The following is a 72,089-nucleotide window of genomic DNA, read 5'->3' on the forward strand; positions in this document are numbered from 1 at the left end:
CCAAACACTCCAAGACCTCCTTACACCGCACCTGTTGGAACTCTTTAAACACATCCATGCACTAGGCTCCATGCCATCGCATATACTCAAAGCGCATATCTATACCCTTCCAAAACCTGGTAAACCGCCTACAGAATGCCCCAATTTCAGACCAATATTGCTGCTAAATTGCGATACTAAACTATATGCCAAACTAATCACCAACAAGTTATCTAACCTATTCCCCAGACTGATTCATAATGATCAGTTTGTATTTATCAAAGGCAGACAAGGGTCCGATAATACAAGGAAAATATTAAACATCTTGGAGTATATAAAATGAAGAAAGAGGTTTGCAGCGCGTTGTGAGTATCTTCTGAACCAGATGGTGAAGAAAATATAGAAATGCACTTACAGATTTTTTGAGCTTCTGAAGCTCCCAAAAAACTGTAAGTGCATTTCTATATTTGCTTGACCAAGTATAAGTACCTACTACACTATATTGTGTACCCTGATCTTTTACATGCACCGAGCACCATCTGGATCAGAAGACACTCTCGAGGTGCTGCAACCTTCTTCCTTCATTTTGTATCTTACCTACTACCAGAAAGAAGAGACTCTGGCTTGGGTTGTCCTAGCTGCCAACGAACATTATCGGAAGCACTAGAAATCCTTTTTTTATTCATTGTATCTTAGAGTATATGTCATCATTAAGTAACAAAACTGGAAGTGTAAGGTCCATGTAATGGATCACCTTCCATTGACGGATGCTCCTAGCGCTTCCTGAGGACTCCACGCACTGCAGACGACACCATAACCCCCGCAGACTCCACAACCGCCGTAGCTTAACTGGAGCCGCGCCGTCTTCCTTCCACCCTGAATGAACCTCCAGCATTCAGGACCGTGTGGGAAAGACCTCTCCTCCAAGGAGAGCGTAACAGGAACAAGAACAAGTGATTAAAGATCAGTGGAGTATGCAGAGCATAGCAATCCCCAGTGTGATATAGCAGTTCCCTCCAATAACGAGACAAGGCTACATATTGAGGGTCAAGAAGATCTCTGGTTTAATGACAGGGACTCTGCTTTTATGCAGTGCTCCCCTGCAAGGGAGGCACCCACAGGCAATTAGGTATTAACCAATCACATATCGGTTACATTCCACATATTCCCTCCCCTCTGCTTGGGAGATAATTGAGTTTCCTACTGTATCTACTCAATTATCTCCAAGCTAAAACGTATACATTTTATACATTTCTATAACTTCTAAAATATACATGTCACAAACATAAAACATACATTTTCATAATCAATCCATTGAGGGGAACAACATATTAAAAAAATGGCACGAATCAGACCAGGGGTTCAAAAGTTAGTAAAAGTATTTTTAAAAACCCACTGCCAGCCTGGCTTTCCGGCCCAAACCAGTTTCAGAGTCTTCTATCCTGGAGATAATTGAGAAGTAATCCAATTATCTCCAAGGACAGAGGCAAAACTCCGTTAGCCACATGGCAGACAAAGTACAATAAAAGACATAAAAACACATACTGTTACATTTATCACATAGAACATACACATTCTACCTATCCTCAGATAGCTTAGATCTGAGCGCACGTTATTACCAGATGGCGCTCAGATAACCTACATACAGTTCAATCGCCATGGAGCCAAAGTCTTTCATACAGTCTTTCAGTATACGGTTGGGCTCCATGGCATAGCTATCTGGGGTAGCATGGCTTTAACAGTCCGCAGAAAGGCACAAATAAACCTTTCGGCAGGGAAAATAACAGGTTTGAACTGCAGGGCCATAGTCGCAGGGCAGGAGGCTAGCAATAAGTCCTCTCCAATGCCCAGTGGCAAATGGCAGTTTGTCACAGTCCATTTATAAAAGTGTCAACTTATATTGAAATTGGCACTTTTATAAAATGGGTAATAAAAGGGCACACACATAAAGCATTTCTGAAGCTGAAGTGCTTCATGTGTTTGGAGCGTGTGACAAATGCCGCTTTTCACAGACGTTTGCCATGGACTCCTGGAAGAGTGTGGAAGCTGGCCTCCTGCCCACCGACTATGGGCCAGGTCAGCGACTGTAAAGACCCATATTTTATTCCCCTTGGTTCCCCTGGTTCGGCACTTTACATTCGTGTGCATATAACTTAGCTCGTGTGCATATAACGCTAGCTCCCAGGCGGCCGTTCGCATGGACCAAAATCGCGAATAGACTTCAGGGGTCTTAGCCGCGAATGCCCTGGAACTATTTCCGGCATGAAGACTTCACGGTTCCCAGCAGCACTTATGACTTCCAGGAAATTTCTGAACCCTTGAACCGATCTGGGTGATTTTGGGATATGTTGGTCACCCAGATTGGGGCTATCAGAAGACGTAACTTTTTGCGGGGTTTTATGTATTTTTTAAGGTACTTTTTGGGTGTTTGGCAAATGTGTGTTTTTTGCACCTTGCATGGGGACCTGTGTATAAGGCCAGTTGTGGCTGCCAATAAATGCATTCCAGCTTGTACTTCCAGAACTATGTGTCGTCGGGTTACTGGGAGGGGAAAGGTCTAATCACTGTTTCAGCATGTTCCAGCGTGGAGGATTCACTGGGGAAAGCCCTTGTAAGGACTAGAGCTCCCAGTCCTGAGTGTCGACCAGTGGCTGGGGGTGTCTAGAGCCAATTCCCCATTCGGCAGTTCCAGGACCCCAGTCAAGCCACGGTGACTGTGGGTAGAAGTGCTGCGGTTTGTCCCCTATTCCAGATAGGAAGCGGTCCTTGGCGGAGGTACCCAGTCGGGGAACAGGGAGCTCCGTTACAGAGCGTTCCTTTATGAGATGTCCAAAGAAAATGTAAGGTTGAAGGAACACACCATTGCTTTTTATTGTACAACTATTAAGTAGATATACCTGCAAATATGCATGTGTGTTTTTTGGGGCATATTTTCTTTGAGGAGGTATATGAGAAATAAGCATTCTAGCTCATTGAGAATGGGGGAAACAGGCGCCCAGTGTACCTTCCACTTCAGTTTTGTGAAGCAAGATATTCTTGTGCCAGTCAAAAAAATAAAAAAATAAAAGGTGGATTTCAGAAACATTAAAGTACTTTAAGAAGCTTTATGCGTCTGGAGTGTTCCTTTATGGAATTTTGTACAAAAATCTAAAGCATTACATTCAATTTAGGATGGAAGCTATGTGACTTTTTAGGATATATAATTCTCTATTATTTAAATGACACTAGTGTAATGAAAAAAAACTACACGATAAATCAGTAAAGTGAGAATTCAGAGTGTATGTCAAATGTAAGGTAAAAATAGCCGAATCTGCTGTTCTTTTTCTAACTCCACACATTCAGTAACGGTAATGTTTACAATCCCCCAGCATAGCTAGTTTTATAAGTAACCACCGTAGTCGCCAGGATCTTTGCTATTAGTACACCATACAGCCGCTGTCCTACACAATTTGACAGAACACCGCTGTTATACCTGCCATTACTTAAAATGGCTGCTACTACGTCTGCCATTGCTCGACATGGCCGCTGAAAACTGCCATTACTTAAAATGGCCGCCAGCTTTTCAAGGTTTCCTTGCTGATTCTGTTTCACCCATGGTAGCATGGCTGAGCCCCAGCTTGTCTTTCAGGAGACGCTCGTTGAATTGTCGCGGTGTTTGAGCCCGGTTCCTCCAGTCCCACAGACAGACGCCGACTGCACAGTGTTGCTTCAGCTAGTGACCGCCTCGGCCGCTCCGGGACACGAGGAGGAAGTCGAACAGAGCGTGCACCACAAGGCGTCTGAGGTCGCCCAGGTGTGTTTGAAGCTTGTTGAGGCAGCGAGGGCCGCCGTTCTCGAAAATGGCGGATCGCTCGAGGCAGAGTCCGCGGAGGCGTGGAAAGTCATTGACGTGACGTCATCGAGGAGCTGCAGCAGCCCAGGGTCCGATGCCTATGAGTCGAGCAACGAGGGGCATTTTGATGTGGATAATGGAGATGGAAGTAAAGGAGATGGTAATTTTCAGCAGACAGACTTGTCCGACTCCTCAGAGCTTGACTCCTCAGGGGAGTGTTCACTTCAGCCCAAGAGTATCCTCAGAGATGCTGCTGCCCCTCTACTTGTCCTGTGTGGCGCCCACTCCCAGGACTGGCCATGGACCAGCAAGAAATCCCGCACAATAACTAAGAAACTGCTCCAGACCTTATTGGATGTTTTCAATTGTGATAAAGTGTCCGATCTACTTTGTGGACCCAGAGACGAGGAACCTAAATGTAAAATCTTTAGGGAAGCTTTGGAATTATTGACTCCTCGACTCTGCAAGTGAGTCTAGAGAGGGCGCTTTCACTGTCTTTAACAAGTTATTTCAATGCTATATACACAGCTAGTCCTCAAACACGCCATAACATAACACAGTTAAGTATTCATTAAACACTGAATTGTAATATGTAGTCAAACAATTAGGATTTAGAAAAACTCCAGGCACCTCAATATCTTGCTGTACCCCAGTGCTCATGTTTAGATCCTGCTCATGCAGGCTAACAAAGAGGAACAAAGCGAAAGCTAATTCTGTATAAAGTCGTAAGAAGAGGGTGGCCTTGTGGAATTACTATTTAGCTAAAGGAACATTCCAAGCACAATAACGACTACAAAGCAGTTTAACTTTATGCTACTGTGACTGACCATATTTAAGCCAAAAAAACAATGTTTTGGCCTAAAACTGGCATTTCTCACTTACCCTAAAATCCCACAATCTCTATGCCTAACTCCCTAATTGTATTCCTAAATACAGGAAGACCCATAGAGCCTACCCACTCCTCGAGACATCTTCCTTTCTTTAAACATATCCATCTCCCTATTCCACCAATAGACATCACCACTTCACATTAGGTAGCACATTCCTTCCTCGCCGTTGGCCTCCCTTCCCCTAAACATTTTACATTACCAGTCTCTTTACATCCCCCCCTGCCACACTATATGCCGTCATATCCACCTGTATCCACTTAAAGGACCCTCTAGGCACCCAGACCACTTCAGCTTAATGAGGTGGTCTGGGTGCCAGGTCTCTCTAGGATTAACCCTTTTTTATTTTTTTTTATATATATAAACCTAGCAGTTTCATAGAAACTGCTATGTTTATACTGAGGGTTAATCCAGCCTCCAAAACCTCTAGTGGCTGTCTCATTGGACCAGCTAGAGGCACTTGCGTGCTTCTCACTGTAAAAATCAGTGAGAAGATTCCAGCGTGCATAGGAAAGCATTGTAAATGCGTTCCTATGCGACCGGCTGCGCGCGTGGCTCCTGCCGCGCATGCGCATTCACCCGATGACGTCGCGAGGAGAGGAGGAGGAAAGCTCCCCACCCGGCGCTGGAGAAAGGTAAGATTTTAACCCCTTCCTCTCTCCAGAGCCCGGCGGGAGGGGGTCCCCGAGGGTAGGGGCACCCTCAGGGCACTATAGTGCCAGGAAAACAAGTGTTTTCCTGGCACTATAAAGGTCCTTTAACTGCAGCATGATATGAGATCCTGTACTGGCCGGCACCTGATTCACCAGGTAAGTGCATTGTCTGTATGGGAGAGGACACTGACGCAGCTCTTTATTAGCAATAGTGAGGAAACATTGGAAGTCACAATTTTCCTCTAGAATACCAATACCAGATAATCTTTAGATTTGGGTCAGTATGTATGTGTCTCAGTACTTGTTACATGGTTGAAGTGGAATAGTGGAATTATTTTTTTACACTGTTAAATGCTCTTGGTGGTTCTTTAATAGACACCCACACCACTTCATCTAATTGAAGTGGTCTTGGAGCAATGTCCCTGTTCCCTTAAACCTGCAATGTAAAACATTGCAGTTGTTGAGAAACTGCAAAGTTTACATTGAAATGTTAAGACTGCTTCTAGTGGCTGCCTATCAGACAGCTGTTAGAAGCACTTCCTGCAGTTTCATGGAGTTTGACAAAGTGAGGAGTGCCTAATGTGTGGCGTTCGGTGTGCACGCGCATTAAATCCCCGCATTGACTGAAGAGGAGCACGACACAGTGCCAAGAGATATTGATGCTGGAATCGGGTAAGTGTAGAAGGTTTATTTTATTTATTTATTTTTTAAATCTTTATTTTTGCGTTGACAAGAAAAAAAGTAGTCCTTAAGGTACACAGAGGCTTGCGCAGAAGTCTTATTTAAGCAGGGCATCACATTGGATATAGTACAGAATGAGTAGATTATACATAACAGTCCTGCTGTATTTAAAGGTGTGGTGTTGCGTACATGTATTCAGTCAACATTTTATATCTTATACAAACAGTGAAGAAGAAACAAAAAAAAAAAAAAAAAAGTGAAACAGTAAATTAATTTTACATTAACCATTTAAACTTTTGGGTGTAGAAGGGTTTTTTACCCCATTATTTGCCACAATGGGGAGGGAGGAGGGGAGGGGAGGGGAGGCAGAGGGCAATATAGAGTTAGGAATACCGTTTTTTTGTATTCCTAACACTATAGCTTTCTTTTAAGGGACAATAAATTTGCTATTGTGTAGCTCAGCGGTGTAATGTGAAATCCTCTGTTTTAGGGACACTTGGGAATCAAATCCGGATGCAAAGTTCATTTTCTCCTGGATGCTTCACCAGGTACCCCGGCCATGGCTCTCAGAGTTTCTTTGCAGGGTTTTGCCTCCCTCTCTTCTGATCTCTGATGATTTTCGGATAGAGAACAAAGTACTGGGTATATCATGTCTACATCACATCATCAAGAATGTGGTAAGATTTAGTGTACAAAACAAGTCTAACATTCTAAGTGTGCTGATACAGTCTGACTATACAGTTTTAATCCATCCAATATTTAGAAATGTAGCATTGAGCAACATACCGGTAACCCATATAGCACAGACCAGTGCAAGACTGTTATTAAACCACCTTTCAGACTCTGAATTTCTTATATCCTCCTCTGTTAATAGCTGATTAGACCCAGCAGGTTCCTCCTACTGTATGTATTTAAAGTTCAGTTTACAGAACCGGAAATACAAATTAGTTACATGTGATTAAAAAAAGGAAACCTTTTTATTTTCATGCAGGCTGTGTCAGCTCCAGCCAGGAGAGGTGTGGTTAGGGCTGCATAGACAGAAAGAAGTGATTTATCTCCTAAATGGCAGGGACTTGAGCAGTGAGACTGCAGAGACATGATCTATACACCAACACTGCTTAATTTGTCTAAACTGGTTTTGGTGACTATTGTGTCCCTTTAATTCACCTCTCTTAAGTAAAATTTTTGACTGTCAGTTACTTATTTTTATATAACCCCACTATATATTTGTAAAACTCTGGAGAAAGTGTTGGTAATAAATGCTAATAATAGTTTAGTATCCGTGTCATAACTAGAAATATGTATATCAGTAACATAGCAATAACACCCAGGAAACTCAAAATAAGAAAGTTAAATGACTGTTAAAGTACGTGTTACTGCAGTTTGGATGGCACAAGGTAACAGAACAGTCACATTAGTAATGGCAGATACATTTGAACCCGTGGAATGTAGGGGTACACTTGATAGTTCGTTAAAGTAAACGAACACTCCAAGTACCATAACCACTACAGTCCGCAGTAAGAGGTCTCTGTAGAATAAGGCATGATAAACTCCAAAAGAAAAAAAACAAACAATACTTCCCACGAGTATTTAAACCTATAACCTTAAAACATATTAAACTTTTACATTATCACTCATTAATGAACGTGTTCTGATCATGGGTATTTGTAGATGTAATACTCAGGGAACCACCTTTCTTAATGAATTGTACATTCCCTATAGGGGTATAGTAGCTAAATATAGGGGTTGGTCCTATTCAGTAAAGTCCCTCTATCTACTAACCAAATTTGCAACTTAGTGGGATACAATAAATACTTCTTGTATACTTTGTATCACATCACAGAAAAAAAGTCTATCTATGCATTAAATACAAAAAGATAAGTGTGCAAAACAGCGCTTGAATAATAATAAAAAAAAAATATATATATATATATATATATATATATATATATATAGCAGCTCTTAACGAACGGACAAACTGTTCTTATTCTGTTAGACGAAATTCTTTAGTTTCACCAGCATTCGAATTGTGAGTATTGTGGGAAAACGTCTTTGACTACAGGAAATGGAGCGGACTTAGTTCCTCCTCTGGGTCAAAGCTGGTCAAGCGTAGGAAAAATACATAAGACAAAATAGTCCCTACTTTGTCTTGTGTTTTAAAGTAAACTAGATCAATTAGGAAGAAAAGAACAGATCCTGAGAGAGGAACAGAAAAGGAAGTGATTGGGGAAAGGTATGTTTGCCATGACAGTGCTGCTTTACGTCCCTGGCTCTAGGTTAGAAATCCATGTCACTACGGGGTGACAACCCATCAACTGGATGCTAAGACACTCACACTAATGGGAGCCTGATAATGCTAATAATACATACCATCTGCACTATATATTTCTATTTTGTTTTTCCATATGTATGCTGTCATTTTGGACTTCCTATGTATCATCACTAACATTTAAGCGTGAGAGAACCCTTTTTTTATGGCTCTGCCATTATAAGAGTGTTTCACTTTCTCTATCTATGCATTAGCCTGAGGGTTTAGAAATCACACCGCAATGATCAACTATAACATCTTATATTTACGGGAAAACAAAAACTAATCGCTGACCCTACATTTAACAAGGTCCAGGCTCACAAAGGACCACGGGTAACTATAAATGCCCTATGGAATCTAGCTCCTTCATAATAGCTCCATTAGGTCAAAAAGTAAAAAAACTAAGTGCCCACCGTCTAGGCGAATTAAAACTGCTAAAAAACTGGTGTGTTTTGGCATTTAAATTTGTGTTTTCATCCAGCTCCAGAAGAAGGTGCAAATCTATGTATTATTTATTATCTGTCTGAACCTATTTTTTTTTTTTGCAGCCTGCAGCAGAATTACGACAGTTTAACCAGGCAGTAGTATTATACCATGCATTGCGTAATCACCTGTGTACCACAGATGCTGCTGTTATTGAGGTAAAATGTGTTCATGAGTGCATTCATTTAAATTCAGCTTCCTGGGGTTCGGAAGTACATGGTAAAAAGTTATCAAAATCATGTTATGATGACGCGAAAAGGATCAAATTTCAGTATCCTTTGAAGTCTTTTCAGGATAATAAAGGGGGAGGTGTCTCATGCACATTATGTCACTGGCAATCATGCTGTGTGCAATATGTTCAATGAATTGCACAATTGAGTAGATGCTCCCTAAAAACTCTGGGAAATTCAGAAAAGGTCTGTAATGGACTGTAATCGGCATATACCAACTGTAACCCCCCAGTGCAGCCCTGTGGCGGAGAGCACCTGATCCCTTTGACATACTGCCACATTTCACTTGTCTGCTGTCAAGACCTGTTATTTAAAGGCACTTGTAACCAGTGATGTACAGTGTATGTCGTTGGTCACGAAGTGCATATTACCAAAATGTACAGCTTTGGTGTGGCGCTGTGATGGTGACAGTAGTCTCCTGGTGCTATCCCGTGGCAAGTTGACAAAATGTTTAAAAACAACTTGACTTGTATACAAAAAAAGGTGGGCAACATGATATGCCGTAAGAGGTTAGGTTTTTATTGTGGAAAGACACCACTCAGTTGTGTACAATAAAACCTAACCTCTTAGGCAAATTGTGTTGTCCAAAGGAAAAAACTATGTCTGTCCTTATGTCTGTCTGTCCTTATGTCTGTCTGTCCTTATGTCTGTCTGTCCTTATGTCTGTCTGTCCTTATGTCTGTCTGTCCTTATGTCTGTCTGTCCTTATGTCTGTCTGTCCTTATGTCTGTCTGTCCTTATGTCTGTCTGTCCTTATGTCTGTCTGTCCTTATGTCTGTCTGTCTGTCTGTCTGTCCTTATGTCTGTCTGTCTGTCTGTCTGTCCTTATGTCTGTCTGTCTGTCTGTCTGTCCTTATGTCTGTCTGTCTGTCCTTATGTCTGTCTGTCCTTATGTCTGTCTGTCCTTATGTCTGTCTGTCCTTATGTCTGTCTGTCCTTATGTCTGTCTGTCCTTATGTCTGTCTGTCCTTATGTCTGTCTGTCCTTATGTCTGTCTGTCCTTATGTCTGTCTGTCCTTATGTCTGTCTGTCCTTATGTCTGTCTGTCTGTCTGTCGTAATTATGCAAATTTATTGTAAAAGAAGGGCCATATAAATTAGCCACATAAAGAAATATAAAACAGAGGAAAGGTCCTACGCGTTTCGTTCCTGTAAAAAGGAACTTCCTCAGGGACCAAAAATAAGTAATATGACAATTAAAAAGCAATCAAATACAGAAATGCATACAATATCCCCCTCCCCCGGCGAGTCTCTATAAATAGGGCTGAGCCCTCAGTTCATAGGTGGGTCCAGTGGGAGTTACCGTTGATTCTATGATCCTATTCAGTTGTGGAGTGTCAAGGGATCCTGTTCAGGTGTGGAGTGGGTGTTCCATCGGTCTTTCTTGGCGCAAAACGGTGAAACCGGAAGTGAAAATCCGTTTGTACTTCCGCGTTCCACTGACCTATTGTCAGGGTACCTGAAGTCTCTACCTCCGAGAGAGGTAGAGACTTAGACGTCTATCCGTCCGGACGGGCTGTTTCCTCTGTTCCTCGCGGTCCACCCGGTCACGTAAACGCCGGCCGCGAGGGAGTCACTTCCTTTTGTAGCAGGACGTCCGGAAACCGACGTCATGACGCCAGCCCGGAACGACCTGTCACTCAATCCTGTAGAGACTAATCAGATCTCGTCGGAGGCGTGTCTCTCCCTCCGAGCCAGGGTATTTAAACTTGCTTCTCCCATTTGCTCATTGCCCTGTCGTGGTTCTAGCCTGTCTAGTCACACAGTGCTCTGGTATTTTCTGTTATCCCTTTGGTTCCGACCCGGCTTGTTTGACTTACTCTGTTTACCTCTGTTATCCTTGACCCGGCTTGTTCCTCGCTTACCTGTCCTCTCGTTCCCTCGACCTCGGCTTGTCTCTGACCATTCTCTATACTCTCCGTACGTTAGTCCGGCCATTCTAAGGTCCGGTATACGTATCCTGTACCTGTTTGTACTCTGCGTGTTGGATCCCTGTCCCGATCCTGACACCTATGCGTTCCAGCTCTGTTATGATGAACAATTACATATTGCCACCTAGAGGTCGCCCAGTATATAGCGATCCTAATATTTCTTTTCTAGTTTCAGTACAGGAGAGAGGTTTAACATCAAATCAGATATAGGTTGCCACACGGACTATGTTATGTATTTACTGCAGTGTCCGTGTGGCAAACAATATGAAGGGCGCACGAAAAGGATTCTAAAGATACGATTTATGGAACATCTTAATAATATAAAAAAGAAGCTTATCACCCATTCTATACCCACTCACTGCAATGCCTGTCCTTTGTTCTCCCTTTCCAACTTCAAGTGTGTGGGAATAGAAAGAGTATTACCCTATTGGAGGGGAGGTGATAGACTAAAATAATTAGCACAATTGTGTTGTCCACCTTTCTTTTTATATTTGATATTTAAATAATTTGCTGGGTCCAAGGTTTGCAGCACTGATTGCCTTGAGAGGGTGAGGGAGGAGAGTGGGGGACACAAGAAGGTTATTTTAAATTGCATTTTTCCATTGTTTGGTAGAAGCAATGCAACTACTGGCCACAGTCTCCATGTTTTTGAATGTGGTTATGAATGGTAATTGTTCCGTTTTATTTCTAAAACACATTCTCTGCTAATTCAGGTAGGCCTCCCCTGTCTACTGGACCTTCTTCCTGTTCTCCAGAAAGCCCCTCCAGCAATTGGGGAATATCAAAAAGAGGGAGACAATCCCGCTGACCAAGTCATGCAGCTGGTCCTTACAAACATGGAGATGGAGCACAGGATTGACCTCCGCAGACTGTATGCTCGCTACCTTCCCACCCTTCAGGACAGGTATTTATAAGCTCTTAGATTATAATAAATAAAGATAGAAGACCTAGAAGTTGAATGTGTGGGTAAGGTGGTTAATTTTATTTTGGGGGTTTCATAATTAAATAGAATAAAAAGGAACACTCCAAACTCCATAACCACTATAGCGTGCTGCAGTAGTTATAGTATCAGGAGTGCCCTGGCACCCCCTAATGTCGGTTACATTCACAGCCTCCACAATCGCCTACAAAAGAGCTGGAAGCTCTTTGCCTGAGCTAAGCCTGATGCTACTGGTCAGAGCTTATTGTCTGACAGTGATTGGCTCTGGAGAGCTGCTGGAGGATCTTAAAAAGGAGCTTCCAGCTCTTCTGGTAGCTGAGAAAACATGGAGTGGTGCCCATTGGACTCCAGATAATAAGCCAAGCCATTCTAAAATGGTTGATTACTTACAGTGCAGGAACACCAAGGCACTCCTGGAACCATAACCACTACGGCATGATGTATTGCTTATGGTATTTGGAGTGTTCCTTTAAATAATACCAAGACGTTTAAAATGATACAATTTAAATGCACTAAGCCAGATTACCATAAAAGGTTAATTACTAGCATGATTAAAAAGTGCATGGTGCTTAGTGCACCCTATGCCCAGTCTCACTGCTGAGAGTGGATTATAGCAGTAGCAATTTGTAAACGTATTTCTTCTGCTCTCTGCTGTGTCCAATTCATCAATGTGCAATACGAACAAAATTACCTTACTCTGGTCTATAAAATAAAAACAGTTGTCCGCATACAACCAGTGTTGCAAAACAAAAACAATTGAAGATGAATATGTTTAAAATTACCTCCCTGTCCTTTAACCACCCCTTAAGGACCAAACTTCTGGAATAAAAGGGAATCCTGACATGTCACACATGTCATGTGTCCTTAAGGGGTTAAACATCTTGTCCTCTAAACGTAACCTGGCAGTTTCTGGCTACACTTTAGATTCCTGCCTTACATGAACACCTCAATTACTGTAATAGATGCAATATACACATAAGGCTGTGCGCTATTGTCACACAGCATTAGTTTTAGCATCTGTACAGTCCATACGTCCTAATTCCGACTATATAATCTTTGTGGGTACATTTTACTTCTTTAGTGCAGGAACCTCCGCTTCACCAACTATCAATATCAAATAAATCCAGCATAAATCCTCTCTAAAAAGTGGTCCATTTATCAAAAAGAGTGATATTTCCACCTTACTTTTGGCCTGTAACAAGCAAACTTTGTAGATTTCAACTTTTTATTTTTTTTTGTGTCTACCTCTCTACTTCTATTTTTGTATTTCTATAATGTCCACCTGTTTACCTTACCTCATTTATAGCAATTGGTTAGTGCTGTGGTACTTCTGTCTCTATTTTCAGATATTACATGTGAAGTGTGGTAGTGCAAGGTTAGCCTAGAAATGCATTCTGTATTTTTACTGCATGCAGGCTTCAATTCAGGGTGGTTCGACATATGAAGAGACTATTACAAGTTATAGTTGGGTACCTAGAGATCAATGATGGATTAGAAGAAATTTCCAGACTCTGCATCCTGGAAACCTTGCAAGGGACGATCATATATGCATGGCCAAGGTGAGCCACTCAGTCCTCCTATAATCTGGTCCACTATGCCACCTGAGAAAATGTTACAAATAATTAACTACTGCATACCTTTGTATCCCAGAATCCCTTGCAGGCTTCCACTTCTCTTAAAAACCCTTTTGAAGCTGATATATGAGATCACCTGTGAGCCAAATTCGCTTCCTGAGCCAGTGACTGAAGCTTTGCTAAATGGTGCTACAGAGTGCCTGGTGTTATTAAACCGATGCTGCAAGGGGCAGGTTAAGGTAAGATGGCTACTGACCTGTAGGCCAAAACAACAAGCATGTTCTCTTAAGGCATAACCTTTTTAAAGTGGCTCTGCAGACTCATGCAAGGATCCCAGCGGTGACAAATATCCCTATGGTGACATCACCGTTCGGTTGCAGGGGGAGTAGGCAAAGGTGAGATTTACTTACCTGAACCTGTCCCTTGTGGGTGCTGCCAGCCTCTTCCATTCACTCCTCTTCAGCTCCTGGTGCTTTAGCTGCCAGGAGCCTACGTCACGGCTGTACTCTCTCGCATGCACCGGAATAAAGCATTGAGGTCTGTGGAGAATTCCATGACATGGCTTGGGGAAATATCAAGCCTCACAGCAATATTTCTGCCATGTATCAATGTGAAGGTTCTGTCTTGATGAAATACTCATTTTGTGAGGGGTGAGGGGGGAGTGTGACTGTGCTATTTTGAAGAGATCCTGCCACTCTCTTGCGTAGTGTTAACACTGAATTATGCATGCAGGCAATGCAATACCAGGGGAAAAAAGTTAAATAGGGCACTTGAAGGATCAAGTAGGCCTAATATATTATACAAATGACATGTCTCCAAAAAAAGCATAGATCTCCAGGCAAAAGAAACAAGCTTTGCAAAAATAGGACAGATGAATAAGCGGAGTAACAAATTGTCGCAATACCTGCTACTGCCAGACAAGGGAGAGAGCACCCACACCACGACCCAAAAAAACAAGTGATGCAAGTACCCTGGATGCGTTTCGCACATCCCTGGTGCTTTCTCAACATAAAGTGTCATGGGAAATTCTGAAAATATATAGGAGGGGTCCACTCAAAGTGAGGCTCCTCAAAATTAAGATTAGTACCTATGAGAGTTGTCATGACAATCTAATGCCAAAGTGTCCTTTTTATTTTTTTTTATTTTTTTTTTCCATATTCTCCGTTTAATTTGTTTCTATAGACTATAGGGCTTGACTCTGTGTGCTGACTTTTTTGTCTGATATCAACGATACTATACAACTTGGTGTTGCAGTATAGTTTGTGGTTGGGATTTTATCTCATCCACTTTTTTTTTTTTTTTTGTTTGTTTCATCTTAGCCCTAGATAAATCTGGAAAGAGAATTGATGATTGAGTACTTGCTAATCAGGGTTGATAAAGGTCCTCCTCTGTATATGTCTACATAGGTGTAGTTTTAAATTAATTGTTATGGGTATGCAGACTTGGGCTCTATTTAATAGCGTTGGAAAGAAAACCTTTTATATATTATACTAGCATACACGCTAGCAATTGTGTAGAATCTCCAAGATATAAAAAATCTATATATATATATATATATATATATATATATATATATATATATATATATATATATATATATATATATATATATATAGTCCGTTGCCTACCTGGCACTCCATCTTTGGCATTAAGGTCTTTACGACCAATGCTGGGAGAGCTGGATAGCACACCTATGTGCTGTCAGTTGCTGCAACTCTAGTACATGCACTGTAATTGCTGTGATAGTCCTTGGGCAAGTATGTCTTGCTGGAGGAATATATAGAAGAAGAGAATAGGCTGAACTAGAGAGAGGTTAGTGTGTTGTATACTCCAAAAATATACCTTCTTTTGATAGACAGCCATTTCTCCCAAAATGTGTTTTTTTTTTTTTTTGTGTTTTCCCTGTGATATGTACTTGCTTTCTCTACTTTTCTGCTGCTTCCTCCTGAGTGGTTTATATAAATATTTATTTCTTGGGCACTTTATTTATTCTGGTGATGGTTTGTCTGTATTGTGGGGCTGCAAAATAGAAATTTGCACCCAACATTTTTTTTCCTCCTTTCTTTTACTTTTCAATCTTTTTTCTTAGTGTGCATCTCGATCTTAAATATTTTAGTTAAGAGGGAACACTCTCTTTATTGATGGAGATTATCTAAAAACGAATGCATGAAAGCGAATACAACACGAATAAGCTCTTCTTTTTTTATTTTTTAAATCAACGTATTATCGTACAAAAGTTCATTTATTTCAATAATCCAACGTAAAAAGGGAAACTAACATATGAGACGCATTGCATGCAAAGCAAGATAGTTCAAGCTGTGATTTGTCATAAGTGCGATGATTATGGCTTACAGCTCATGAAAACCCCAAATCCACAATCGCGGTAAATTAGAAAATTACATGCAATCAATAAAACAAGGAGTGTATATAGAACAATATCGGACTTCTGAAAAGTATAAGCCTGCATATGGATTCAGTACTTGGTTTGGGCCCCTTTTGCAGCAATTACTGCCTCAATGCGACGTGGCATGGAAGCTATCATCCTGTGGCACTGCTGAGGTGTTATGGAAGACCAGGATGCTTCAATAGCGGCCTTCAGCTCTTCTGCATTGTTCGGTCTCATGTCTCTCATCTTTGTCTATGGGGTTCAGTTCAGGTGAGTTTGCTGGCCAATCAAGCACACTAATCCCACGGTCATTGAACCAGGCTTTGGTGCTTTTGGCAGTGTGGGCAGGTGCCGAGTCCTGCTGGAAAATGAAGTCAGCATCCCCATAAAGCTCGTCTGCGGAAGGAAGCATGAAGTGCTCCAAAATCTCCTGGTAGACGGCTGCGTTGACCCTGGACTTAATGAAGCACAGTGGACAAACACCAGCAGATGACATGGCTCCTCAAATCAACACAGACTGTGGAAACTTCATACTGGACTTCAAGCATCTTGCAGTGTGTGCCTCTCCATTCTTCCTCCAGAGTCTGGGTCCTTGGTTTCCAAATGAACTTTTGCACAATATTCAAATTTTTCGAGTATCACCTGTAGATGTTTTCTAAAAGCAGGTCTGGGGAAAATGTCCCTTCTTATTCTTAGTGATCATACCAACATTTGCAGCAAATTAATTTAATTTTTCTGCTTGTAAACTATTGCTATAAACATTTGCTATTATTTTTTTTTCCCCCCTTATAGATTGCCCTGAAAGGAATCCCCTCTCTGTGCAATGAACCCAGACTGGTAAACTGTATCAAGAGACTTCAACAGAATACATAATTTATGCAATAACATGATCAATAAACATTCTTATTTACTCTGGCTCCTTATTTATTTGTTTAAAAAAAATATAGCTGTAAACTGGAGTGCATGTTTGTTTTAAAGACCCCCAGATGTAGATTGCTCTGCTTGTGTTTTTATTTTTTTTTTTAAACTTACCTGAACCAGTCCAATCTTTTTCTGCGAAGTCCTCTTAACCCCTTAAGGACCAAACTTCTGGAATTAAAGGGAATCATGACATGTCATGTGTCCTTAAGGGGTTAAGCTCTTAGTGCTTTATCTACTGACGTCACCACAACACTGATGTCTACGGAGTAGTGTTTATTTTGACGGCAAATTTAAATTTTCATTCCCCTCCCCCCATGAGTCTCATTTCCTCTGTTCCCTTTCCCATGGGTCTTGCCCGCCAGTGTTAATGTTGGCAGTTAATTTCTATTTAGTTTTTGTCAGTCTTTTGACTAAAAGCCGTTTTAGTTATATGTCAGTCCTCTGAATGTTTCTTTTTGTCAACAAATAAAATATACTGGGTTTAGTTAAAGCCTCCCATCTGTCACTCAAGCCTCTTTGTATCCCCTTAGCCCCTCTGGATTTCTCCCTCCCAACCCTTTTTTTTTTTTTTTTTCTTTCCCCCAATCCCTCTGTGGCTCTTTCTCCACCAGCCACTCCATTGCTTTGTGTCCGTGTCGTCCCCCCCCCCCATGGAACAAGTCGGCTGTCCAGTGAAAACAGCTGCATGGTGAAAACAGATGGTCCTGCACCCACAATTTACCATCCAGGAGAGTGCTTTTTGGAGGGGAGTTAGAGAAGTGACTGATTAACCATAGCTACCTGCAAACCAGGGGACCCTCCCATTTTTATCACCTGAAAACAGACTATTTAGTTGACATATACCTCAACCTTGTCAAAACTTTACTTGACGATTCCTCGAGCTAGCCACACCAGAGCTGGGTGTTTGGAAACATTGCTAGGGGAATGAGAATTGTCCGGAGCTGTATGATATGTGCAACTTATGTTAAAATTTTTATATTAAACTGGCATCTGGATATTGAATAAAGTAAATTATCTCTCGGACACAGAGATGCTAGGGAAGTGAACCACTGTTCTTGTTTATGACCCCCCCTATTGCTATTGTCTCTATATAATCAGCTGCTTGGTGACAACAGTTGTACCCTACACTTTACGTCATCTAGTGTTGGGGAATGAGCTACAATCAATGAAGAGCAATTTTCTCCTGTATGAAGAACCAGGAACTCCGTCTGAGTACTGGGTTCTGTCACATTGACTTTTAGCTGAAAACCGCAAGGTAAACTTAAGAGGTTTGCCTTGACAGGGCAGGTGAGTATGCACTTTAAGGCCACTGCTTTTGTACTAAAAACCTGTTATTTTAAATGTGCATAGGGCCAGGGCCGTTTGAAGGAATTTGGGGGCCCCAAGCAAAACAGACATGGAGGCCCCCCCAAACTCCAACCCCACCCCCCCACATGCACTCTCAAGGTCTGGGCCCCCCGGCGCCTGCACCCGGGTCCCCCTCCCCCCCCCGAGTCCGCCCACAGGGATGCAGTGTCTGCAGGGCCGGTGCAAGGATTTTTGCCGCCCTAGGCAAAAGTAAAGTTTGCCGCCCACCATGTGACATCACAGTGCCCCACCCATATGATCTGCCATGTTAACTAACACAGTGCTGCAGTGCCGCCGTGTTTACAATAAAAGGCCTGCAGGGACAGGCTATAGACACAGACTATAGACACATTAAGCTGCAGTTGTTCTGGGGACTATAGTGTCCCTTTAATGTGAGGTAAATTAGAGATTAGTGCCACAAATAATATACTAGATTGCCTACTTACAACCAGATGAGGATGATGATGGGCTTCAGCTGCCGTCTGGCTCCACTGGTCTGGTGTAGAACAGGCTCTCTGGAGGCGGTTTGTAACTGTGGTCACAAAAATCAATGTTCTGGGAGAACAGGAAGCAGCTCCATTTTTTTGAGGGCCATTTACACAGCTCAAGGTCTGGGTCCCAGGGTCCACCTATGAGTTTGTTCACAGGGGTGTGTGTGTGTGTGTGGGGGGGATGTCCTGATGTGTGTAAGGAATGCATTGTGTGAATCTGTGTTTGTATGTGTAAGGGCTGCAAGGTGAGTTTGTGTATGTATGGGATGCAGTGTGTGTGTCTGTAAGGCAGTGTTTCCCAACCCAGTCCTCAAGGCACACCTACCAGTCCAGGATTTAAGGATTACCCAGTTTTGTCTAAGGTGTTTTTAGAAAAAAAAAAGAAGAAAACACCTTAGACACAACTGGGTCACCCCTAAATCCTGGACTGGTAGGTGTGCCTTGAGGACTGGGCTGGGAAACACTGCTGTAAGGAATGCACTGAGTGTGTGGAAGGGGTGCATTGTGTGTTGCTGTGTGTAAGGGATGCATTGCTTGTGTATGTGTGTCTGTGTGTAATGCATTGTGTTTTTCTGTGTGCAAGGGGTGCATTGTGTGTGTGTGTGCGTGTGATGGATGTCAATCTCTCCCCCTACCCCCGTCAATTTCCTTCTTCTCCCCCCTCAAATGTCCTCTCTTCCTCTCCCCCTCCCTCCCTCAAATTTCCTCCCTTCCTCTCCCCCCCAAATTTCCTTCCTCTCCCCCTTCAAATTCCCTCCCTCCCCCCCCCCAAATTTCCTTCCTCTCCCCCTTCAAATTTCCTCCCTTCCTCTCCCCCCTCAAATTTCTCCCCTTCCTCAAATGTCCTCCCTTCCTCTCCTCCTCTCCCCCTCCCTCCCTCAAATTTCCTTCCTCTCCCCCCAAATTTCCTTCCTCTCCCCCTTCAAATTCCCTCCCTTCCTCCCCCCCCAATTTCCTTCCTCTCCCCCCCAAATTTCCTCCCTCCCTCTCCCCCCCACCCACTCAAACTTCCTCCCTCCCCCCACTTCTCAAATTTCCTCCCTCCCTCTCAAATTTCCTCCCTCTCCCCCCCTCCCACTCAAATTTCCTCCCTCTCCCCCCCTCCCACTCAAATTTCCTCCCTCTCCCCCCCTCCCACTCAAATTTTCTCCCTCCCCCCCTCACTTAAATTTTCTCCCTCCCTCCCCCACCCCCACTCACTTAAATTTTCTCCCTCCCCCCCACCCCCACTCACTTAAATTTTCTCCCTCCCCCCCTCACTTAAATTTTCTCTGTCCCTGACACCCGGCGGGCGCGCGAGGGAGCACTCTCTCTGGCTGAGTGCTTCCTCTTCAGCTCCCTCGCGCGCCGCGTACTGATGCCGGAGCCGGAAGATGACGTCATCTTCCGGCTCCGGCATCAGTACGGTGCGCGAGGGAGCTGAAGAGGAAGCACTCAGCCAGAGAGAGTGCTCCCTCGCACGCCCGCCGGGTGTCAGCAGGGCCAGCCTCTGGGGGGCCCTGAGGTGACCGGCTGCTGGGCCCCCCAGGAGAAGAGGCTGGCTCAGTGGGTACATACCGGGGTCGCAGGGCCCCCTGCGACCCGGTATGTACCCACTGAATGTGGGGCCCGGACGACCTGAGCAGTCCGGGACCCCCAGGACCGCATGCCCTGATGGCGGCCCTGCCGGCTCTGCTTGGGGCCCCGGGCCAGCTCGGGGCCCCAAGCAGTTGCTTGGTTTGCCTGTCGGGTAGCGACGGGCCTGCATAGGGCACAAGTAACCTTGTACATTTTTTCTTTAAATCTAAAAGAAAATGGAGTATAAAAAAAAAAAAAAGAATAGTTTAGATTTGGCATGTCAATGCAGTTGAAGTTTAACCCCTTAAGGACACATGACATGTGTGACATGTCATGATTCCCTTGTAATCCAGAAGTTTGGTCCTTAAGGGGTTAAAGGACACTATAGTCACCAGACCGACTACAGCTTAACATGGTTGTTCTGGTCTATACAGCATGTCCCTGCAGGCTTTTTAATGTAATGTTTCAAAGAAAAGGCAGTAATTACATTGCTGCGTAGGAACACTTCTAGTGGCAGCTCAGTCAGACAGTGAACGTTCCTCATCGAGATTTATTTATTATTTTTTTTTACCTGGAAAGATAATCTTTATTATCAATTATGTCCTGGGCATCTGCATTGATTCACTGCATTTCTACAAAGATATACTGACCTGCGCAGTGTTTTCCTTGCATGTACATTAGCCTCCAAATGCTTTTCTAGCGGAAGGCATTGGAATGGCTGAATGTCAAATTTGATGATCTCAGCCAAGGAGGCTGGCACTGGAAAAAAGGTAAGTAAACTGACCTTTTTAATGTAAAGAGGTGCGAAACCTAAATTGTTATTTTACCACTATAGTTTCAGGAATACATGTTTGTGCACCTGATACTATAGTGTTCCTTTAAGCACGTTAAGGTTATCTGCTTTATTAAAGTTGGAACACTTGTTTTGTATATAATCCTTAGCATGATACTTTTACAATTACAATATTGTTGAATGTGTTAGGCAGTGGCTGAGTGACAGGCAACAGAGGGTTGTAGTCAATGTAGTATATTCGAAACAAGGTCTTGTTACCAGTGGGGTACCTCAGGGATCTGTACTTGGACCTATTTTCTTTAATGTTTTTATTAGTGATATTGCAGAAGGTCTTGATGGTAAAGTATGTATTTTTGCTGATGATACTAAGTTATGCAACAAGGTTGATGTTCCAGGAGGGAAATGGCAAATGCTTTAGGTAAACTAGAAAAATGGTCAGAGCTGTGGCAACTGACATTTCATGTGGATAAGTGCAAGATAATGCATCTTAAACGTAAAAGCCCAAGGGCAGAGCATAGAATATTTGATAGAGCCCTAATCTCAACATCTGAGGAAAGGGATTTAGGAGGAATTATTTCAGATGACTTACAGCAGACAATGATAGCAGAATAGTTGTATAGGGAGAGGTATTAGCAGTAGAAAGAAATAAGTGATCGTGCCATTGTACAGAACACTGGTGAGACCTCACTTGGAGTATTGTACGCAGTACTGGAGACTGTATTTTCAGAAGGATATTAATTCTTTAGAGAAAGTTCAGAGAAGGCCTACTAAACTGGTTCATGGATTGCAGGATAAAACTTACCAGGAAAGGTTAAAGGATCTTAACATGTATAGCTTGGAGGAAAGACGAGAAAGAGGGATATGACAAACATTTAAATGCATAAAAGGGAATCAACACAGTAAAGGAGGAGACTATATTTAAAAGAAGAAGAAAAACTACCACAACAAGAGGACAGTCTTAAATTAGAGGAGCAAAGGCTTAAAAAATATCAGGAAGTATTACTTTACTGAGAGGGTAGTGGATGCATGGAATAGCCTTCCAGCTAAGGTGGCAGAGGTTAACACAGTGAAGGAGTTTAAGCATGTGTGGTATAGGCACAATGCTATCCTAACTATAAGATAAGGCCAGGGACCTAATGAGAGTATTTAGAAAATTGGGCAGACCAGATGGGCCGAATGGTTCTTATCTGCCATTACACTCTATGTTTCCATACTATGAACAATATCTAATTTAGGAAAAACACCATTTACTGCACTGGCTCCCGTCCTTTCACCATATAATTAGCAGTATAATACATGTAATCTTTTAGTTTGGTTGCAGAGTACGTGTATTGTAAAAATATAACATATTTTACAGTTGGTGCAGGAGTTTGCAGAAGGTCTGTCAAGGAGCAAGGAGAAATTTATTTCTAAACTTTAACAGGTACAGAACATTTACACAAAATCTTTTAATGATCAAAAGATGAGATATGATGCTGAATAACTGCTTAATATGAGATCACTCTCTGAAATACTTTATAAATCCTCTTATCCCAGCACTCCGTTACCTTTCTTGGCACACATGTAATGACAAGTACATTTTTTCTGTCGTAATTCTATGTACCAAGAGGTGGCACTGTCACAATAAGGATGGTTGATTCTTGAGTTGTCAGCTTCATGTCAAAATCTTTTATGTAGCAAATAGTTTTATGTAGAAAAGAGTCCAATAGTCCTGTGAATAGAATCAAATCAACTTGCTTTTGTCTTCTGCTGTGGCTCAGTCTCTTGTTCGTACTCTATTTCAACATAAGCACGCTTTTTCCTGATTGGTCCTTTCAAAGGTGTCTTTCCCTTAGACTTGGCTTTGGAAACAACTTCTTCTTCCTCTGATGACTCTTCGCTAGATGATTTCCCTTCATCCCCACTTATGGCCAATTTATCCATGTCCTGCGAAGAAATAGTGTGATGAGAAGGAATTCCAATTATATAAGATTCATACAAAAAATATATCTTTGAATGCATACCAATGGGCCATGCTCTAGATAAATTAACCATGCACATACCTTGTATCAGTGACTGACAAATTAAAAACGAATCATGCATACCTCCTCCTAAGTAGTGGGACATTTAAACTGCAGGGTTAGGAATACAGATAGTATACCTAACGCTACAGTGTCCCTTTTATACCACTCTACTTCTTTAGCAGTGGCATTAAAATGTAATCTATTGCTCTTATATTTACTGAGAGGTTTAAGCAGCTCATCAACAGATTTGATTTACTCTTGTCCCTATAGCTGTACCTCAAAGTCACTGAGATCACTTTCTTCCACTTCATCGTCTTCAACAAACTCTCGTTTGCCACTTTCCTGTTACAAATCACATAAAAAAAAAAAGTTAAATATAGTCAGAGATAATTCTATATATACTGTTTTGCATGTTATGGTAAACTTAAATATAGCACAATAGGCAGCCTGCGTGATAAATCCATGGACTGTTTGATCAGAAACAAACATCTTAACAACAACCTCATCAAGACATTCCCTGTTTCAGCCACTCCTCTGCTTTTATACCTCACATCATCACTCAAGAAAACACATTGCTCTGATTTATTGATAGAAGAATTTTCACTCCAAAAACACACAAACATTTAACTAAACTTACATTCAGCCCTATTATTTAAGTAATGGCCAAAAACATATGTGCAATTTTACTACTAAAACAAACATTCATCTGCAAAAAATATTGTTTCTAGTCAGAGTACGTGAATGCTAGCTTTGCACTGCTTTCTTCGATTTCTGAAGTGACTTCCGAAGTAGTATTGGTCACCGAACTTGCGCCTTCTGACATTTGCTTCCTATACCTAAAATTTACTCTCAAATAGGATGATGAAATTATATATTCACGCTTAAACTTTCCAGGGTGTCAGTACTTACATCATCATCCTCCTCTTCCTCCTCCTCCCCTTCTTCTTCAGACTCTGAGGCACTAGCCTCTTCCTGCTGTTCCAATGCTTTATCAAATGCTTGGATGGGGAAGTTATAGATATCTCCATACTGTGAAAGAAAGTATGTCAGAGAAAGACATTACAAAAAAAACAAAACAAAATAAATAAATAAGCCAAGCTATTTCCTTTAAGACAATTGTTGCTTCTTGACTATGTTGAAACTACCAAATAAACTAATGATGCCAAGCATCACTCATAAGAGGACTTCAGGTGTCCCAAGCTTCTTCCATTTTTAGGCCCTACCTCAGGAGTATCTCCATTACCCAATTATGTAGATGACTATAAACCCAAAACAAGACAGAAGAGTGTCTGGATAGGACAGTGTGCAAGAGTAAGACCTAGTTTACCACCAGAATAGATAAAGTCACATAAAAGCTATTTTTCTTACCGCTCCCTGTTTGAGACGTTCCAGTAATTCTTTCTCTATTGCGTTGTCCAGCTGAGCAGCCACCAGAGCTTTTTCCTGAGTTAATGGGATAAGATAAACCATATTTAATGAAGTGTAAAATCACAAACTTTGTAAACACACAGACTACATCACAAAGAGTCGGTAAAGGATTAACACCTCCAACTTTTCAGACGTGTTAACCTAGGAATCAAGAGTTCACAGCCACTCCTACAATTTATATAGCTTCAACTTAGGATCTTAACATTACCTCTCTCCTCTTTTCTCTTCTTTCCACCTTCCTACTCAAGGGCACCAATTTACGTCTGTGTACAAAGAACAAAATATGTAAGATTGGTTACAGGAAACTAGAGAGCAATAACTTAGCATTGCAATGTGGACTGATAACACACTTTTTTGCTGACTTTTTCTTTAAAAGCCAAAGTAAAAGTAGCCTAAATGTTCCTTGTATCCACTATCCATAAAATAATTAACTTAAAAAAAAAAAAGGGTCAGGTAATTACTTACTGCCTCTTTAAAGTGAGTTTACGGATACGAATGAGGTACTGTGTAATCTTGGTAAATCTCTGTTTACATTTATGTCTGATAAACCGGGGCCAGTATATTAGATTCTCATCGATCTGCTCCAATGCCCGCTCATAATTCTTGCTTAGACGAACCTGTAAGGAAAAGAACATTGCAATTTGCATTATGAGTAGAAAGCCCATCTGATTCATGTTTCCTTAAAAAAAAAAAAAAAAAAAAAAAAAATATTTTTTTTTTTTATATTTTATCTGCTGTTCCTGCCCTTACCCTTTCCCACAACCGAGCTGGAAAAGCGGCTCTTTCTATGGTCTTCATATACAAGTAGCAGATGCCTATGTAAGAAAAAAAGAAAAAAAAACGAAATTACATAAGAAAGATCAAATTTTACTTATCTTAAATTTCTTTTATTTTTAGTGTTAGAGGTGGTGCACGCATTTCACTCCCTATTTAATAAATATATTTTTCCAGTTATATGGCTTGTGTATTTTCTAGGGTTACTGTGCCATTTTGGTATTTTATACCTTAAAGGACCACTCTAGTGCCAGGAAAGCATACTCGTTTTCCTGGCACTAGAGTGCCCTGAGGGTGCCCCCACCCTCAGGGACCCCCTCCCGCCCGGCTCTGGAAAGGGGTAAAAACTTACCTCCAGCGCTGGGCGGGGAGCTCTCCTCCTCCTCTCCGCCTCCGTTCCTCCCCGTCGGCTGAATGCGCACGCGCGGCAAGAGCTGCGCGCGCATTCAGCCAGTCACATAGGAAAGCATTCATAATGCTTTCCTATGGACGCTTGCGTGCTCTCACTGTGATTTTCACAGTGAGAATCACGCAAGCGCCTCTAGCGGCTGTCAGTGAGACAGCCACTAGAGGAAATAGGGGAAGGCTTAACTAATTGATAAACATAGCAGTTTCTCTGAAACTGCTATGTTTATAAAACAATTAGTTAACCCTAGCTGGACCTGGCACACAGACCACTTCATTAAGCTGAAGTGGTCTGGGTGCCTAGAGTGGTCCTTTAAGTAGGAGGATTATTAGTAGGAGGATTATTTCACCCATAAGCAATCTATGTATGTTGCTGCTAATGATGTATTTATGGGTTTATAAGTCTTGTTTCTATGTGCATGGAAACTATGGATTAATATTAGGATGGTTTATGCACAGCTGGACTGTGAAATAACTTTACATACACACAGACCACAAACCTAATGGAATTCCAGCTAGAATATAGATTCTGGTACCTTACTTAGTTTTAACAACTTTAAAGGAACACTCCAAACACCATAACCACTAGAATACACTGTTGCAGTTACACTGCCAGGCGTGCACTCTCCCAGGGCAAGTACTCAAACCATATGCAAATAGCTTAACAACTTACCTGGGAACTCCTGGTCGGCCATTCACAGCCAGCTATAGAACTAGAAGCTCTTGCTATTTCCACTGATTTAAGTCCTCTCCCAATCACTAAGAGCGTCAGATGAGCATTCTCAGAGAGTGAGCCAAGCCCTGCACTGCCAGTAACAATTTAGTCCTCATTTGACAGAGAGACATTCTTAGATATCATGCAGTGTACATATAGCTTATCTTACCTTTTTCCTCTTTAATGGTAGCATACTGGCTGTTTGCAAGGGGACATGAAGAACGATTACACAACCCAGTTATATTGTATTCATTACGACAGAAGCTTTGCGTCTTTGTTCTGAAAATGAAACAAAACCACAATAGAACTCTTCTCCCGCACAAGAAATGGAAAAATGTATAAGTTTAATCTTTTTAGGACCAATATTAGGAAACTCCCTTCCATATTATGGACAAGCACTCATACATAATTGGAATAACACAAACATGACAAACACTTGTACCGATGTATAGTACAATGTATTTAATGTTTACAGAAAAACTTTCATTTTTTTCATTTATTATTAATATGTGCGAAAGTACAGCACTGACGTCAGCTCCAGGCAGATGAAGCACCAGAAGCTGAAGAGGAACAGCAGGAAGTCGATGGCCATGAGTAATAGGTCCAGTTAAGTAAACCTCACCTTACCTTACCTTACACCCTCCAGCCACCTCACTGCAAGTGGCAAAGAACTCAGAAAGTGACAGAGCTGCTCTAAAAGGACATTAAAGGCACCCAGATCACTTCATCTCAAATAGCCGGTCTGGGTGCAGTGCCCTTTGCATTTTAGCCCTTCAATCTGTTTAGTAGATATATACAGGCAATGTTTTGATTTAAGGGTTAAACACACCTTTTGTGGCAACCTTCCTCACACCCACTAATGGCGCTTCCACACTTTTAACAGAGTTTGACAATTGTAATCAGAAGCAGTTCATATGGAAGCACTGGATTCAGTGCTTCTCTATGAGAAGCCTTTGACTAGATGAATGCTGTGCTTGCTGTACATGCCCATCTTTTCCCCAAGGTTTCTACATGAGAAGCATTGGATGAAAAGCCAGACAGCGATGCCTCCAGGGTGATGTTGTGGGGGGAGGAGAAAGGAAGCAACAGTGATTGAGTCACAGTTCTCGATAAAAAGGAGAGCAAAATCTTTTTCTTACATTTTTTTAATAGAATTAAAGGGGTAGTGGGGAGAGGTCTCTGAAACTAACTATTGAGGAGAACTTTATTATGTTAGGAATACTTGTTTCTATTCATAACCATATAACAATGTTGGTGATGGCAAGTGAAGACTTGTTAGTGGACTATAAAATAAACTTTCATTCTACTTGGATGATTCAATGAACACGATTTGTTTTGTTGTTATACACTGTTATAGTTGTTATACACACTATTCTAGTAAACACTTTTAAATGCCAAATACAGATTTATTACTGTGCAGATACAAGTGTGAAAGGATACTTGAACTAGTATATGCACCATTGTCCGTAATATGGCGAAATCTAAATCTAAAGCACAAATGAATGCAAGACTTTGAAATCTAAAGCACAAATGAATGCAAGACTTTGAAATCTAAAGCACAAATGAATGCAATTATTGGTAACTATTTACAAAATTAACAAGTGAGTGGTAGAACAAGAAGCAATTATCATGGAAACAAGTGGAATATTCCTACTAAACTGTGTCACATTTTATGCCAGCTTTTTCTTGATAAATACATCTGCCAATACGTTTTTTTCTCAGACATACATGTTCCAATACTCACTTTATTTTGAAGGAGCAAAACTGTTTGTTTCCCACAATATCCCAGATAACCTGAAAGGGAAAAAAAGAAAAACTTATAATAATGAACATACATGACAAATCTCTATATAATGACCCACATACAATATTAGTATTCTCCCTCTGTCTCTTGAGACCCAGGACACTATTAAAACCATTGTCACTAAGAGATTATATTTTGTTGAATAAACTCTAGACCCATTGCATGTTGCAGTGGTCACGTTGCCGGGAGTCCCTTAGCACTGACTGACGGTGATATGTCAAACTGTTTACAAACGGTTTGACGCTAACCTTGCTGTGTTGAGTGACTGCAGTCCTTCTGCTATGAAAGGGCTAGGCAACCTTCGGCGCTACAGATGTTTTGGACTACATCTTCATTAATGCTTTGCCAGCATTATGGCTACAAGAGCAACATCTGGAGTGACGAAAGTTGTCTACCACTGCACTGCGTTTATCTGGTAAAGCAGAATTTCATACATCTGCTTATCACACCAAGTTTATACAAAATTCCTTGGCTGAGAGTGTCAGCTCATGGCTCTCAATACAATGAATACTGTCTAAACCTGTTGTGATTTGGCATGACATTGTGGAAGGATCAGTAACACAAAAATCAAAGTGAGTATCAAACCGTTCTCAAATAGTCTGATAGATGACCACTGGATGGAGCCGGAGACATTTTGCTGCCTAAGTACCTAATGTAAGTCATCCTCCTAAACGTGAGAGCATACACAGCACTATTTACTGCCCAGCTCACACCACAGGAAACTGTTCTATATCACTGTTCAAAATGTAATTGTCACAACTAGTACATTAACTTTATTTTTAATTTTTTTTACAAGAATTGATATGATGAACAAGACATAATCTTGATGGCCCACTCGTCAACTGTTATATAATAGGTTTACAGATTATTATAACAAATAATGTGCTAATTAGCTTTTCAATATTATTGTTTAAAAGGATATATATATATTTAATGAAAAAAAAAAAAACGTGTTCATGAAAATAACTTGAAAGGAATATTATTTGTTTCAGAGAGTTCTACATTGCACTGGGGAGAGAAGTGCTGACACAAACAGTAATTTATTGAGTATATTTGATAAATAAGAGGTTCTGCTCCAACCATTAATAGTTACACGGAGAGCCAACCAAGGGTCTGTTATATTTATTTAAAACCCAATTCCCCCCGATCTATACTCCTTCTGCTCTTTTTGCCACCCATGCTGCACATTACAAAGTTGCCCCAGGTCTGTATAGTGTAGTGGAGTCCATATTACTCTGACAACCATTACATTAACTTCCAGAACCTGGTCCCCCATCAGATCACATTAAACACAGCCAATATCTCTGCTCACATCGTCGTGCTGCATCCTGGCGGCTCCACGTCACCCGTGTATCAATCAACCTAGTACCCGGCACCAACTCCACCACGCGTGAGCACTCACTGCGCCGCCATCTGCAAAAAGAACACTTCTCGCGAGAGTTCGAACAGAAACAACGTCATGGAACGTGCAGGCAGAACGCCGAGACTGCAAAGAGAGAGTGCGAAACACAAGAGATCGCGAAACATCTGTCGCCACTCACTAAAGAGCTCACTAAACATCTGCCGGAACGTAGTTGGAAATGGTGTTTACGACACTTATTGAAAAAAAAGAGAGCCTATGAGCGTCGCAAGTGTGATCTTTCCGCTGTGATTGGCTGCAGTCCGTGCATATATTAACCGAAAGAAAAATAGCTATCTTTTGTACTTTTTTAAATTTTAACTACAATTTCGTTCATTAATTACACAATGCTGTTTTCATTAATTATAATGTTTGATCAGCTTTATTTAAGAGAATTATCGTCTTTACAAGTCATCACCACAAGCTAGCTAAGGGGTCCTTCACATTGGGATATCGCAGTTTTCAATCACAATTCGATCCTTCTGGTTCTTACATATGATGACTGGGTATGTCATGCGATTGCGTGAAATGTGCATCCGTTCTTGTTACGACTTGGCACATTACCCATCTGATCAAGAACCAATATCACCTAATGTAGTATAAAGGTAGATTGTTTTCTGTAACAAAGATTAGAACGTAAGGTTGAAATTTATAATACAGGGAAACAAGAGGAAAGTAGATTTTGAGTTGGTAATAATATCGTAGTCAATAATTGTATCAAAACGTTACTAGTTACTTTATATTTCCAATATAAATCTTTATTTTATTAGCCAAATTATTCACGCGAGTTGGCGATCTCTTTGTCAGTGTACCATGGCAGTAAAATTTTAATGTGTTTTTGTAATGTCTATGAAAGAATGACTCTCGATGGTCAGACTGATCTAACACTGGACCAAGGGTTATTAGCTTCAGATCGACCACTAGTTATTTCGATAAACATTGTATTATTTAAAGATACAATTTAACTTTTATAATAAAGGAATGGATAAAAAAAAAGACCTATTCACAATTGAAACTTAACAGTTTAATTTGAGTAAGAGTCAAAGTACAAATCTACTTTGCGAAGAAGAGTGTCATAGTGAATAATAGACCAAAGAGTCCAGATGACTCTGTATTAAACAAATTAGTGTAGTCGCTATCCTTACTTGAAACTAATTGCTATTTTTAGTAAAATGCATTAATATAGTATGGCCACCAGAGGTCCTCCCAATCTAGGAATCGTAGCCCTAAAGATCACTGATGTTGGTTCATATTGATAACATGGTTCTGTAATTCTGTATGGCCACAAGGGGTCGCCACAGTACTTAAATATTAGTACTGAAAAATGATAATAGTAATAATAATAACTAGTATTTATATAGCACCTTTCTCCCAGTGGGACTCAAAGTGTTTTTCAGCGCATGATGAATAGTAATAGATGTTATTATTACCCAATTCATGGGACTCATTTTATCAACCTCGGAAGGATGAGGGGCTGAGTTTGCCCTGCTGGGATTTGAACCTGTGACCTTGCATTTTTGAACTGGCTTTGTAATCAAGAAATTTACCAACTTAGCTACCGTACTGGAAAAAGCTATTATTATTCTGCCACCAGAGGGGGCTCTATGTTGATATCTGCACTATAAGAAAAAAAATAAAATTATATTCTTGTTTAGTAATTATTAAAGAGACACTCTAGTCACCCAGACCACTTCATCTCATTGAAGTGTTCTGTTTGCAGTGTCCCTGTCCCAAAGCCACTAGAGGCGCATCTGAGATTTTATCAGAGTTTTACTAAGTGATACTGGACATCCTCACGCTCCTGTGTAGGTGCTGCACAGGATTGCCACGCACTGCATGGAGACACTGAATGCTCCGCATAGAGATGCATTGATTCAATGCATCCCATCCAGGAGATGCTGATTGGCGCAGTATATTACTGCACATGCACAATAACTTACCCATGCATTCCTAAGGGAAAGCTTTGGACTGGCTAAAAATCTCAGACATGGAGGTGCAGCAAGGTGGGCTAAGCCGTAGCGAGACCGGCACAGCGATGGAATTTGAGATTTCTGTGGGAAAAGCAAGTCTTATAGGTTGTTTGGTGTGTGCAGATCTGTATTTAGGAATGTATTTACTATCCACTGATATTGAGGCGGAAGTTTTTTTTTCTATCAGCTTTTACCCCACCATAACTCTTTGGTTTTTGCTGCACAGAAAACACAAAGCCTAAAGCATGACTCCTGTGTCAATCAACATAGATCTGGCATTGACTCAACCATGCAGGAGCACTCACTGCACCACCATCTACAAAAGAACACTTCTTGTGACAGCAGGACCAGAAACAATATTGTATAAAGTGGTGAACCCAGATTCCCTTGCTGAGAGAGTACTAAACATCTGTTGTCACTCTAGGGGCAATTATGGGAAATATTATTGAATGGAACATAGCTGGCAATGAGCTCTGGTGCTTACGACTCTTACGAGGAAAAAATATATGCGTGCATATATTATGTGAAAGACGAATAGCTATTTTTAAAACTTGAAACATTTTTTTTAACTACAAATTAGTTTATTAATTACACAATACTGTTTGCATGATTTACAATGTGTTATTAGCTTTATTGAATAGGATTATGTATTTATTTTTTTTAACCACAAGTTACTTAAGGGTTTCTTCAAATTGGGATTTCACAGCGCTCATCCCAAATTGATCCTTCTGGTTCTTATATAGGATGACAGGGTAGTTCATGTGTCTGTGTGAAATGTGCATCTGTCCTTGTTACGATTTGGCACATTACCCATCTGATTAAGAACCAAAGTTACCCAATAGAGTGGAAAAGTAAAACTTTTATCTGTAATAGAGATTAAAATGTTAGCTACTGATTCAGAATTGAGTGAAAGCAGAGACTGTGATTTATTACTTTTACATTGTGTTGATTTCAGCAATGTTAGTGAAAGGTTTGTAGTTAACTTTTGATTCCACAATAAAGCTTTTAAGAGTTTATGAGACATGCGTTCTCAGGAGTTGGGGCTCTTTGTGTGAGTATTCCATGGGAGAAGACTTTTACTGGGTTAGTCTTAATGGTTTTTTAACCTGACTATAAAAGAGTGAGTCTCAATGGTCCATACTGGTTTTTAAATTTATTTTGGATGTGCATGAAAATACAGGCAAGCATTAATCGCCACAGCAGCAATATCAAGATACGGTAAGTACTGTTTTATCACTGAACCAATAGTGTTTCGCCCAAGGTTTACTTGTTTACTTATTTATTTATTATAATTCTTTATGTTTGCAGTGCATAGGGTATCACACAGGCTCATTTAGACATTGCATCAACATATGACAAAAACAATACATATTATTGTAGGCTTCACACAAAATGTCAGAGAAAGACTGCACTTTTTTTTTCTTTTTAAGCGTTAGTAAAGAAGACAGCAAGAGCACTTTTCTATGAATGGAATAATCTAGTAGATTACATGAATTATGGAACAGAGTTATAGAATATATTAACATAAAAGTACCACTGGGTGGGTAGAGTAGCCTAGTGTAGCTGTATAGGTAATGCACTCATGGCAGATCAAAATAACTGGATTGCAATAAGCATCAATCGAAGGAGAAAACAATATTAGAGGTACTGGGCTACCGGTAATTTGTGCTGGCCCCTTAGCCAATACCGAGAGATTGTGAGGCCTGAATGTAACTGTTATCAGTTGATCCAAAGAGTCTCCGACCGAGCCAGGGCATCAGACAGTCTGGAGTGCTTTGATCCAGGGCAGTATTTGAGGTTTGGGTTCGCTGTACATCGGCAGTGCATACTCTGTGGTCAGTTGTGCACACGTGTGGTTCAGGCTGGCTGTCCTGAGAGTGGAGAGACTTGTTTCTCCACAGTGGGCACGGGTCGTCAGGAACTTGCAGACTAAAGCCTTGAAGGTAGGACAACTTACGCGCTGGAATTCTGCGCCGTCTTTTCTGCAGTGTCCCCCTGGGGAGATGATGATAGCGGTGAAGTAGGCGACGATGGGCAGTAGTGTGGTTTTGGGGGTTTGAGAATCTGCCAGCTGGAGTGGAGGTAGATCTCTGGTCCTGAAGCTTTGCTCAAAACAGCTAGCAAATGTGGTCGAATGATAGGAGGAACTGTTCCATGCGTGGAGGTAAGCATGGTAAGGTGTCCACGGCTGTTGGCCTTAGCAGGACGGCCATGTGGGTTGCTAGGCCTCGGCCTTCCATATCACCAGGTAGCTTGAAGTTACGTCGGGCTGGCCACGACAATACACCAGTGGGGACCAGGATATCCCCCACCGGTACAAAGAGGGTGGGGGGGACCGGGCTCAGGATTAGTCAGCAGTGTGCTCCCTGCGAGTCTATGAACGTTCTGCATGCTCAATGCAGTCAGGTGCCGCACCCCACCCAAGGTTTACTGATTATTTAGATAAACTTATTATTTTTAGATAAAACTTAACTAATAATAATCTAATATCTACTCACAATAGAAAACCAACAGTTTAACTTGAGTAAGAGTCAAAGTACAAATCTACTTTGCGAAGAGTGTCATGGTGAATAATAGACCAAAGAGTCCAGATGACTCTGTATTAAACAAATTAGTGTAGTGGCTATCCTTACTTGAAACTAATTGCTATTTTTAGTAAAATGCATTAATATAGTATGGCCACCAGAGGACTTGGAATCGTAGCCCTAAAGATCACTGATGTTGGTTCATATTGATAATATGGTTCTGTAATTCTGTATGGCCACAAGGGATCGCTACAGCACTTAAATATTAGTACTGAAAAATGATGATAATAATAACTAGTATTCATATAGCACCTTTCTCCCAGTGGGACTCAAAGTGTTTTTCAGCACACGCTCTCGGAATTAACCAAATCGGCAGCTGACTAGTAATAGATAGTAATAGATGTTTTTATTATCCAATTGATGGGACTCATTTTATCGACCTCGGAAGGATGAAGGGCTTAGTTGACCCTGCCGGGGTTTTTTTTTTGTTGGTAAAATGCATTAATATAGTATGGCCACCAGAGGTCTTCCCAATCTTGGAATCCTAGCCCTAAAGATAACTGATGTTGGTTCATATTGATAACATGGTTCTGTAATTCTGTATGGCCACAAGGGGTCGCTACAGTACTTAAATATTTGTGCTGAAAAAAAAATCAAACTGCCACCAAAGGGGGCTCTATGTTGATAACTGCACTAACAGGAAAAAAAAGAAAAGGGATATTCTGGTTTAGTGATTCTTAAAGGGACACTATAGTCACCCACAGGGCTGCCATCAGAAATTTTGGGGCCCCTGACAAAGCACAAGGTCTGGCCCCCCCCCCCTCCCTCCCGGGCCCGCCCACACCCTACCTAGTTCGCTGACAATGATGCAGGACTGAATGTGGTGTGTATGGTAGAAGTAAATTAGAATGTGTGTAATGGATGTAGTGTTTGTGTGTATTAGATACTGTTTGTGCAGTGAATGCAGAGTGTGTGTTTGTGTAGCGGATGCAGTGTGTATAGTGAACATAGAGTGTGTGTTGAGTAGTGGATGTAGTGTGTGTTTGTGTAGTGGATGTAGTGTTTGTATGTACTATATGAAATGTGTTTAGTGGATGCAGTGTCTGTAGTGGATGTAGTGTGTGTATTAGACACAGTGTCTGTGTATAGTGAAGGCAGAGTGTTTCAATTTATGGTGGATGTAGTGTGTGTACTGTGAATACAGGATGTTTGTGTAGTGGATGCTGTGTGTACAGTTAATGCAGAGTGTATGTTAGTGTAGTGAATGCAGAGTGTGTGTCAGTATAGTGAATCCAGAGTGTGTGCATAGTTTAGTGAATGCAGAGTGTGTGTTAGTGTGTAATAAATGCAGAGTGTGTGTTAGTGTGTAATAAATGCAGAGTGTGTGTTAGGGTGTAATAAATGCAGAGTGTGTGTTAGGGTGTAGTGAATGCAGAGTGTGTCAGTGTAATGAATGTAGTGTGTGTAAATTTGTAGTGAATGCAGAGTGTGTGTTAATGTGTAGCGGATGCAGAGTGTGTGTTAATGTGTAGCGGATGCAGAGTGTGTGTTAGTGTAGTGAATGCAGAGTGTTAATGTGTAGTGAATGCAGAGAGTGTGTTAGTGTGTAGCGGATGCAGAGTGTGTGTTAGTGTAGTGAATGCAGAGTGTGTGTCAGTATAGTGGATGCAGTGAGTGTGTTAGTGTGTAGTGTATGCAGAGTGCATGTTGTATTAGTGAATGCAGTGTGTGTATTGTATTAGTGTATGCAGTGTGTGTTAGTGTATGCAGTGTGTGTGTGTTAGTGTATGCAGTGTGTGTGTGTGTTGTATTCGTGTATGCAGTGTGTGTTGTGTCAGTGTTTGCAGAGTGTGTGTTGTATCAGTGTTTGCAGAGTGTGTGTTGTGTCAGTGTTTGCAGAGTGTGTGTTGTGTCAGTGTTTGCAGAGTGTGTCTTGTGTCAGTGTATGCAGAGTGTGTCTTGTGTCAGTGTATGCAGAGTGTGTTGTGTCAGTGTATGCAGAGTGTGTTGTATTAGTGTATGCAGTGTGTGTTGTGTTAGTGTATGCAGAGTGTGTGTTGTGTCAGTGTATGCAGTGTGTGTGTTGTGTCAGTGTATGCAGTGTGTGTGTGTGCAGGGCCGTCTTTAATAACGACTGGACCCGCTTGCTTGGGCCCCCTGGGCCCTGCCGCCGTCGCCCCTCACTCCCTGGTATGCAATCACGGCATCCATCCCAATGCAGTGGCGGCATTAAATAGAATGAATTTTATTGGGACACCCAATTGCAAGATTGGAGTAAAGGTAGAACCCCATCTGTCGTGCAACTCTAACAATGCTTTGACAGGTGGGGCTCTACCAATTTCCCATGCTTGCAGGGTTGTATTTAGCACTGTTTTGTGTGTTTGAATGTAAGCATGTGTTTGTATGAAGTATGTTTGTGTTAATGTGTTTGTATGTGGTACTGGAGTTTGAATGCAAGTGTGCATTTATGTGTAGTGTTTGTTTTTGAATGTAGGAGTGTGCTTGTATGTAGTGTTGAAGTTTGAATGGAGGGGTGTATTTGTATATAAAGCTGCGGCTCAGATGCACAGGTACATACTCTGACACACAAGCAGATACACAGATACATACACTGACTACATACAGATAAGCAGGCACATACACTGACAGACATACTGACACACAGGTACATATATTGACACACACAGACACATACACTGGTAGACGTACTGACAGACACACACAGGCTTATATACAGACATACTGACACACACACTGATCAACATACTGACACACATACACTGACAGAAATACTGACACCCACACACAGGCACATACACTGACCGAGATACTGACACACACACACTGACAGACACACTGACACCCATATACACTGAGAAATACTGACACACATCCAGGCACATATACTGACACACACAGACACATACAGAGACTGACACATGCATGCACATGCACTGACAGACATACTAACACACACACATAGATATACTGACACACACAAATATTTTGACACACAGACAGACCTACTGACACACACAGATATATTGACACACAGACAAACAGACATACTGACACACAGACAAACAGACATATACAGACACACAGACAGATATATTGACACACAGACAAACAGACATACTGACACACAGACATACTGACACATATGTAAAATGTACATTTTTAAACCCACCCTCCAGTTTCCTACCTTTTGCTGGAGGGTGGATTCTATGGGGTTCCAGTGTGGTGCCTGAGGATGATGGGAGTGAGGATCCCCCATCCTCACTCCCTCCCAGCCGGCTGCCGGAAAGCAAGGGGCCCGGTTGTGGGGGGGAAAGAGCGCCCGACCGGGCCCCTGCTGATACAAGCCCTCCGGGTGGCCCTAAGTGCATGGGCCACCCGGTGGGACTCAGAGGACGGGGGAAAATTTTTTACATAATTTTTTATTTTTTTTTATCTAATTACATGTTTCTCCCCCCTCCCTGCTTACCTTGTCCAGGGAGGGGGGAGATTCCATGATCCCTGGGGCCCAGGCAGCACACAGCTTCTCTTCTCTCCTCTGTTCCAATAACTCTCGCGAGACCCGCGGAGCGTTGCCATGGCAACCGGGTCTCGCGAGAGTTATTACAAGAGAGAAGAAGCTGTGTGCTGCCTGGGCCCCCTCTGCGGTAACAGGGAGCCGGGGGCCCGCGGCTGTACACATAGATAGCGATATTCGCTATCTATGTGTGCAGGGAGGGAAAGTGGGGCCCAGGACTGCCAGAGCAGTCCGGGCCCCCCAGGGCCGCCGGGCCCGTGACAACCGTCATGGTTGTCACCCCCTGATGGCGGCCCTGGTCACCCAGACAACCTCTGGTTTGCACTGACTAATGGCACTGACTTCACATGAATGCTCACTGTGCTGCCATCTGCAAAAGACCACTTCTTGTGAGAGCAGGACCAGAAAAAATATTGTTAAATGTGAAGAATGGAAAAACACTTACTGAGGCAGTTCAGAGAGAGTACTAAACAAAATAGTAAACATCACTAAACATCTGTCACCACACCTGAGGCAATTGTGAGAAATATTATTAAACAGAACATTGGTGATGGAGCTCTGGTGTTTACGACTCTTATAAGAAAAAAAAAGGGTCAGTGGGCATTGCAAATGTGAGATTTGAGTTGTGATTGGTTACGGTGTGTGCATATATTATATGAAAGCACAATAGCTTTCTTTTGTACTTTGTTTACATTTTAACTGCAAAACTGCATGAGAACGTACAGCGTCAGATTTTTCCCCATAGGAAAGCATTGATTGAAAGATTTCCTATGGGGAGGTCTAATGCGCGCATTAGAGCTCGCTCATCGCGTGACGTCAGAGGGGGTGGAGCATTGACCCAGCGCCGAGGGTCATCTGCGCTGGGCTAAGGTAAGGGAATAAATGGTTTTTAACCCCCCCCCTTTTTTTTTTTACTGGGGGAGGGGCGGGACGGGGGGACGTGATGCCTTTAATAGGATGATTTATATTTTTTAACCACATGTTACTTAAGGGTTTCTTTACATTAGGATTTCACAGCTTTCACTCACCATTTGCACTTTCTAGTTCTTATATATGATGACCTTGGAGGTAGGATTTCATGCATTTGCGTGAAATGTACATTTGTTCTTGTTACGACCTGGCATATTACCCATCTGATTAAGAACCAACATTCATACAAAGAGTAAAAAATTAGAATATAAAGTAGCTACATTAGGGGTTTAGATCAATAAGCAAATAAAGTGAAGCTGTGTTTTTATAATATTGAATTGTATGCAGATCAACCATTTTGTGTGAATGTTTGCAGTTTAGTTTGGATTCCTCAATTACTCTTGATAAGAAGAGAATGTGAGGTTTTATTACAAGAAATGTAAAAACCCATAGCTAATTAGCTGAAAAGAAAAAAACTATCCACAGTACAAATGTAATTGTTCAACTTGAGTAAGAAAGTCAAAGTCCAAATCTACTTTCCAAAGAGTATCATAGTGGATAATACGCAAAAGAATCCTGATGTCACTATATAAAACAAACTAACGTAGTGGCTATCCTTATTTGAAACTAATTGATAATATTGATGATGTGCAATAATATAGTATGACCACCAGAGGTCTTCCCAATGCTAGAATGTTAGCCCTTAAGATCACTGGTGTTGGTTCATATTGATAATGTGGTGCAGTAATGCCGAATGACCACAAGGGGTCGCAACAGTAGTTAAATAGTACTGAAAAAAATTATTACTATTCTGCCACCAGAGGGAGCTCTATGTTGATGTCTGCACTATAAGAAAAATATTATATGAAAGAAAAATAGCTTTCTTTTGTAGTTTTTTTAAATTTTAACTGCAAATTAATCAATTAATTACTAATACCGTTTGCATTATTTACAATGTGTAATCAGCTTTATTTAATAGGATTATTTATATATTTTAACCACAAGCTACTTAATGGTTTCTTTACATTGGGATTTTGCAGCTATCATTTATGGTTTGATCCTTCTGGTTCTTACATATGATGACTGGGGATTTCATGCGTTTGCGTGAAATGTGCATCTGTTCTTGTTACGACTTGGCACATTACCCGTCTGATTAGGAACCAACATTTACAGGTGGAAAAAATAGAATGTAAAGTAGTTATGTTCAGATCAGTAAACAAATACATTAAAGCTGTTTTTTTTATGATGTTGAACTGAATACAGATCAATAATTATGTCTGAAGTTTAGTTTGGGTTTTTCAATAACTCTCGATAAGAAGAGTTCATGTGGTTTTGTTACAAGACATGCTAAAAAAAAAAACATAGCTAATAAGCTTAAAAGGAAAACTATCCACAATACAAATGTAATTGTTCAACTTGAGTAAGAAAGTCAAAGTCCCAATCTACTATCCAAAGGGTATCGTGGTGGATAATAGGCAAAATAATCCTGATGTCACTATATAAAACAAACTAACGTAGTGGCTATCCTTATTTGAAACTAATTGATAATATTGATGATGTGCAATAATATAGTATGACCACCAGAGGTCTTCCCAATGCTAGAATGTTAGCCCTTAAGATCACTGGTGTTGGTTCATATTGATAATGTGGTGCAGTAATGCCGAATGACCACAAGGGGTCGCAACAGTAGTTAAATAGTACTGAAAAAAAATATTATTATTCTGCCACCAGAGGGAGCTCTATGTTGATGTCTGCACTATAAGAAAAATATTATATGAAAGTAAAATAGCTTTCTTTTGTAGTTTGTTTACATTTTAGCTGCAAATTAATTAATTAATTACTAATACTGTTTGCATTATTTACAATGTGTAATCAGCTTTATTTAATAGGATTATTTATATATTTTAACCACAAGCTACTTAATGGTTTCTTTACATTGGGATTTTGCAGCTGTCATTTATGATTTGATCTTTCTGGTTCTTATCCATGATGACTGGGGATTTCATGCGTTTGCGTGAAATGTGCGTCTGTTCTTGTTATGATTTGGCACATTACCCGTCTGATTAGGAACCAACATTTACAAGTGGAAAAAATAGAATGTAAAGTAGTTATGTTCAGATCAGTAAGCAAATATATTAAAGCTGGTTTTTATGATGTTGAACTGAATACAGATCAATAATTATGTCTGAAGTTTAGTTTGGGTTTCTCAATAACTCTCGATAAGAAGAGTTCATGTGGTTTTGTTACAAGACATGCTAATAAGCTTAAAAGGAAAACTATCCACAATACAAATGTAATTGTTCAACTTGAGTAAGAAAGTCAAAGTCCCAATCTACTATCCAAAGGGTATCGTGGTGGATAATAGGCAAAAGAGTCCTTACGCCACTATATAAAACAAACTAATGTAGTGGCTATCCTTATTTGAAACCAATTGATATTATGTTGAAGGGCAATAATATAGTATGACCATTGTGTCATTGAAGCAATGCTTTCCTATGGGGAGGGCCTAACATGCTCGCAGTAGATGAGCATCATGCCTCCCTGTCAGATGACTTCAAAGGAGGTAGGGCACCGAGGCATATTGTTGCTGGAAGTGGGTAAGTGATTAAAGGTTTTTTTATACCGGAGGAGAAGGGGTTGCAAGGGAGGTAGGGACCAAAGGGCACTATAGTACAGATTTGTATTCCTAACACTATAGAATCTGTTTAAAGGGGCACTATAGTCACTAGAACCACTACAGCTTAATGTGGTGGTTCTGGTCTCTATAGCATGTCCCTGCAGGCTTTTCAATGTAAACACTACCTTTTCATGGAAGAGGCAGTGTATACATTGCTGCCTAGTAATACCTCTAGTGACAGTCACTCAGAAGGCAACTACAGGTGTTTCCTGTATCAGTGTTACACAGCGACTCCACTAGTGCCTCCTATTTCAGTGCTGCACTGTGTGCAGTAAGTACGTTCCGCATCTCCATGCTCTGCATATTGCCTTACAATGCTTTCCTATGGGAAAGCTTTGATTGGCTGAGATCATCAAGAGGATCCCAGCCATGTAGGCAGTGCAAGGAGGAGCCAGCTGCGGTGAGACCTTTTTTTTTTTTACTGAGATCGGATGGGGGTTGGTAACCTAAACAGCCACTTCAGGACTATAGTGTCAGGAATACATGTTTGTATTCCTGACACTATAGTGTTTCTTTAAACACAAAGTATAGAAAAAGGATATTCCTATCTATGCAATAGAAATCTCTGCCATAATTAGTAAAACAAAATCATAAATATAAATTAATATATTTATATATAGAGAGCGAGAGAGACAGAGAAAGAACAAAAGGGTCGTTCTTTGTTGAACTAATTTGCATGTGCCCACCCAGAATGCCTTGCAGTATTAACATACTTGAAAACAAGTGAAATCTCAATGTATCTTTCCTAGTAAAATATTTTATAAATACATTTTAATAAAAAAATACAGGGCACCAATTATTGTAGGTAGAGTATAGCGAGATTTCTGTAGGTGGCCCCATTTGATTAGTTTTGGACCGTCTAAGTTTGAGGACATAGTGATCACCTGTTTTACATAGAGCTTGAATGATTAGGGAAAGCGCAGAATGGGATGCTTTTTTTTTTAACAGTAAGTAATATTGGAGGAGCCATGGTGTGCAGTATAAATGGCTGTTTTAATAATGGAGTTTGTTTGGCACTCGAATGAGAGTGACTCCTACTGGTAGTTGGATATTATTACATAGTTGTTGTACCTCTGCTCGTATTAGAAAACATATTTAAACTGCTATCATTATTTAGCATTGACCATGATGACACCTAGGTGTTAAGATGAGAACTACGTGTGTGATTTATTCTACCCCTGTTACAAGATATCACTGGAAATAGCTTTACTAGACACAAATTACAAAAAAACCTACCACCTTTGAATAGGTTGGGTTTAACTCATTAGAAACATTATAGATTTAGTTCTCTACAATAACAATTTATGTTGTTAAAGTATACTTTTTGAATTTGGTTTATTATTAATTTCTAATTAAATTTTTTTAGGATACCACACCAATAAAGGTTACATTTTAGATTGTATCTCATCATTTATTGTGCTTTTCAATAATAAAAACTAAATACAAAACACAGACGTGTGTTTCCAGATTGACATGCATATAGGCAGACATGCATTGTATTTAAAGGACCACTCTAGTGCCAGGAAAGCATACTCGTTTTCCTGGCACTAGAGTGCCCTGAGGGTGCCCCCACCCTCAGGGACCCACTCCCGCCCGGCTCTGGAAAGGGGAAAGGGGTAAAAACTTACCTTTTTCCAGCGCTGGGCGGGGAGCTCTCCTCCTCCTCTCCGCCTCCGTTCCTCCCCGTCGGCTGAATGCGCACGCGCGGCAAGAGCTGCGCGCGCATTCAGCCGGTCACATAGGAAAGCATTCATAATGCTTTCCTATGGACGCTTGCGTGCTCTCACTGTGATTTTCACAGTGAGAATCACGCAAGCGCCTCTAGCGGCTGTCAGTGAGACAGCCACTAGAGGATTAGGGGGAAGGCTTAACTAATTGATAAACATAGCAGTTTCTCTGAAACTGCTATGTTTATAAAACAATTAGTTAACCCTAGCTGGACCTGGCACCCAGACCACTTCATTAAGCTGAAGTGGTCTGGGTGCCTAGAGTGGTCCTTTAAGCCTTCAGTATTTATTTCTTTAGTTACTTTCATCAACAAACACTAGTTTATGTACAGTTTTTTTGATTGAACAAAAAATTCTTTATTTCGAAATAAACAGTTTACAGTTTAAAACATATCTGCGTCGAAGCGCAGTGTCAGACATTCTTACATACTTTATATCTTGCTAGCAGTCAGTTTTGGGCACTTTGGGCTGAGACCTTTATTAGTGCCCAAGTACCAACTGCCAACCATACATACATTAAATGCACCCATACCTTCCCACCAAAACAACAATAATAAATAAAAGGGGGAGGGGAGGTGAGGGGGCTTTCCGACTCTTTATCCAATAGGGGTTTTGTTGGTTGGGGTCAAGTCTCTGGAAGAAGAAAGGAGCGGAGGGGGGGGGGGGCTGAGGGGTCTAGGACTCAGTCCTCTTCTTCTTCACCGAGGTTATCTATGGTGTCATAGTCTCTGAGCAGGCTGTGGACCAGCCTGCGGCAGTCTCGGATAGTGACTTGTTCCCTCCTCAACACCAAGCGATTCCTGGCGAACCATAAGGCATCCTTCACGCAGCACAGTAGGCGCCATGCGTCCTCAATTGCCCCCACTGTGTGCGTTCCGGGAAATAGTCCATACAGGATAGAGTGATATGACAGATGCTGTCTCTCAACTGAGTCTCTGAGTTCTCTTTCCAGGGCTCCCAGCAAAGCCTGTGCAAATTTGCACTGCCAGAAGAGGTGTAGAGAAGTTTCCTCCTCCACAACACACTGCGGACAATGTCTGTATCTGCACAGCCCCCTCGCATGCATGAATGTCCTTAGGGGGAGGCCTCCCTGGATGGCCATCCATGCCATGTCTTTGTGTCTATTGGTCAGCCTGCCGGATGCCACCTTCTCCCATACAGTCTCTGTTGTGGCGGCTGGCAGCCCTGGAATAGACTCTGTAATGTCCTGTGCTCTGATTAGTTTGTAGATCACCTTGGGGGACCACAGTTCCGGTTTGACTCCTTCCAGATGGTGTTCCTTCACCAACTTTCTCACATCAAGGTAATACCAAGGAGTGTTCCAGTTGTAAGGGATGGAGCTGTCCCACTTGTTCCAGCCCAGCCCTCTCCAGATGGGTAGGAGGAAAAAGCGGGACATGGAGTTCAAGGCAGAGCAGTTTGCATTGTCTCTTAGCGTCCTGCGAACTCCGTTGCATACAAAGAAGGCTCGAAGCCAGGTGGGGATATCTGGAACTCCCTTGCCTCCCTTGCGGGGTTCTTTGTACATCACGGTGTGCTTCACTCTGTCCATCTTGGATCCCCAGATGAAGTGAAAAACTGCTCTTGTGATGGCTCTGCAAACAGCCATCAGAGGGGGCCACGCCTGGGCCGTGTACTGCAGAACAGGGAGGATCTCGTTCTGCAGCACTAGTTTTTTCCCTTCGATGGTAAGGTCTCTGAGGATCCACAATCCGAACTTCTGGTTCACTTTTGCCAGTCTCTCGTCCCAGCTTTTCAAGGCAGCACCCTCTCCCCCAAACCAGACCCCTAGAATCTTAATGAGGCCTGATTTGATGGGGAAGGGAAGAGGGTCTGAGGGTACATCCCACTGCCCAAATAGCATAGTCTCTGACTTCCCGCAATTGATCTTGGCTCCTGAAGCTCTGCTGAAGTCATCACAGGTGGACTTGAGTGCTCTCACTGCATGGTGGTCGGCGCAGAAGATGGTGACGTCGTCCATGTAGATCGAGCACTTTATTTCTTTCCCTCTGGTTCCTGGTGTGGTGATCCCTCTGATCTCACGGTTCTGCCTGATGGACTCGGCGAAGAGTTCTATGCAACAGACAAAGAGGAGAGGTGAGAGAGGGCAGCCTTGCCTGACCCCTGACCTGACTAGGAAGGGTTCAGTTTTCCAGCCATTCACCAACACAGTGCTGCAGATATCACGGTACATTAGGTTTACATAGGAGCAGAACACTTCCCCCAGCCCAAACCTGCGCAGTACTCTATTCATGAACTCATGAGAGACACGATCAAAGGCTTTCTCCTGGTCCAGGCACACGAGTGCAGCCCGGACCCGGCGATCCTTGATGTAATGGATCGTGTCTCTGCCGAGTGCCAGGCTGTCGGAGATCCGGCGTCCTGGGATAACACAGGTCTGGTCAGGGTCGATGATCCCTCCTATGACCGCCTTCAGTCTGGTTGCTAAGACCTTGGCCAGGATCTTGTAGTCCACATTAAGGAGAGAGATGGGTCTCCAGTTTTTAAGGTCGCATCTCTCCCCCTTCTGTTTATACAAAATCGTGATCATACCTTCCCTGAGAGTGGGTGGTAGGCTGCCCGTCTCTGCCATCTCCTCATACAGGGCCAGCAGGTCCGGTCCAATGAGGTCCCACAGCATTACGTATAACTCGGCTGGGAGACCGTCACTGCCCGGGGTCCTGCCTGGTCTAAAGGATCTGACCGCAACGTGCAGCTCCCCCAGAGTCAGGGGGCCGTCTAGCACGGCTTTCCCTGTTGGGTCTACCGTCCTCGTGATACCCGAGAGGAATCTCTCGGCGGCATCACTGCACATATGCTTAGGGGAGTAGAGGTCCTTGTAGTAGTCCGTTACTACCTTCGTGACCCTCTCTTTCCCCTGTTGCATATCACCATTACCATCACGTAACTCAGACAGGGGTGTGTGGCCAGAGTGGAGTTTCCTAAAGAAGAAAGAGTTACACTTCTCCCCCTTCTCAAGATTCTCCACTTTGGAACGAAAGATGATTTGCCTGGTTTCTTCCTCAAAGTGTCTTTTCAGACCCTCCTTGGTTTCCTCCAGCTCCTCACCCACGTCCCATCCACAGAGTTGCAGGTCCAGCAGAGACTGCAACTTACGTTGCAGTCTCTGGAAGTACTGCTTCCTGGCAGCCGCTAGGCCTCTGCCTTTTGCCTGCCAGAAACTGCGGAGCTTGACTTTAGTCTGTTCCCACCATTCCGCCATGGTATGGAACTGACTCTTGTCTATCTGCCATCCTTGGTATGCAGTGCGCAGCTCCTCCACAATTTCCCGTCTCTGCAGCAGGGTACAGTTTAGCTTCCAGGCACCCGGGCCAGGGGGGAAACCCTTTCCCAGTGTACCTTCGAGCTTTACCGCCCTGTGATCAGAGAAGAAGCAGGGAACCGTGGCAGAGTGCTCATGCTTAACTGTTCGGGATGTGAACACAAAGTCTATCCGAGAGCGCTGAGACCCATCTGGGCGGCTCCATGTATAATTAACAGAGCCATTACCCATTGAGCCCACAGCGTCCCTCATGGATGCCTCGGTGATCATTTCCCTAAGCAGTTTGGAGGTTACATCTAGCTTGGCTGCAGTCTGGGAACTGCGGCCATCTTCCTCTATTGGACAGTTGAAGTCACCTCCCATCAAGACTGTTCTGGTAGTTGCGAGTTGTGCCCGCAGGGTTTGGAGTAGTTCCAAACGCTGTCTCTTCTCCGGCGAGGAGTACACGGTGATGAACCTCACTGGTTCCCCTGCCCAGGAGCCGTTGGAGGGGTTGGAGGGGTTGGGGTGGTTTTCTTACCCTTCTTTTTGCCTGGCTTCCGTTTCATTTGGAGGGTCTCAGCTGGGCCTGACGCTGGTAGCCCCTTACTTGCTACTGCCGCGTAGCTCCTGGTCCTTTTTGGGCAGTCCTTGTACATGTGTGAGGTGTCCCCACACAGGTTGCAGGTTGTTCTCCTGGGGCAGTCCTTGGTGTCGTGGCCTGCCACCTTACATACCTTGCAGGCGGATGCCTTGCAATCCTTTCCCTGGTGCCCGAGCTGGTTGCATTTCCGGCAGTTCCTGGGTTGGTCTTGATAGAACAGCATGCCAGCTGAGCTACCTAGGGAGAAGCACTGCGGCAGGTGTTGTAAGTTCCCAGGAGAGGATGGATCCTGTTTCAGGCGGACAATCAGGGACCATCTTCCTATCCAGAAGCCGTGCTTGTCCTTTATCTGGGCCGGGTCACTCATCACCGTGCAGAATCTGCCTAGAAACGTTGAGATGTCCTTGCCAGGGGTGTGGGGATTCCTCATGGATACCGTCACCCTTCTCTCCTCTCTCTTTATTGGGTAGCTTCCTATAAATCGTGTGAAAGGAGAGTCAGGTTTGGCCGCCAGGAAATGTTCCCGTCTTTATGTACAGTTTTCTGACCATAGCAGGGGATTGTAATCTAGAAATCATCCTCAGGCAATAATTTTCACTTGGTATACACCTCTCAGTGTATAGCAAAGTGCCATAAAATTGTGGTGAGGTCAAACACAATCAGACACTCCACAGTTTAAATAGAAAAAATATCGTTATGCCTCACCTGTATATCCTCAAGCAGGCCTTTGAAAAGTCCTTTTTAGTTTCAGGAACTTGAGAATTCATAATTCCACAACTATCCAGAGTTCCCAGCTTGACATGCAAATGAGCACAGATAGGCATTGTGTTTCACATCTTACCCTGCATTTCTGAAGATACCATTATTGATGGATACCGTTCTAAATGCAGGATTAGTATTATTTTTAATATATATATATATGTTTCAATTATCCATAGCATTGATTGTGATCCACGCATGAAGTCCTTTTTTCAAAGTCTAACTTAAGACTTACAGTGATGCATAACATTAATTGCATTAATTGTTCTATTTGCACTGTGGGGAGTGTTATCATTTTTGTTCTCACCACAATCTTTCTGGCACCTAACTCTAAACTCTCAGAGAGATTTCATCATCCTTTAAGTTAGTGATGCTTCCAGGTTAGCTACTTTGTCCTAAAATTTGTAAGTGTGATTTTATTCCAACGAACGAAAGAAAGCAAGTCTATGAAACCTTGCACTCAGGCTGTTATCACATGAATAGCTGGGTGCAATATAACCAGCGCTTAAATATCCAAATAAAGTATAAAGGTGGCTTCACTCGTGGTTCATGTTAAAAGTCCAAAGTTTATTCCCACATCATTAACCCCTTTAAGGATGGCAGGAGTTTTATGCTATCCTTCTTTGGGCAGTCCTAAACACCGGAGGGCGGCATAGAAGGTCCCCGCCGATCCCACGTCGGCGGTCGCGATCCGGGGGACTACCTGGGAGCCCAGGCAGCACCCTTCTGCACAATCCGGCCCTCCAGGGCCATGTGATCGCAAGATTTTTGTGATCACATGGCCGGAATAGCCGGCTCATGCAGTGCCAGCAGGGGGACTGCCTGCTGCCTGTAAAAAAGTTTTAAAAGTTAGTAAAAGTAAAAAAAAAAGTTTAATAAAGTAAATTATCATGTATATATGTATATGTATTTGTATATGATCTAAGTACTTTTATATGCACATACACACACATAAAGTCCAGAGAATATGGTTCGCAAGCACTATATTTAAACCTGTAACTTTCCAAGACACCCTAAAATCTGTTTATAGGGGGGTACTGTTTTACTCTGGAGACTTCGCTGAACACAAATATTAGTGTTTCAAAACCGTAAAACATATCACAACAATGATATTGTCTGTGAAAGTGCATTTTTATGCATTTTTCTCACACACACAGCAATTTCACTGACGATATTATTGTTGTGATAAGTTGTAATGTTTGGAAACACTAATATTTCTGTTCAGTGAAGTCTCTCGAGTATAACAGTACCCACCATGTACAGGTTTTATGGTGTTTTCAAAAGTTAAAGAGTATAATATAAGACTTGCATTTCCATTTTTTCACATTAAAATTCGCCAGATTGGTTATGTTGCCTTTGAGACCGTATGGTAGCCCAGGAATGAGAATTACCCCCATGATGGCATACCATTTGCAAATGTAGACAACCCAAGTTGTTGTAAATGGGGTATGTCCAGTCTTTTTTAGTAGCCACTTAGTCACAAACATCGGCCAAAATTAGTGTTCAAATCAGTTTTTTGCATTTTTCACACACATAAATTAGAATGCTAACTTTGGTCAGTGTTTGTGACTGAGTGGCTACTAAAAAGACTGGACATACCCCATTTGTAATACCTTGGGTTGTCTACTTTTGCAAATGGTATACTATCATGGGGTAATTTTCATTCCTGGGCTACCATACGGTCTCAAAGGCAACATAACACTTCTGGCAAATTTCAATGTGTATAAACTAAAAAATGTAATGTGCTAAATTTGACCCTGTAACTTTCCAAAACACTATAAAACCTGTACTTGGGGGCGCTATTGTACTTGCGAGACTTCACTGAATGCAAATATGAGCATTTTATTGTAGTAACATCTAACAGGAGTATGACATTCACAGTTAAAATGCCTTGTAGTGGGGGAGGGGCCTGGATGCAGAGCTGATCAGACGTGTATCGCCTGAGCTCCACAGACTGGGACCGTTAAACGTAGATTTACCTGGGCCACCTGCCAATCCGACCTGCCACCGACGACCACCCAGATAAGGGTTCGACGATGCATCCAGCGATACCAAACTCCAGCCGTTTAGCCACTGGAACGCCGACAATCAGGCTTGCGGCCTACACAAGCATGGGCAGAGGAGAGACGGCTGCTCTCCGAGCCCTATACCCAGCGGAGTGCAAATAGTCCAAGGCTGTCCCTCCCCCCTTTGGACTGGTGGGGGTCATCCCGGTCTCCTCCTGACATACCCAGCATCAACTAGCCGGCTACAAAAAGCCATCAAGTGACAAGATCAAACAACTTCCAAAAATCTTAAAATGGCGGAGACTCCTGGCACGAAACAAATCGCGATGTCACTCCAAAATGCATTTGAGCATCTACTCCACAACATAGACAGTCTCTTTGCTAACTTCTGAGCAAAGCTAAAGGCCCATGAAATGGAGACAGCGCAGCAGAGAGCAGCAAGAGGTGAGCGAACTCCCACGCCAAACACCTGATACAGCGCAATCGGGCCAGACTGGGCTCAAAACCACCAGGGGTATACTACCCCGACATCCGCTGATGGCGGCGACGTTACAACAAGAGCACCAGCCGTCCCTTACATCAGAGAGACCTGGCCTTGAGACAGAGGACCCAAGCCTGTGGCTCCACGACGGCTCTCACCATGACCCAGGGCTGGAGGGTCTCTACGCTCAGCTCCAGCATGGCACAACCCATGGACAGTCCTAATTTCCACCCATGCTGGGGCATAGGCTAGCGATGGACTTTCTGACCATGCCATACCACCCGTATTCAGACACCAACATATCTGAGAATAAGGCCCAAAGTATTTTATTTTATGTTTCCTTCCTTATGTTTCAACTCACCTTTCTTTCTTTATTCCATTTCTAAGATCTCTCTTATTGATTCATATTGATTCTCACACAATTTTAACATTACTGTCACTAGGAAACCTATGATAATATGCATAATGTAGCTTTGATTAAGGAAGTAAAGCCTAGGGGGTTAACTGTACTAACCATTCAGCATTGCCTGTATATTCACTTGCCTACCAAATCTATTTTATTAATACTCCCATGTCTGCAGCATCCTATGATTGATTCATCAGTCTTGCTTTCCTTAACACCTTCCTCGTGTGGAATCACGGTATATAGACTTTGTACATCCATAGTAATGAAGATTGATTTCATATCATTGTATTCCAATTGGGTGATTTTGCTGAGTAGGGACTGTGTGTCTTTAATGCATGTGTGTAGTTCACTGAAAAAGATAATCAAGCCACATGGCAATTGGCTCTAGCACTCCTTCGATGGCCGATATGATAGGGCATCCAGGTGGTTTAGTGGAGTGTTTATGTATCTTTGGTATTGTATAAATAATCGGAGTGCGAGGATGGTTTTTGGTCAGGTATTGGTAAAGTTTCAGATCTATTTAGCCTGCTTTCAGTCCCATGGACAGTGTTTCCTCAATTCTGTTATGGATCTCCCTGGTAGGATCTCAGTCGAGCGGTTGATAGGTGCTAATGTCCGAAAGCTGTCTTTTCAAGTCACTTGCATAATATGTGTAGTCTATTATCACGATGCCACCACCTTTATCTGCTGAACATATGATAATTGATGGATCATCTGCCAATTCTTTAATGATCTTTCGTTGTTGTTTTGTAATATTATATAGTTTGTTTCCATGTTGTGACATTAATGTTCGGGCTTTATTGCTGGTCATTGATAGGAATGTTTTGATTAAAGGTTTATTAGAGCTGGGATCAAACGTAGATGTTGGTTGGAACAATTTCGCATTAGGATTTCCCCACATGAAAGCATTATTTAATGCTTTCCTATGGGGATTCCGGTGACGCTGGAAGTCCTCATGCTTAGTGTGAGAATGTCCAGCATCATTTAGACAGCCACTAGAGGAGGACTTAACCCTGCAAGGTAATTATTATAATACTTACCACTGTAGGGTTATGTTAAATGGGACATTGCACCCAGACCACTTCAATTAGCTGAAGTGGTCTGTGTGCCTACAGTTTCCCTTTAAGAGCTTTTCTGGGAAACTCCCAACCTACCTGAGTGCAATGATCTCCCCAGCTGTTCCCAAATCCTATAACCTCCGATCCAGTAACAGCATTTTATTTAGTCTACCACAATACAAAAAGAAAGTGGCTTGATCCTTATTTTCCAACAGAGCACTGCAATTATAGAATAACCTCCTGGACACTTTCAAATCTTCTGCCAGCCTAAATCCTTTAAAACAGGCTTCCTCAAACTCCGGCCCTCCAGATGCTGAACTACAACTCCCATGATTCTCTGAATGAAATAGATAGGCTGAGAATCATGGGAGTTGTAGTTCAGCAACATCTGGAGGGCCGGAGTTTGGGGAAGCCTGCTTTAAGAGATCTCTGTCAATATATCGCAATACAGAATTCACCTGTAATCATGGTTGATTATGTTTCTTACCGTTCTGTGTTAAATTTATATGTGTTGTATGTTAATATTATTTTGTATTTTTAATTATATTATTATATATTATATTGTACGCTGTTGTTACCACCATCCTTCATGTGGAAAAATCTTTAAAAAGTTTACTATCCAAATTTGTATTTTTGCAACTCTGAAATAAGCTGCTGATTTGATTGTGTCACTTCTAGTCTAATTAGTCAAACAAATGAGTCATTATACTATATCAAATAATCACACATTACCACTAGGTGTCACTACTCTCCAATACTAATAATTCTGCCTTACTAATTAAAGAACAATTCACTCAGTAGTACCCACTGTCAACAAAGAGAATGTGTCCATTTCCACATAAGCTTATTTTTTTTTTGCTTCCTCTTAATTCTGAGCAAACCCCTTGAGACTCCCCCAACACTATGTATCAATGAGATCTGTGTTTCAACTGGCCGACGTTGTGACAGATGCCTTATGTTTTAGACAAAGGATTCATTAGGACCTACATGAGTGTATTATTTTATATGATTACAGGTCAAGCCAGAAACTACTAGACAGCCTTCCAATTAGTTGGAGACTGCCAACATATTTGTCCTCTGGATTTTGTTAGCCAATGAGATAGTTCAGTGGGTAGGGTAACAGCTGTGGTGTCACGGGTGTGCTTTCTAGCAAGGTAAACGCAGACTTTTGCTCCTTTTGACAAAATAATTCTTTTCTGTAAAAATAACATTTATCTAGATTCCTAATTTACCTTTCCTGGTTACTTTACTGTTTGCCCTAAAGCTATATTAAAAGTGCAGCAGGCAGTAATATGGTCTGCAGTTTAAAGGGACACTATAGTAATCAGAATCACTACAGCTTAAAGGGAAACAAATCCGCCCACGTTCCTCGTCTGGAGGCGGTGGGGAGACCTAATGCGCATGCACGGCAATGACCGTGCTCGCATTAGAATTTCCCCACAGGAAAGCATCATTTTAATGCTTTCCTATGGGAAGACATCTGACGCTGGAGGTCCTCATGCAGAGCGTGAGGACATCTAGCGTCAGATAGCTCCGATTCCAGGGATCCCTCTAGTGGGTGTCTGGTAGGCAGCCACTAGAGGAGGAGTTATCCCTCAGAGGTAATTATTGCAGTTACTCAGAAACTGCAATAATTACCACTGTAGGGTTAAGGGACATGGGACATTGCACCCAGACCACTTTAGTGAGCCGACGTGGTCTGGGTGCCTACAGTGTCCCTTTAATAAAAGGGTTCTAGTGTTTATGGCCTCTCCCTGCAGTCTTTTCAGAGAAGATGCTGATTGGTGCAGCGTGGTGTTGTGCCGTGCATGTGCAAAAGCCTCCCTAAGTGATCTAAGGGAGGCCGGGGACCTAAAGACTTAAACACTATAGTGTCAGGAATACATGTTTGCATTTTTTTTTTATATATCTAGGCATTAAAGAGATATTAGAGGCACAACAAAAACCTTAAGCTTAATTAAGCAGTTTTTTTGTATTCTCCTGCAGGGATAATTTTTTTTCTCTCTTCTTTTTTTTCTCTTTAAAATCAATGCCAAAATTTCACAATTTCTGCCAGGGTATGCAAACTTTTGAGCACAACTGTATATTGCTTAACCATGTTCCTCTGTCCATCTCCAATTTTTTAAAAAATTCCTTATGAGACATTTTCTTAATGCAGTAGTGATCCTTACTCTCAGGAGGCACTTGATCCAGCCGTCATTATTACGATATTGCTCTGTTGTCTTGACTTTTATTCACATACTGCTGCACCTTCAGTTGGTACCTTCCCCATGCTTTATTTTTGGATAATTTTATCTAAGCCTACGGGTACAAAATACTTCTCTAATGCAGGTTTAAGGGAAATGAATGAGGCAAATACTAAGGAACATGGAGAGATGGGTGTCCTATGTGCTACCTTCTTCTGACTAAGGATATTTACCTTCTTGAGCAATGAAAGCTACTAGGGATCATGATAGGTCCAGAGCATAGAGAGAACATTTTTATTGCACATGGGATGACTTACGTTAAGCAGGGGTTTCTCTACGGTCAAGCAAACGTCAATATTTTGCAAGTCAGATAGAAAAGATAAACGTAACTATTAAGAACTCTGTAGATGAGGCTAACCATAACTGATCACAAAATGCTCAAATACGCTTTGGTTTATTATAAATGTATGGGACTATATCATGTTTGATCTTAATTGCCATTTTATGGCATGTGTTATTCTTTTTGTTGCCTAGCTTTATAAGGCTGTAAAATTATACATAAATAAAGATTATCAATTAGTAAAGATTAGTAAAATACATCTTCAGCTACTCACCAGGCAAACAAATGAGACACTGTTTTGAAACATTTGTCACTATTTACGTACAGCCTAATTCAATTACAGAGACCTGTTTGTGTATTTAAACATACAAGATGCACAATAATTATACATCTAATGATTATAATTCATTCACTCAAGACTTAAAATAGAGATGACTAGTCTTTTTTGTGCAGAGTCAGCACATATGCAGAATATTTGGCCAAATAAGTGTGTTACATGATGAGAATGGCATTTTTTGTTCACTTCGAACTTTGTTAACAGGAGATAATGTCTACTTTAATGTATAGTTTTACTTGATTACAGCATACAACAACAGCTGAACTAAAGTGCTCTTATTGCCTTGCACAGATTCCTCCTTGCTGACATCATGCCTGAAGGTTTGCTCAGAGTTTTTCCTTAATCTGTAGTATCGTATGTACGTTCTCCATCACCGAAGCCTCTGTAGATGTGGAAACTTGTTTGATGTCTACAAATAAGGAATGATGAAAGATGATAATCATCTCGTGAGCTGTGCCTCCAAGCCTTTTTGATTAAAGAAAAATATAATATTAAAATATATTCTTTGCAACCTTGCCATATGAAAATACTGATGACTAATAAGTAGAAGGTACATTGAGTTTTTGTTAATACACATATCTCATGTGATTTAGTTTTCTCAGTGTATAGCTTTGTTATTTAAGGTGGTAGGCCCTATAGAGCTGTAAGTATTTTACCGTTCAAATATAGTACAGAAATATGATGTAGACCGTAAGGTAGTCTCCTTTGAAGTTTTCTTTTTCTTTTTACATTTGTAAAGATAGACATACAGTAATAAAACACTGATTCAAGCCAGCCTGGGATAGACAAGTCCGAGACAACACAAACTTAGTGTTACAATCATTAAAGTCCAAATCATTCAAACGGAAACAATATTACAAAAATAATGGTCACGGACTATGATGTTACTGGACCTCACATACAACTTAAAGGTAAGGAGCTCATCAACTTGTAGGATCATCTCAAGCCACTTATCCAATATAATGATGCCTATATGACAACATAGTACCTCATGAGATCATACATATAAACAGTCCGTGAGTTCATGAAAAATAATGACTTGCATAACCAAGTATCGGTGTGTTGTAATCAGTGCCAAAATATTGCATATATATATATAAGGGCAAGCATTAGGTGGTAGTGTAGGACCTGCCAAGAATGGGGTACTTTGATGCAGTTGGCAGGCTTATGCAATGTATGATCATATAATGTAACCAAACCCCCATTATTTTTTATCTAGGTGAGGTGTTTTTAAGTAGTACTATTTAGAATGTGAAATCACTGTTTAGTTGATGCAGTTGACAGGCTTATGCCATGTGTGATCATGTAATGTAACCATCCTCCCATTATTTTTTATCCAGATGAGGTGTTTAAATAGTACTATTTAGGATTTGAAATCTCTGTTTAGTTAATAAGCGAGTGCACTGGTTTGTATATATTTTTTATATTTTTATATAAAAGACTATGGCCTCCCACACACACACACATACATACATACACATACATGGGGCTGTATGTTCAAATCGGATTGTTCAGCACAGCTAAATATGTTGGCATTTTATAAATACCAGTAATAAATAAATAATAAATAAATAAACAAATCTGTGATTTATTTCCCGACTGAACAGAGTCAAAGGCTGTTTGACATTTTTACAAACACAGATTTGCATGATTTGTTTGCAATCTTCATGCTGCTTCAATGAGTAAACTGGAGTAGAACAATATTTAATTAAGACATATCTTATAGTAGAAATAAAAAACAAGTAATGAAACTTTCTGGAAATGTTTAAAATGAACTAACAACTAGATATGTGCAATTTGTTTTGTTCCAAATCGAAGTTCGTTTGAATCTGGCAATTCAGAATCGTTCGAATTGATAAATACCGAAACAAAACAAAAATCAACAAATTCAGAATTAATTGAAATTAATTACTTCAAACTCATTCATTTTCATAAGGATAGTAAATTAGGCACTTTTTTACATTTTTGTATTTTTTTAAAATTCATTTTAGGGTGCAGTGATAAATACACACTTGTTTAATGACACATAGCAAAAAGGTATAGTAACAATATTTAAACATATTAGGTCAAGAGCCAGGGAGCTTCTGTCTCATCTCCAACCTCCACAGTGTGCTAGAGTCTGGTTAGGATACAGGATATGAGTCACTGGGTGAGTAGATTTGCAGCCTAATGAGGCTGTGTTACTTTTGATTCTGGCCTGTTGTCAAATCATGCCAATTCCACCTCAAAAACATTGCCCGCATCCGCCCCTTTTTTACACAAGATGCTACTAAAGAGCTTGTCCATGCTCTAGTAATCTCTTGCATGGACTATTGTAACTCTCTCCTAATTGGTCTTCCCCGCCCCGCTACAGTCTGTAATGAATGCTGTCGCCAGACTGATTTTCCTCTCTAGTCAGTCCTCTCACACCTCACCCCTCTGTCAATCCTTACATTGGCTTCCTGTATACTATAGGAGTCAATTCAAAGTGCTAACCCATACCTATAAAGCACTGAATAATCTTAGCCCCTCTTATATCTCCTCACATATCCATAGGTATGCCCCTGCTCGGTCTCTCCACTCTGCCAGTGACCTTCTTTTGTCTGCACCCGTACGGCCAACTTGCGCTTGCAGGACTTCTCGCGGGCAGCTCCCTTCATATGGAATAGCCTGCCTACCTCCATCGGACTCTCCCCTAGTCTTCAATCTTTTAAGAAGTGCCTTAAAACCCATTTCTTTAGGAAAGCCTATGGCCTCCCTCTACCTCACATACCTGTCTCTTGCTCTCTCCTAAAGGGCAGCACTCTACTCTCATCTCCAGCTCTGCTTCACTCCCAACTAATTTGACTGCAATTTCCTGTCCTAATGTGTTTTATACCCCACCTCCTATAAACTGTAAGCTCGTTTGAGCAGGGCCCTCTTCAACTTATCGTTTCTGTAAGTTTTCTTGTAATTGTCCTATTTATTGTTACATCCCCCCCCCCTCAAAATATTGTAAAGCGCTACGGAATCTGTTGGCGCTATATAAATGGCAATAATAATAATAATAATGAACGGCTTATGGTGCTCGTATAGGAGAGGAGCTCAAGCAATATGCGACTCTCCGCCATGGCAGTCAGGCCCCGCCCCCAGACACTTATCTTTTAGGCAACTGACAGAGCAAAAATAGGAAAGAGACTATTCTTAATTTTGATCTTTCAGTTGTTTAGTAAATAGTTCCTGTGTATATCCCATCCATTCTATAAGCATACTATATACATGCATCCAGGCCTGGCATGTCCATTGGTACCGGGGCGACCATGGCTCCAGGTGGCACTTTGACAGAGGTAGTATTTTGTTGTCTCTGTACCTTTAAGAAATCAGATGAAAGGGGCCTGGTAGGGTATTTACATATATATAGTGAGTAACACTATATAAAAAACAACAACCCTGGGTGGTATGTTATTCCTCATTCTCTGGTCCTCTACCAGAGGCCTGGGAGTCTGAGGGTTCTGCACAGTATCTTAGTTGTTCCTAGAACTGCACTCTTCTGGACAGCGATCTCAGATCTCCCACCTGGAATCTGTTGAAGCCACTCCTCCAACCTGGGAATCACAGCCCAGAGTGCTCGTATCACAGCTGGGACTACTGCTGCCTTCACTTCCCACATCTTTTCTAGCTCTTCTTTCAGTCCTTGGTATTTTTCAATCTTCTCATGTTCTTACTTCCTGATGTTATAGTCACAGGGTATTCCCATATCCACCACTACTGCAGTCTTCCGTTCCTTGTCTACCACCACAATGTCAGGTTGGTTGGCCAGTGCTTGCTTGTCTGTCTGGATTTGAAAGTCCCACATGACTTTGGCCCTGACATTTTAACTACCCTTTGTAGTATCTCCCATCTGATATTCTGTGCAGATGTCTCGGTACACAATGCCAGCAACTAAAGCTATTTTGGCTACTTCCATTTGTGAGTGTGAAATTTTACTTTTTTATCTTTTATTTTCTACCTGGCATCCAATTTGTAATGTTCTGGTGAGGACTACTCCAAAATAATCTAAGGTGGGGTTTATACCACTTACACCCTATATAGTGAGCAGTTTGTCTGCTCTACTAAATGTGAGTAACCATTTATTATTTCATACTCCTGGCATTCTTTTACACAGTGAGCACTATTGTTGTCTCTTTTAAATTTCTTTTATGCTCTTTATATTGATAAAACATCTACCTTACAACATATCATAACGTATCCCATACGTGGGGATTGTACCACTGTATGCTATTCATATTGGAGCTGGTTAAAAGCTCTAAAAAACATGAGTAGAACTATATTAGATTTTTTAATACTGGTTTTATCTATCTTTGGGACATATTGCACTATTAGTCTTTCCTTTTTGTTTTTATGTACGGATTTGAGGAATACCCTGATCTGCCACTGTTTTAGAAGAATTATTCTGGACATATTTGAGGCTATATCTTCTGGCAAGTTTTATTGGGACTTTTTATTCCTTTTTATTTTGTAAAATTCATATATTGGTCTTTATTTATTATTTTTTTTTACTTCTTATTGTACCTATACATTGTTTATACTGTTTTGGTGGAACTTTTAAACTTTTTACCTTTGTCCAGTTTTACTTATCTGTGGGGCTTAGAGGGAGCCCTACTATTTTAGGTGTTTGTTTTTTAGAGCGATGATCCTTTTCCCATCTAATTACAGCGTTTTTGTCATGTGCTGAAGTTTTATTGCCTTTATTATAATGTGGTTCCATTGGAACAAGGATTAGATCTGAGTCCCAATCAACAAAATTGGAATATTTTATTATAGTGCCCAACTCATATTTTCCTTTTCTAATGTCCTGTTTTAACACTGTCCTTGAATCAAATATGTCTAGCCAGTTTAATCATTGTATTTCAGTATATTTAATCTCATCTGATTTATGACGACTGCCTTGACAATTCCTTAGCTCAAGATTAAATGCTGCAGTATTATTTTAATCCACTAGATGGTGACAGTGATTAAAAAAATAAATAAACATTGACCTGCATGCAGTCTACAATATAAGTAGGGTTACCATATGCTCCACTTATATTATAGGTTTACACTGAATGCACTGATGACCTAGAGGAATTATCATTTAGTCATTGGTCACCCTAATGATTTGACTCTAAATGATAGCTAAGTAGTTGGGGCTTGCTCTACAATTCAATCACAAATTTAGCAAAAATATTTATTGTTTACATATTCTATGCTGTACCATTTTAACATTGAGATATAATAGATAACAGTGAAGGAGTTTAAGCATGCGTGGGATCAGGGCCGTTTGAAGGAATTTGGGGGCCCCAAGCAAAACGGACATGGAGGCCCCCCCAAACTCCAACCTCCCCCACCCCCCACATGCACGCAAGGCCTACAGGAACCACAACATAGCCATACAGTTTAAGTTCACCCACACTTTATATCAATAAAAAATGTTTACAGTGCAAATACTGCTTAGAGCTCTGCACTGCCCCTTAGTGGTCTTTCATCTCCCCCCACCCTCCCCTACCAGTCTCTTCTCACGCCCCCCATATTCTCCTCACCCCGCCCTCCCTGTGTTCTCATCATCTCTGCTTCACCTCACCCCCCTCCTTGTGTTCTCCTCATCTCTGCTTCTGATCACCTCCCCCTTCCCTGTGTTTTCCTCATCTCCTCACCCTGTGTTCTTCTTACTCCTCCCCCTATGTTCTTCTTACTCCCCTCCTACCCTCCCTGTGTCCTTCATACTCCCCCTCCCCTCCCTGTATCCTTCTTACTCCCCTCCCTGTAACCTTCATACTCCCCTCCGCCTCCCTGTGTCCTTCTTACTCCCTCCTTCTCCTCCCTGTGTCCTTCTTACTTCCCCATCCCCCTCCATGTGTCCTTCTTACTCCCTCCTCCCCCTCCATGTGTCCTTCTTACTCCCTCCTCCCCCTCCATGTGTCCTTCTTACTCCCTTCTCCTCCTTCCTGTGTCCTTCTTACTTCCCCCTCCCCCTCCATGTGTCCTTCTTACTCCCCCCCTTCCCTGCGTCCTTCTTACTCCCTCCTCCCCCTCCCTGTGTCCTTCATACTCCCCTCCCCCCTCCCTGTGTCCTTCTTACTCCCCCTCCCTGTGTCCTTCTTACTCCCCCTCCCTGTGTCCTTCTTACTCCCTCCTCCCCGTCCATGTGTCCTTCTTACTCCCTCCTCCCCCTCCATGTGTCCTTCTTACTCCCTCCTCCTCCTCCCTGTGTCCTTCTTACTTCCCCCTCCCCCTCCATGTGTCCTTCATACTCCCCTCCCCCCTCCCTGTGTCCTTCATACTCCCCTCCCCCCTCCCTGTGTCCTTCTTACTCCCCCTCCCTGTGTCCTTCTTACTCCCCCTCCCTGTGTCCTTCTTACTCCCTCCTCCCCGTCCATGTGTCCTTCTTACTCCCTCCTCCCCCTCCATGTGTCCTTCTTACTCCCTCCTCCTCCTCCTCCCTGTGTCCTTCTTACTTCCCCCTCCCCCTCCATGTGTCCTTCATACTCCCCTCCCCCCTCCCTGTGTCCTTCATACTCCCCTCCCTATGTTCTTTTTACTCCCCCCTCCCTCCCCCCTCCCTATGTTCTTTTTACTCCCCCCCTCCCTCCCCCCTCCCTATGTTCTTTTTACTCCCCTCCTACCCCCCATATGTTCTTTTTACTCCCACCCCCTCCCTCCCCCCTCCCTATGTTCTTTTTACTCCCCCTCCCTCCCCCTCCCTATGTTCTTTTTACTCCCACCCCCTCCCTCCCCCCTCCCTATGTTCTTTTTACTCCCCCCCTCCCTATGTTCTTTTTACTCCCCCCCTCCCCCCTCCCTATGTTATTTTTACTCCCACCCCCTCCCTCCCCCTCCCTATGTTCTTTTTACTCCCCCCTCCCTCCCCCTCCCTATGTTCTTTTTACTCCCCCACTCCCTCCCCCCTTCCTATGTTCTTTTTACTCCCACCCCCTCCCTCCCTCCCTATGTTCTTCTCACCTCCCCTTCTCTGGCTGTAGCATTGCGGAGCTCCTCTTCCTCCTGTCAGTCCGGCCGGGTACCGCATGGTAACAGGAGATTCAGTTTCCTGTTCCCGGCCGGACTGACAGGAAGTGAGCACTGAGTGCTCACTTCCTGTCAGTCCGGCCGGGGACAGGAAACTGAATCTCCTGTTACCACGCGGTACCCGGCCGGACTGACAGGAGGAAGAGGAGCTCGGCCACGCTACAGCCAGAGAAGGGGAGGTGATGCCGAGGACTGCTGCAGCCGCCTGAGGCTCTCTATAGAGCGCTCAGGTGGCTGCAGCCTTATAGTAAGTACCGGCTCTGCTTGGGGCCCCGGGCCAGCTCGGGGCCCCAAGCAGTTGCTTGGTTTGCCTGTCCGGTAGCGATGGGCCTGCGTGGGATAGGCATAAGGCCATACTAGTTATAAGATAAGGCCAGGGACTAATGAAAGTATTTAGAAAATTGGGCAGACTAGATGGGTCGAATGGTTCTTATCCGTTATCACATTCTATGTTTCTATGTTTCTAACAGCTCTGAAACATATGGTTAGTGTTAATGGAACTTTATTGAGAGAAAAGGTGTGGTATAAAATAAAGCAAGTCTAATAAAATACAAAAAAATGCTAAAATACGAAAAATACTAAAATACAAAAAATATTTCACCCAACCTGGTTGAAATTGCAGGAGCTAATAATACATATTATCTTACAGTTGCATGATTGACAGGAAAAGTCATTTTCGGCATATGTGAATTATTATAGTATTACTGTGATTATAGGCGATTTTGTGCAATGAACACTAGCGAGAAGGAATGGCTACTATTTGAGATAGGGAGAGAGTTATACATTCTAAAATTCCAAGAACCGTTCCAACTGCCAATAATCAAGAATTAAGATTTTCCTGTACTTAAATAAAAAGTGCAAAAGCACATGACAGCAGGGCCTCGTCTGGAAGAGCATATTTAGATAAATGAGTCCTGTTGACTTTCTAATTGGAAGAGTAAGACACTTTCTGAAGATGAGGCGAGGTTCATATTTCCTTTAATTTGGAAAAGGTTAATAATAAAAGGTTACTTGGAAATTGTTAATAGTAAAAGTAAAATCACGGTTTAACTGTCCCCAGTCCAAGAATCTTGTTTCTCTGAGGGTATCTATTGTTCTGGAATTGTTATAAAAAAACTTTCATATTTATTTTCAATGTAACAAGACAGGATGGGAGAATAGAACAGATTGAGTTAAGGCAGAATCACGTTGTCACATTTGCTACTCAATTTTATAGAATTATTGAGATTTAGTTGTCCCCAGCCTTCATATTGTATTTATATGGAACCCAATTGATCATGTTCAAATTGCATATATCATACATCATTGCATACATATGGCACACATTTATCAGTATTATTGAAGAAGGCTAACTGCACATAGAAAAAAAATAAGTGTAATAACAAATGCTTTATATACATGGGTATAATTCCTTGTTGAAAGAAATGGATCAGACGGTTGGAGCAATCTCACATTATGTGACTAGTCATTAAATAAAATTGTAGGATGAACTCTTATGCCAGGTTAGAAATCAGAACCCCAGTCTCTAAAGTATCTACCCCAGTGACTACCAACCTTTTTAGACTAAGGCGCACTTGAATGAAAAAAAAAAAAATCAAATTTTTTTTTCATTTTACTTTTGATAGAACTTTATAAATGTCTCAATTACTTGAAGCTTGATACGTTCTTATGTATTTAAATTACTACTAGAGGTTGTAGCCATATTGTTACTACTAGAGATTGTAGCCGTATTAGTCCAGTGATGTAGATGTAAAAAACAGATACAATTCGTATCTTGTAATACCTTTTATATTGGACTAACAGATTTTTTTAAAGACAAACTTTTGGGAGAACCTCCCTTTCTCAAGTCTGAAGCATTTCTGAGCAAGACGACACATAGAATTCAAAGTGGAGTTGTGATACAGGGATTAAAGCTTTGTAATACAGGGGTTAAAGCTTTGTGAGTTGTGATACAGGGGTTTAAGCTTTAACCTCTGTATCACATGTAACTTTAAATTCTATGTGTCCTCTTGCTCAGAAATGCTGCAGACTTGAGAAAGGGAGGTTCTCCCAAAAGCTTGTCTTTAAAAACATCTGCTAGTCCAATAAAAAAGGTATTACAAGATACAAATTTACTAATCTAAATTACTACTAGACAGAGATGCAGCAAAAATATAAATATTGCTTTGTCAACAAGGCACAAAACAATGTCATAAATTTGCACTTAAAACACGTCACTTGAAAACCTGTCACTCTCATTAGGTTACAATTTTTGTTGAAATAACAGACTATTCCATCCCGACAGCTTAATCTCAACAAAAATTGTTTCCAATTTTCTTCCTTTAACTGCGTGGCATTCTCAAGACTATATAACTGATTTAAACTATGATTAAGTCATATTGAAAAAAAAAATAGCAGGAGATTAAAAGCAAATCAAGATTGACTAAAGCGCCAATTCTTTAGATGAAGAGATAACAAGTAAGTCGATGGCTTGGCTCATACAGCTGTTTATGTAAAGGATCTTCATCCTGTGTACAACAAGACGTCTGTATCTACTAAACCTCAAAGAAAAAAAATCTTTCCTCATTTCAATTATGAGCTGGTACAGGGATGGTACGCCCTCTTTTTCTAACAATAGATTTTCCTCTTTGCTAAGCTCTGTCTCTTAACTTCCCACACAGGAGAATTGACAGACAGGGATCTACGCTATTTGATAACATAATAGATCTAGCCTTTGCGACTAGCTGAAAGAACATTTTGCAATGTACACAATGTCACCAACATGTTCCTGTGTCTTGTACAGAAACAGTTTTCATTGTTAATCATATGTACTTCAATCACAAGAGACAAGTAGGAGGCTAATGTGATTCAGTTTTGTTTCCTTTTTTTGTTATGTTGTTACGTATTATTTGTGACATTAATATTTGTTCATAATCATTAGTTTATCACAGTCCCATCCATTGTGTAAAGACTTCGGATATTCAGGAAGGTTTATTGGAGAAAGGGTTTCTAAAAGGGTTAAATGAGCTCTGCTATTTATTTGGGAATTGTTCATTTGCATTGGTATTTAGACTGGATTTGAAGAAGCTAAGAGTTAATAGGTAATAGGGACTGATTATTTCGGAAAATACATTTGCAGCTGGTATTATTTGTTCTAATGTTTATCTGTCAATGTCTGGGGTTCTTGCATAATTTGCAAAGACCCCCAACAGTGACTTTGCTGCTGGCAGTTTGGTGGCCAAGGGGTGCAGGGGGGGGGGCAAGCTATTTGACCACTAGCAGTCAACAGGCTAATATATAACAAACCCTTGGCAGTGCAAGGGTTAATTATGTTGCGGCTGGCCAGTTGCCATACAGCTTGGGTGGAGTCATTTAAGCCATCAATAGACCTGGCCAACTTGTTCAGATTAAAATGCTGGTACACATCATACCTTGATCACTGGGGCAGTACTCATAATAGGTGCAGTACTGGCTAATAAAGAACACTGCAATCCAACCAGTCAACTATTTGCTAACTATCTGTAATTTAGCAATCAGATGAGCAATTATTAAATCTATTATCTGTAATTCAACTTTTGGATAAGCTGTTATTAAAACAAATCCATCACCAATAGCTGCCACAAACAAACTTTTTTTCTTTTCTTTCTTTTTTTTTTTTGACATTCTTTATATTGTATTAGAGCAGTGTTGACCACATGAGTTAGAAATGACATAGAACATTAAATATGTTTTGTGGATAAAACCAATTTAGGAGTAACTGCCAATATAACAAAGAAATACACCTTATACACACACTTATATACAATGATACTTATCAGTGGTAGGTGAAATACAGCCTCCCTCAGATCGCTCCCAGCTAGCAATCAACTTCAATACCAATATATACAAAACACAACGAGGGAACCGGCTGGTAGCCTAAATTGAGATAAATACAAAAACAAAATATAGTGTAATAAAGTTTGACAGAAATATCATTTGCGCAATATGAAATGCACTCACAGGATCTTGGACAGTTCAGGCATATATGGTGCCTCCCCTGATGGTATGGGGGGCTGGGGGGAATTCCCCTGGACACTTCCCTGGATCTTTCCACCAAAAAGCAGGACTCCGGGTGAAGGTATGAAAAAGCGGCTTTAATTTTCAATAAAATATATAAAAAATAAATACAATAGAGGTCCTACGCGTTTCGTCCCTTCTATAAAGTATGGGACTTCCTCAGGGACCAACAATATTAAAATTACAATTAATGCAGTACAAAAAAGCAGCCTAACCACCCTCCACCCATAAGTCCTTTAAATAGGGCTAATCCCTAAAGTCAATTTAGTCACATGTGCCTCTCTGTCCCTCCTCATTGGTCCTGTGTCGATCGGTATCATCTGTTGGCAATTGCATTCTTCTTCATTCACAGCTGATCTTCACTGTTGTATTGCAGTTAATTTCGGCATTTTCGTACATTCCGGAAACCGGAAGTGCTATGCGTTCCAACTGGGTTCACAAACCCGGAAACCGGAAGTGGCTTGCGTTCCACCTTCGTTTTTTGCAATCCACCTGTATTGGGGGAAATCTAGCCACAACAAATACACTTAAAAACGCATGAAAGGTCTGTGTTATAACCCAAATGTTATTTTCACCATAAACTGTGTATCTTTATTGACCTTAAATGATCTATACAATGTTCAATAATAAATTTTTTCATTATATTTGTGCAAATAGTTAGTAAAGTGTTTTCTAATGTAAATTAATTCTTTATCTTATAATTTTACAATATTTGCCATTTTTAATATCCTATTTTGTGTAATATTGTTTACATATAATGCTTCTAATTTATAATGTGTCATCTTGTTTTCTCCTTCTTCTAATCAGAGAATATATTTATCTTTTATATGAATATATTTTGTGTTATTAATAAACCAAATTATTCTTATGACAAAAGGTGCTTTATATTAATCCCAACCTTATTCCTTATATTATAGTGACTATAACTAATAATAATGTGTCTTATAAAAAACATACTAGATCCACATCCACGTTTAAACCACCAGGTTCCAGAGTTTGTAGCTTATGGATCCAGTAGGTCTCCCTCTGGGATAGCTTGGTGATTCTGTCCCCCCCTCTCCAATCAACACATACCCTTTCAATGCCCATACATTTGAAACCCGTAAAAGAAAATTGGGGACAATGATTACAGTGTACTGGGATGGAGTGTGTGGCCAAGTTCTTTTTTATATTATTTATGTGCTCCAAGAGACGCACTTTTAGGGGCCTCTTGGTTCTGCCCACATATTGCCTGCCGCACGGACATTGCAGTACATACACTACATAGTCCGTGCGGCAACCAATTTCTGTTTTAATCTGGAATACTTCCCCAGTGACAAAACTAGAAAAAACTTTTGTCTTTTTTAGATTGACAATCCGACAGGCTTTACAGACTCCACACCCTCTGGAGAAACCATTTGCTATTGGTTTCTGACTATCTCTATGATTTTTTATAGCATAGCTGGGTGCCAAAGAGTTCTTAAAGTTCTGATTTTTCTTAAAAATAAGTTTAGGCTGTTCTGGTAGGAAAGTGTTGAGTACAGGATCTTGTTGGAGAATCGACCAGTGTTTCTGCAAACTCTTCCTAATCCAAACATGGTCTGTGCAGTACTGTGTTCTAAAGGCCGCTGCATTGTCTTGATAGGATTTGGCACGTGGTCTGTCCATTAAATAATTGCCTCTATCGGTTTTCAAAGCTAACCGAATTTCTTTGTCGATGGTATTCTTCTTGTAACCTCTCTCTACCAATTTGTTCTTAATATGGTTAGATTGTGTTATAAAATCTTGAACTTGCGAACAGTTCCTTCTCACCCTAGCGAATTGTCCCTTGGCTATTCCTCTAAGCCAGGGGCGATGATGGCAACTTCGCCTATGAACATATCCATTGCCATCACTCGGTTTGAAGAAACACTTAGTTTTAATCTGGTTATTCTCACTTATCAATGACAAATCCAAAAAACTTATTTCTTTTTGATTCCACGCAGAAGTAAATTTTAGATTATATTTGTTTTGATTCAGATAATTTTCAAATGATTGAAATAATAAAAAAGGCCCCTTCCAAATTATAATAACATCATCGATATATCTCCGCCAGAGCACCAGGTTCTCCCTCCAGTCATGCCCAACCCAAACCGTTAGGTCTTCCCATCTACGCATGTAGATGTTGGCATAACTGGGGGCGAACCTGGTGCCCATGGCGGTCCCCGTGGTTTGTAGAAAAAATTGATCATTAAAGAAAAAATAATTGTGCTCTAAAATAAATTTAACCGAATGCCAAATTAATTCTTTTACTTCTTTTACTAGGAGTAACTGCACTGTTTTTGATTTTTTTTTTAAGAGAAACAGAATAAACAGCAATATTAGGCATAACAGAGATAGATGGAGGAGATGCTAAGACAGAAAGATGACAGGTGTCCCATTCACCCCAAAGCATAATCAATGAGAAACATCAGGTTAGGATGTACCTCAGCAGAAAAGAGGCATAACGCATAAAAACAAAACATGGGGCTTTAGCAAATGACATTATTTTTAATGTATACTAAGTGACAATAAGTAATTCCATCTAAATTATTCTCCAGCATATAACTAACCAATTGCACTTCCTCTCCTCCAACTGTGTCATCTATCAAATAAGATTTAATCTGCACAACCAACTTTCACAGATCTAATACGTTGTACCCTTACCATTTTGTGTAATTATACCCTACTCCCCTTAGAATGTAAGCTTTTTTGAGCATGGCCCTCAGAACCTTCTGTCCCTGTATTCACAGCTTGCCTAGTTGCAATTACTTTGTTTGTTAGTCCACCTGTTGTAGAATATGTGTGTGCTTTAAAAATAATAATAATAATAATAATAATAATAATAATAAAGTGTTACATGTGAGAACTTGTTTAGTATGATATAATTTTGTTATGTGACTGAAACTGTGCTTTTTGTTGCAGATGCAGACATTTCTTGTAGAATATAAGGAGGAGAAAAAAATAATGACAGAAGTGAATATCATTCCAGGGGTCCAGCAGATGTCATGAGGACTGGTCAGTATCCTGAGCTTTGTCTAGGCATTACTTGCTATAGGGATGCTGTAAAAGGACTAAATTGATTCATTAGGAGAGACCATGCAGGGAATATTGTTACTTTAAAAGGATCTGGCAAAAGAGTGCTCTATACCCAGAAGATTCTTTATTTAAGCGATTCTTTCCAGTTTGAAACTAATTGCTAAATATTATGGTATTTCTCTGAATCACTCAAAACAAAAAGCAGCAGTTGTTGATGTTTGAACCCAGAATCCTCTATGTAAAACTTTATGTTCAGTGATGAAATCCAAATTGTTGTTAATAAGTATCCAAGTGAAAACTCAATTGTGAGGTTTTTTTTTAGCCACTTTTAAATGCACCATTGATGAATCCACTTTAAATTGCACTATTGATGATCAGGCTGGTATGTAATACCTTTAACGCTTTACACAGGGATAGGTTTTTGCTGATCCCCCAGAATTATAGGCAGGGTTATTCAATAAAAACCAAACAAAAAGTTACATGCGCAGTATCCATAATCCCTATACACATTTAAATAACTGCATTTTTATTTTTAGTCTCACTCCAATTGCCACTAAATTGTAAGCTCACCTGCCACATCACGGGAAAACTTCTTAGATGAGTCATACACTAACAATTCACCTTGCTTCTTTAAACTGAAAGGGTTATTCTTTACACACCCGATTTTTCTAGATGGACAAAATACAGTAAAAATGACCAAATTCCAAGTGCACTGGCAATTCTTAGATTTACTAAAACCAATTCCAGACGGAATACGGTCAGCCTGAGTGAAACTGCAGCAGTTGCCCGAATGCATTTGATGTCTGGTTTAAAACCAGTGCTTTCACATCCGATACCTATACAAAGTATAGGATTTGGAAGATTCATAAAGCATCCATTAAACTAAACTTTGAAATCGAATGTATCTGGTAGGATGCATATTCCCATATATCGTTCACTTGCTTTTATGCAAGTAAACTATAATTCTATGGAATATTTGCCTGCTGGCAGCACTAACTGCCAGTGCGAGGGTTAATTATATGGTGGCTGACCTTCAGGGCCGCCATCAGGGGGTGACGACCATGATGGTTGTCACGGGCCCGGCGGTCCTGGGGGGCCCGGACTGCTCTGGCAGTCCCGGGCCCCACATTCCCTCTCTGCACACATAGATGGCGAATATCGCTATCTATATGTGCAGCTGTGGGCCCCCGGCTCCCTGTTACATTTCGGTCCTCTCTTCCAATAACTCTCGCGAGACCCGCGGCCTTCTGAGCTTTGCCACGGGTTACCATGGCAACGCTCCGCGTGGCACGCAGGCCGCAGGTCTCGCGAGAGTTATTGGAAGAGAGGACCGGAATGTGCAGAAGCAGTGTGCTGGGCCCCCTCTGCAGTAACAGGGAGCAGGGGCCCCCCATGCCACCGGACCACCAGGGAATGGAATCTCCCCCCTCCCTGGACACAGGTAAGAAGCGGGGGGGGGGGGGAATAACATTTAATTAAATTAAATTAGATTGCATGCCCTAGTTTGCACATTTACACACACTCTGCATACACTAATACAACACACACACTCTGCATACACTAATACAACACACACTCTGCATACACTAATACAACACATACTCTGCATACACTAATACAACACACACACTGCATACACTACACATTAACACACACTCTGGATTCACTACACATTAACACACTCACTACATCCACTACACTGACACACACTCTGCATTCACTACACTAACACACACTCTGCATTCACTACACTAACACACACTCTGAATCCGCTACACACTAACACACTCTCTACATTCACAACACATTAACACTCTGCATTCACTACACATTAACACACACTCTGCATTCACTACAAACTAACACACTCTGCATTCACTGCACTGACACACACTCTGCATTCACTGCACACTAACACACACTGCATTCACTACACCAACACACACTCTGCATTCACTACACACATGCACACACTCTGCATTCACTACACTAACACACACTCTGCATTCACTACACACATGCACACACTCTGCATTCACTACACTGACACACACTCTGCATACACTACACTGACACACTCTGCATTCACTACACTAACATACACTTTGCATTAACTATACACACAGCATCCACTACACAAACATCCTGTATTCACAGTACACACACTACATCCACCACACATTGAAACACTCTGCATTCACTATACAGAGACACTGTGTCTAATACACACACTACATCCACTACAGACACTGCATCCACTAAACACATTGCATCTAGTACACACAAACACACACTACATCACTGTACACACACTACATCCACTACTCAAACACACTCTGCGTTCACTATACACACTGCATCTGCTACACAAACACACACTCTGCATTCACTGCACAAACAGTATCTAATACACACAAACACTACATCCATTACACACATTCTAATTCACTTCCACTATACACACCACATTCAGTCCTGCATCATTGTCAGCGGACTAGGTAGGGTGTGGGCGGGCCTGGGGAGGGAGGTAGGAAGGGGCCCAGACCTTGTGCTTTGTCAGCGTCCCCAACATTTCTGATGGCAGCCCTCTGACCTTTATAAGGGCTTTCCCTATTATAGGAGCTCAGTCTGCAGTAAACAAAGAAGGATTCAATCTATTGTGCCACTTTTTACATTTTTCTGTCTTTTTATTTGTGAATCATTTTTTTTTTTTTTTCATTTTAATTAGTCGCACTGATATTTATGCATTCTAATTTGGCCTTTATTGGGGCTGAAGAAAAAATGACTTCAGAAGAAAAGAAGACTTCTGATGGCGGGTATATATCTTTTAGCAGGTATTACCGTATATACTCGTGTATAAGTCGAGTGCAGTTTTGTGACCAACAATTGTGAAATATGCTATGCCTCGTGGATAAGTCGAGGGTAAAACTTGGGGCTATGAAATTCTGTGATTTTTATAATTATATACACACACTCATACAAACACACACACACACACTCTGCATTATATAAACACTGTGTGTTTGTGTGAATGCAAAGTGTGTGTTTGTATGAGTGTGTGTGTGTATATAATGCAGAGTGTGTGTGTAGTGTGTGGGGAGGGCATTTTTATTATTTTTAATTTTTTTATTTAAATATTCTAATTTTTTATTTTAATATTATAATTATTTTTAATTTTAATATTTTTTTATTAATTTTTTTTTTTTATTATTCACATTTTTTTTTTGTCCCTGGTGGTCCAGTGGTGTGTACTGTGCAGGAGGGGGGCTGGCAGGAAGCGTTTACTTATCTTTCCTGCAGCTCCTGTCAGCTCCCTTGTCCTGCTTTCTGGTCAGCTCCCCTGTAAGTCTCGCGGTCTGCGTGCCGCGTTGCCACGGTAACCTGTGGCAACGCTCTGACGCCGCGGCTCTTGCGAGATTTACAAGGGAGCTGACCAGAACGCAGGAGAAGGGAGCTGCAAGAAAGGTAAGTAAACGCTTCCTGCCAGCCCCCAACAGGACCTTGTAATGAGCCCGGCGGTCCTGGTCTGTATTATGGCAATGTAAGTTGCCATAATACAGACATTGACTCAAGTATAAGTTGAGTGGGGGTTTTTCAGCACAAAAAATGTGCGGAAAAACTAGACTTATACTCGAGTATATATGGTAGTTCTGTTCCCCCCTTCATTATTATTAGGGTGAGGAGGGTAAGTAG

The 72,089-nt window shown here is 41.4% G+C and overlaps 2 protein-coding genes and 5 non-coding genes across 7 annotated transcripts; 6 read left to right on the forward strand and 1 right to left on the reverse strand.

Moving 5' to 3' along the window:
- The first annotated feature begins 3,526 nt into the window (after window positions 1–3,526).
- On the forward strand, window positions 3,527–16,843 carry TTI2 (TELO2 interacting protein 2). Its single transcript, XM_063445524.1, has 7 exons — window positions 3,527–4,278; window positions 6,523–6,709; window positions 8,889–8,981; window positions 11,697–11,887; window positions 13,339–13,482; window positions 13,574–13,736; window positions 16,676–16,843. Exons 1-7 carry the CDS (start codon window positions 3,581–3,583, stop codon window positions 16,754–16,756), a joined length of 1,557 nt encoding a protein of 518 aa, XP_063301594.1. The 5' UTR covers window positions 3,527–3,580; the 3' UTR covers window positions 16,757–16,843.
- Window positions 16,844–22,384: 5,541 nt separating this feature from the next.
- On the reverse strand, window positions 22,385–29,577 carry MAK16 (MAK16 homolog). Its single transcript, XM_063445525.1, has 10 exons — window positions 29,434–29,577; window positions 28,062–28,111; window positions 26,487–26,596; window positions 25,174–25,238; window positions 24,889–25,040; window positions 24,632–24,686; window positions 24,364–24,438; window positions 23,905–24,024; window positions 23,272–23,337; window positions 22,385–22,918 (listed from the first exon to the last, which is right to left on the reverse strand). Exons 1-10 carry the CDS (start codon window positions 29,446–29,448, stop codon window positions 22,721–22,723), a joined length of 906 nt encoding a protein of 301 aa, XP_063301595.1. The 5' UTR covers window positions 29,449–29,577; the 3' UTR covers window positions 22,385–22,720.
- Window positions 29,578–29,996: 419 nt separating this feature from the next.
- On the forward strand, window positions 29,997–30,094 carry LOC134603921 (small nucleolar RNA U13). The gene has a single exon (XR_010090658.1). It is a non-coding gene; the product is annotated as a small nucleolar RNA U13 (small nucleolar RNA).
- A 2,118-nt stretch (window positions 30,095–32,212) lies between these two features.
- LOC134603923 (small nucleolar RNA U13) lies at window positions 32,213–32,310 on the forward strand. Its single transcript, XR_010090660.1, has one exon. It is a non-coding gene; the product is annotated as a small nucleolar RNA U13 (small nucleolar RNA).
- A 6,266-nt stretch (window positions 32,311–38,576) lies between these two features.
- On the forward strand, window positions 38,577–38,689 carry LOC134603924 (small nucleolar RNA U13). The gene has a single exon (XR_010090661.1). It is a non-coding gene; the product is annotated as a small nucleolar RNA U13 (small nucleolar RNA).
- Window positions 38,690–39,516: 827 nt separating this feature from the next.
- Window positions 39,517–39,614, forward strand: LOC134603920 (small nucleolar RNA U13). Its single transcript, XR_010090657.1, has one exon. It is a non-coding gene; the product is annotated as a small nucleolar RNA U13 (small nucleolar RNA).
- An 812-nt stretch (window positions 39,615–40,426) lies between these two features.
- Window positions 40,427–40,524, forward strand: LOC134603922 (small nucleolar RNA U13). The gene has a single exon (XR_010090659.1). It is a non-coding gene; the product is annotated as a small nucleolar RNA U13 (small nucleolar RNA).
- The last annotated feature ends 31,565 nt before the right edge of the window (window positions 40,525–72,089 follow it).

Source organism: Pelobates fuscus, chromosome 3 (genome assembly GCF_036172605.1).
Source record: "Pelobates fuscus isolate aPelFus1 chromosome 3, aPelFus1.pri, whole genome shotgun sequence".
Classification (NCBI taxonomy): Eukaryota; Metazoa; Chordata; class Amphibia; order Anura; family Pelobatidae; genus Pelobates; species Pelobates fuscus.

Excerpts from the sequence above, each read along its gene's own strand:
- TTI2 (XM_063445524.1), top strand. The coding sequence starts at position 3,581 with ATGGCTGAGCCCCAGCTTGTCTTTCAGGAGACGCTCGTTGAATTGTCG. Across the intron at positions 6,710-8,888 it reads ATCACATCATCAAGAATGTG|CCTGCAGCAGAATTACGACA; the intron begins GTAAGATTTAGT and ends TTTTTTTTGCAG. Across the intron at positions 11,888-13,338 it reads CTTCCCACCCTTCAGGACAG|GCTTCAATTCAGGGTGGTTC; the intron begins GTATTTATAAGC and ends TACTGCATGCAG.
- MAK16 (XM_063445525.1), bottom strand. Across the intron at positions 23,338-23,904 it reads AGGAAGAGGAGGATGATGAT|GAAAGTGGCAAACGAGAGTT; the intron begins GTAAGTACTGAC and ends GATTTGTAACAG. Across the intron at positions 22,919-23,271 it reads GTGATCTCAGTGACTTTGAG|GACATGGATAAATTGGCCAT; the intron begins GTACAGCTATAG and ends ATTTCTTCGCAG.